Genomic DNA, 72,089 nt, shown 5'->3' with positions numbered 1-72,089 from the left:
AGACATCCAGTGTCTGCCTGCTATTCCCTGCCCGGAGCAGGATAACCCTAACAATGTAGACCTACCTGTCCTCAGAGGGACAGCTGAGATAGTTTCCTCATGAAGTGCTAAAAAGCATCTTCCTGTAGCTCTTGGTTTATTTATATCTGCAAGCACTTGCATAATGTGTGACTGTGACTGATTAACAAATCCAGTTAGCTCTCCTAATCACCACTGACAAGATGTTTTTGATGTTCTGTTTGCAATCAATTGTTCTGCCTTTCAATGCTTCCTGTGCCCTTTCAAAGCATGGGCGTTCAGTCTGCACTTCCCGTGTGCTTTACTTTAACAACCCTCCTCTCTGAACAGCTGCTGCACCATTTAAATGCATGGGCACTGAGCTTGCATTAATGTTCAGCCTTTAGTGCACCACCATGCCCATTGCTGAGTACCTCCACTGCCATTTAAATGCATCTATACACAATTTAAATTGCTGTGTGTCTTGCACTCTAAACACAATTCCCTTAACAGGCTCCAGTCTTAAAACATGTAAGGTACAGAGTTCCCTCTACCTGTTCACCATACCATACCATACCATACTTTCTTTCTACCCCCCCCCCCCCCCCCACCAAGCACAGCCAAGATTGCATGTGGAACACATAGCCAATGTGTGACAGTGACCAAGTAAATCATTGAGCAACATTTACTAGAATGTATACATTAATAATGCTTAACTATACTATGTTGTTTATCATAAATAATTCATTGTATGCACACGCACACACACGTATGCACACACACACACACACACACACACACACACACACACACACACACACACACACATAGTGTGTGGGCGTGTATGTGTTTCTGTATATGTGTATGTATATAAAGTACATGTGTACAAAAGTGTGTGTGTGTGTGTGTGTGTGTGTGTGTGTGTGTGTGTGTGTGTGTGTGTGTGTGTGTGTGTGTGTGTGTGTGTGTGTGTGTGTGTGTGTGTGTGTGTGTGTGTGCATTTAAGCACAGTTAAGTACTTTTGATTTCCTTTTGTTAGTGTTCTTAATGCAAGGGCACATAGTAAATGTATGTTAAAGTAAATTCATCTGCATACTATGGTTGCTCTCTGACAATTCAAGGACTGACTCAAAGTCAGTGGGAATCTCTTACAATGGATCTGGAAGGATGTCACACAAGGCATAAAAGACATTTTTTATGAACAGTATCAGTGCACCTAGTTGATAGGGTTGCCACCTGACTCCTTCTGCTGTTCTGGTGTGTGTGTGTGTGTGTGTGTGTGGGGGGGGGGGCTTGAAAATGGTAACTGCATTTATACTTTACAAGAAAAAATATTTACTAACTTTTCTCTGTCACAAAAATCTTTGCTACTACTCTTAAGTTATCTTAACACAAACTATTATAAATAACATTTAAAGCTTAGGATTTCAATACTTTGTGCTGCTTATGTAAATTTGTCAGAAGAGCTGATAATTGCCTTTAAACCCCTGACTGATCTAATTGTTTTGTTTTGTTTTGAAAGGGGAGTGTTAAGTTCTCCTCCCCTCTGCAATAAAAACAGTGGAAACAGTTCCACAGCTTTCTGTCTTTTTTGTGTATCAGCTGCTGTGTTCCTGACATTAGCAGGATTAATTACCCATTTAAGACTGACAGCAGTACCTGACAGAGTAAGCTACAGATTTAACTGTGTCTATGATATGTCATGCAGGTGGAGACGAATTTCTCTGCAAAGTATGTAAGAAGTTGAGTTTAAAAAAAAAAGTAGGTGGGCTTTCCCTTCCTTTGACTCCAATGCAAGGAAATAAAAGTTTTAAAAACTACAAGCAGGCTTCTGGTACCAACACAATGCTGGAACCATATTGTAGGGAGAAAATAAAGCTAACGATTGAGTTAAACTGTATGAGAGGGTGGAGTTTTCCTTTAATACACTAAGATGCCGAGTTGCGATGTGAATAACATTCCCAGCTGCTACTCAGCATATAATTGATTTCTTGCAGTGTCTCAGTGACGTGTGTTGTTTGTCGGTCAGCCATCACTGTGTCTGTGTGCCTGTATGTAAAACAGCAAGGATACAAGAATATATGAGTACAGTCTAAATGCAGGGGAGAAAGGTATCAACTGCCTTCTTGACATATTTGTTCAGGAACATCAAAATAGTCCTGCAGGTGAAATATTATGTTGGGGATTGGTCTGTAACACTGCAAATTTACATGTAAGCTGTGTGGTATTACTGGTTCACTCTTTTTTCCTCATTTATCTCAGTTAGCATGGAGTACTGTGATATCCTGCCCTGAAATACATGTTTGGCTAAAATGCTTAAAAAAGCTTAAAAAAAGCTTAAACTCTGAGCTTTCGCCAGCTAAGACTTACATGAAATCAAATCAACTGGACGTATAAGTGAATTTAAGTAAATCTTTATCTGCACTTTTTACAAATAATACAGCATTTAAATTGATTTATTTGTGTTGCATTGAATACTATCTAGCTGGAAGTTTTGGCTCTGTTTTTTCAGTTAATGCTTGTTAGAATTCTTGACTAGCCAGTGATAAGTGGGGGTAGTTTACTTCATTGTTATTCGGTTCCTGCTTTACACAAGTGGTACATTTTGGATTATTTTCTGCTTAAACTCTGAGCTTTGGCCATCTAAGACCTACATGAAATCAAATCAACTGGACATAAAAGTGAATTTAAGTAAATCTTTATCTGCACTTTTTTCAAATAATACAGCATTTAAATTGATTTATTTGTGTTGCATTGAATACTATCTAGCTGGAAGTTGTGGCTCTATTTTTTCAGTTAATGCTTGTTAGAATTCTTGAATAGCCAGTGATAAGTGGGGGTAGTTTACTTCATTGTTATTTGGTTCCTGCCTTACATAAGTGGTACATTTTGGATTATTTTCTGCTTAAACTCTGAGCTTTGGCCATCTAAGACCTACATGAAATCAAATCAACTGGACGTAAAAGTGAATTTAAGTAAATCTTTATCTGCACTTTTTTCAAATAATACAGCATTTAAATTGATTTATTTGTGTTGCATTAAATACTATTTAGCTGGAAGTTGCGGCTCTGTTTTTTCAGTTAGTTCCCCACCCCCCTGCTTTTGTTTTGGTGTTAATCTTGGTGGCTTTGAAACTACTCACCACTCTTGTAAATTTGCATTTGGATACTCCTCCTGGGCCCATCTCATTTGCTCACTCAAAAAAAAAAATTGCACTTTTTTCATCTGCTTTTACTGTATTTGCATTTCTTCCTACTTTATTTTGCCTTTGCGTCATCTTAAAAGTACTCAATTGCATTTATTACTGCTTGGTGTAACTATCAGTCTAAGCCTTTTGGCTTAAGCACTTGGGCTTCAGACCAGTTGTTTTACATTAAGAAGGTTTGTGGTCTGCACTGTTGTGGCAGGATAGGTAGCTTACATCGTTCTAAGTTGGGAACTGCTGAGTGAGGGCTCAGTGTCTGTTATTCTAAAAGTGTATTAGTTCTGGTTTAAGAACTTGGGCTTCAGGCCAGTTATTTTACATTAAGAAGGTTTCTGGTCTGCACTCTTGTGGGAGGAGAGGCTTTACTCTGCCCTTCTGAGCTGGGAATTTCTGGTTAAAGGCTTATAGTGCCTGCATATTTGAACTGTTTCTTACTGAAATTGGTGCACCTTGTTTGCTGTAGCATAGACTAGATCCAGGCCTACTGAATCTAGCTTTGTTTGTATAACTTGAGCACTAATCCAGGCCTTCTTTTTTGGAGAAAGTTCCACTGCACCCCAGTGGCAGGAGTGTGCAGTTAGAACTTGTCTGATTGAAGACTACAGGAACAGGGCTCAGTTTTGAGATTTTTTTACTGGTTAATTGGGTAATTTGTTTAAAAGCCTTTTCTGATTGCTTGTAGTCATCTAAAGCTGTTTTAAGTATATGTTTTACTGTTTGTAGTCATTTAAAGCTGTTTTTAAGTTTATTTTTTTACTGTTTTGCCTTATCTTTTCAAAAAAAAAATGTTTCCTTGTTTCCTACCTTTCTAAGCTAGTATAGTCCAGTTTTCAGGCTAGTGCTGAATTCAGGGCTGTTACAATTTTCTGAGTTGCCCATACCTTACTTGGATAGAGGGAGGTTTCTCTGTTCACCTGTGAGAGAGGGAGCTTTGAGCAGCCATCTGTCCCTGGAGGAGTGGTTCCAGCCCAGAAGTTAGTAGTTTGTGGGCCATTTTGGGTTAATTTCTATCTCTTTCATTTCCCTGCTGTAAAAACCACTTTTGCATGGTTTTTCATGTCCAGGCACCACCGGTTAGCTAGGGCTAAATTTATCCCGACTCCACCAAGTCTCCTCTTCAGTTTTTCCCTTGAAAGTAGTCTAACTCTCAACCTAAGCACTTAAAAAGCATCCTACAGTCCAGCACTTGCTCAGACCTAATAGCAAGCACTAATATACCCTGACACCTGATTGCCCAGCAGGGCAAGGCTCATTATTCACCCCTCACCAACCAAGCGACTAAGCAGCTCACCCTACTATTCAGACATGACCAAAGGGCAATTTTGGGTATACTCTCCAGTCCAGCTGGTGAACCTGGGTATCCTGAGGCAATGTTACAACTGCCTCATACACAGACAACCCTCTTCTCCTACCACAAAACATTAACATATGTGAGAGATGCAATTATATAGCTAAATTGGAGGCTAAGCTCTCTCCACCTAAGACTGAACAGGCAGTCATGAGGAGAAGCTTAACACATGCACCACACCTCCAGCCTCACATAGACATACTAAACCAGCACTGGCAATAAATACGCATAAATACACAAAATCATACTTGGAGGCTCTAAATAAAAACCTGAAAAGCATTGCAGACTCCAAAGCAGACACCCAAAACCTGCACCTCCCGTCACAAACCAGACAACACATAAAACATAAAATCAGTGTGCTGCACAATCACAGCCCTTAAGGCTTAAATATCATACCTAATACTCTAGTAATAGGTAACTCTATAGTCAGGCACAATGACGTCCCACTCACTAGGCTGGACAAGGAGAAGGTTACTGTTAGCTGCCTGTCGGGAGCCAGAATTCGCCACATAACACAAGCACTCAGGTCACTGCAGAACAAGTACAAATATGACTCTGTCATTGTTCATGTTGGTGTGAATGACCTTGAGACGTACCTCCCTGACCACATGAAAGAGACATGGAAGAGCTCTCTGATCATGTAGCCCAGGTGGGTATGACTCCTGACCCTGAGTGGCATCCTACCCTCACCAAGAATGATACCACAGTATAAAGAAAATGATCAATTTCAACAATTCGCTAAGTTTCTGGTGTCATTCAAAGGGGATCCAGTGTCTGTCAGCCTGGGACGACATGCTTGACAGGCCTTGTTGCTTCGCAAGAGATAGCTTGCACCTGTCACACCTAGGCTTTCACTGGGCCAAGGCCTTGCTGCCCCATAGTGCCTTTTTTAGGCAAGGCTTAAAAGTCAAACCCACCTCCGTAAACAGCACAAATAAAAAAATGAGGGTTATTCTACTCAACGCCAGGAGTTTAAATCTCAAAATGCATGCGCTCGAAGCACTCCTCAGTATGGAGAACGTTGACATCTGTGTAGTAACTGAAACCTGGTTCAAGGCTCCACAGAGCACCCCAGCACTACTAGGCTACAACTCATACCACACATTACGGCCACAGAACATGGACCGAAACACAAAAGGAAGGGGTGTAGCCATATTCATCAAGGATACCTACACCTCCAGGTTAGTGATGCAGCAAGATACCTCCAAGATCATCCATGTGCAACTAACATCAGGCAAATCTGCAATGCAAATTGTGGCCTGCCACAGATCACCCTCCATGACCCAGGACCACCACTCCACCTTTCTGGAGACACTGAAAGTATGAAGGTCCCACCGAACACCTTGATATTGGGCAATTTCACCATTACCCTACCAAGTTAACTGGGAAAACTACTCAAATACAAACTCCCAGGTCCAGCGCCCTGGAATTTATCAACTCAAATGCCCTGGATCAGCTGGTAAACTCCCCTACCAGAGGTGAAAACATATTGGACCTGGTCATCACCAACATGGGCGACAGGTGTTCCACTCCAGAGGTCAACCCATCACTGGTTAGATCAGACCATAAACTAATCATTCTGGATGTCCACACCACACCACACCACCACCTCCAACCAAGGAAACCACAGTGAAAAACTTTTCTATAGCAAACTTCACCTTATTTTAGACAGAGGTGGTAGGTTTCACAGCCCCCACGCTAAAGAATAACAGTGTCCAAGATGCAGGAACCTTTACAAATGCACTCTATGCGCACCTACAAGGATTCATGGATCGTGCCATCCCTAGCAAAACCAAGACTCACTTCCCTAAGAGAAGGAAACCAGTCTGGTGGACCCCTGCCATAAACAGGCTATACAATAAAAGGAGGAAACTAGTTCAGAAAAAAAGCAAATCCCAAGAAGGAAAGCCATCCCTGATCAAGTATCAGTAAGAAACTAAGGTCCCTCATAAAATCCACCAAGGCTAACTTCAAAAGAAAATAGCCAAGGATTTGAAAGATAACCACAAAGCCTTCTTTAGCTATGTCAAGAATCTAAGTGGCAACTTGCAGATATGCTCTGAGCTAGTGCAAAATAGCACAAAATATACTGAACCCACTGATATTGCCAACATCTTGGCAGATAGATTCAGTGCAAACTTCATCCCACTCTCACCCCAAAAGGGCCCACAACAATATCAAAAAGTGTAGTGTCCCAGAAATCATCTGCCAGGATGCACAGGTGAAACAGCCCTTTCAAAAGCCAAAATTACAGCGTCATTGTGGCCAGATGGTGTCCCAGGCTGCATCTTGCATGAACTACCGAATTAACTAACCCCCACCTAAACACACTGTTCAACCTCAGCCTCTCCACAGGCTATGTGGCCATAGAATGGCACACAGCAACAGTTATTCCACTCCACAAAGGAGGGGCCACAATTGACCCTGGTAACTATCGCCCCATAAGCCTGACTAGCCTGGTCTGCAAGGCTATGGAGTACATCATCATGGAACTAATTAATAAAGACATTGGGAACCTCCAAACACTTGACCCAACCCAGTTCGGCTTTGTTAAGGGCAGATCATACCTACTAAACCTGGTTGACTTCTTCGAGACAGTCACCAAGGTCATAGATGTGGGGAAGGTAGTTCACACAGCCTACCTTGACCTCGCCAAGGCTTTGACAGCATCCACCCACACAGGAATTATAGGAAACTCACCAGCCTGAACATAAACCCCTACGCCACAAGATGGGTTGCCAACTGGCTTACAGACAGAACTCACACGGTAAGAATAGCGGCTCCAGGTCCAACTCTAAACCAGTCACAAGTGGTGTCCCAAGGCTCGGGTCATGGGACCCTACTGTTCAGCATATACTTCTCAGAAGTACAGGCAAACACAGGAGGACTATGGCTAACCAAGGTCACTGATGACTGCAAACCGGGAGCCATAATTGACTCTCCGCTGACATGGACATTTCTCCCTCCAAAAGGGCCTTACTGGAGATGGACACCTGGTGTCAAAGTCATGGTCTCAAGCTAAAGTCTTCTGCCAAAAATGAGTCATCCCATTTGGGAAAACAAAACACCCATGAATTACTACATAGGTGGCAGCCCCTTTAATACAGAAGAGATAATAAGAGATCTGGGGACCCAGGTAGATATACAGGTAATCTCTCCTTTGACAATCATATTGCCAAAGTAGTTAAGAAATCCTTCTCTGTAGCCCATCTAATTACTAAAGGGTTTGCATCTAGAAATAAAGAGGTTATAGTGCCTCTACTCACCACTCATCAGACCCATCATAGAGTACAATGCCCCGCTTGGGATGTATCTCACAAGACACTTCCAACAGCTGGAAAGACCACAAAAGTACCTCACCAAGAGGATTATCAAAATCAGAAGATAAAACATTACTACTTCTGTCAGTATTAACAGATTGTTGTACATCAGATATATCAGTTTGACAAACATTTACATCAGTTCCTGAGGCAGTACAATTCAAAATATCTCCAGTCTCTAAAACATTAATATTGTTTGCTACAGTCCTGACAGTCTTGTCATGCTGCATCCTTCCATCAGCATTGTCTGTCAAAGGTCTAGTCGTTTCATTTGAATTAAACCTAGGCCACACAAAAATATGTCCATTTTTAAAATCATTAGTGTCCCTAATGACTTTATGCCGTTTCTGTTGAAAAAGTTTTCTTTCAAAGGCTGAGATGCTATCTAGCATATTCTCAAAAAGGGGGAGTACTATTTCAGAGGGAAACTCATTAAACAATGCACGTTGCTTGTCACTAATTTCTTTAGTTAATTTAGCCTCTTCAGGCTTGAAAAAATCAATCAGCAGCTTTAAATAATTCCGACTCACCTCCATATTCAAACGCTGCCATTGGGCCAGTAACTCAGGATAGTCCCTGCCTTGGCTGGGCATAGTAAATACACGTAGACCCCTCGGTATAATATTCCGGTCTAAGCATAGCTGAAAATGTATGCGTTGAGTTTGAAGCCTCTTCAGCTTCATAAAATCCTTTTCTGCCCCATCCAGCAGCGTGCATAATTTATTAGTATCGAAATTCTGTCCTGAAGGATTCGTAAGTGTTGGTTCTACATCGAGGAATCAGGAAGTATGACCGGTGCCTTTGAGGTGCTGTTGGAACCGCTGCTCAACTGCGTTGTTCAACGTAACTACGTTCCCATGATGTTCATCTCTGGGAACGTAGTCTAGTTCGATGTCAGCCATCCGATAATGAATAACGAAAGTGAAAAAAGCGTCCTGCTCCTGTCCACAAGAACGAAATAAAAATCGTGAATAAATAAATAAACCTTGTCTTGCTTCAGGTTAGCGCTAGGGTCTGCAATAAAGAAGTAATCCAATAAAAACACACAACGAAACCCCAGCGTTAGCAGGTGCTGATACTGAGGCAAAGGAGAAATGTCAAATAGATAATACAGGACAATTAGTTAGTTTCCTTTGATATTGTTCTATCATTCTTTCACTTGCACCATATATTTAGCCCCTCAGTGATTAGTCCACAGACACTTGATTTATGAGAGCAGTAGACAGCATCTTGTATATGTATTTCTTATTTTTATCTTCATTTTTATCCATTTTATGTATATTTTAAGTATTCAGATCTTAAATATGGCGATTCTATTTGTTTACATACATTTTTAACATAGAAACATTGGTTCTTTACAGCCTTTTAGCTGAATGCTTGGCTTTGCTTTTATGTTTTACAAGTATGTTTCACAAGTATATTTATTCTAAGAGTATTTTTCATATATATTACATGTTCAAAGAGCATTTCCCTTTGAAATGTTAATGAGTTTTACACAGTCTGTTTAATTGCTGATTGATTTTCACAGTATTTAATGTGAAGTGCACCTTGTTAAATTGTCTTAGATCTGATGAAGCAGTAATGCGAACGCGCTTATCTGACTTTTTACTTCTGGAATAAACAGTGATTTTATCTACATCTACTTTTTTCTTCAGTGTTTTGTTGGACTGTACTTTTAAGAGCATCAGCACCTGCTAACACTGGGGTTTCGTTGTGTGTTTTTATTGGATTACTTCTTTATTGCAGACCCTAGCGCTAACCTGAAGCAAGACAAGGTTTATTTGTTTTAAGTATATGTTTTACTGTTTGTAGTCATTTAAAGCTGTTTTAAGTTTATTTTTTACTGTTTTTGCCTTATCTTTTCAAAAAAAAAATCTTTCCTTGTTTCCTACCTTTCTAAGCTAGTATAGTCCAGTTTTCAGGCTAGTGCTGAATTCAGGGCTGTTACAATTTTCTGAGTTGCCCATACCTTACTTGGATAGAGGGAGGTTTCTCTGTTCACCTGTGAGAGAGGGAGCTTTGAGCAGCCATCTGTCCCTGGAGGAGTGGTTCCAGCCCAGAAGTTAGTAGTTTGTGGGCCATTTTGGGTTAATTTCTATCTCTTTCATTTCCCTGCTGTAAAAAAATGCTTTTGCATGGTTTTTCATGTCCGGGCACCACCGGTTAGCTAGAGCTAAATTTATCCCGGCTCCACCAAGTCTCCTCTTCAGTTTTTCCCTTGAAAGTAGTCTAACTCTCAACCTAAGCACTTAAAAAGCATCCTACAGTCCAGCACTTGCTCAGACCTAATAGCAAGCACTAATATACCCTGACACCTGATTGCCCAGCAGGGCAAGGCTCATTATTCACCCCTCACCAACCAAGCGACTAAGCAGCTCACCCTACTATTCAGACATGACCAAAGGGCAATTTTGGGTATACTCGCCAGTCCAGTTGGTGAACCTGGGTATCCTGAGGCAATGTTACAACTGCCTCATACACACAGACAACCCTCTTCTCCTACCACAAAACATTAACATATGTGAGAGATGCAATTATATAGCTAAATTGGAGGCTAAGCTCTCTCCACCCAAGACTGGAACAGGCAGTCATGAGGAGAAGCTTAACACATGCACCACACCTCCAGCCTCACATAGACATACTAAACCAGCACTGGCAAAAAATACGCATAAATACACAAAATCATACTTGGAGGCTCTAAATAAAAACCTGAAAAAGCATTGCAGACCTCCAAAGCAGACACCCAAAAAACCTGCACCTCCCGTCACAAACCAGACAACACATAAAACATAAAATCAGTGTGCCGCACAATCACAGCCCTTAAGGTGAAATATCATATCTAACACACTAGTAATAGGTGACTCTATAGTCAGGCACAATGACGTCCCACTCACTAGGCTGGACAAGGAGAAGGTTACTGTTAGCTGCCTGTCGGGAGCCAGAATTCGCCACATAACACAAGCACTCAGGTCACTGCAGAACAAGTACAAATATGACTCTGTCATTGTTCATGTTGGTGTGAATGACCTGAGACGTACCTCCCTGGACTACATGAAAAGAGACATGGAAGAGCTCTCTGATCATGTAGCCCAGGTGGGTATGACCCTGACCCTGAGTGGCATCCTACCCTCACCAAGAATGATACCACAGTATAAAGAAAAAATGATCAATTTCAACAATTGGCTAAGCTTCTGGTGTCATTCAAAGGGGATCCAGTGTCTGTCAGCCTGGGACGACATGCTTGACAGGCCTTGTTGCTTCACAAGAGATGGCTTGCACCTGTCACCCCTAGGCTTTCGAATACTGGCCAAGGCTCTTGCTGCCCCCATAGTGCCTTTTTTAGGCAAGGCTTAAAAGTCAAACCCACCTCCGTAAACAGCACAAATAAAAAAATGAGGGTTATGCTACTCAACGCCAGGAGTTTAAATCTCAAAATGCATGCGCTCAAAGCACTCCTCAGTATGGAGAACATCGACATCTATGTAGTAACTGAAACCTGGTTCAAGGCTCCACAGAGTACCCCAGCACTACTGGGCTACAACTCATACCACACATTACGGCCACAGAACATGGACCGAAACACAAAATGAGGGGGTGTAGCCATATTCATCAAGGATACCTACACCTCCAGGTTAGTGATGCAGCAAGATACCTCCAAGATCATCCATGTGCAACTAACATCAGGCAAATCTGCAATGCAAATTGTGGCCTGCCACAGATCACCCTCCATGACCCAGGACCACCACTCCACCTTTCTGGAGACACTGGAAAGCATGAAGGTCCTACCGAACACCTTGATATTGGGCAATTTCAATTACCCTACCGTTAACTGGGAAAACTACTCAAATACAAACTCCCAGGTCCAGCGCTTCCTGGAATTTATCAACTCAAATGCCCTGGATCAGCTGGTAAACTCCCCTACCAGAGGTGAAAACATATTGGACCTGGTCATCACCAACATGGGCGACAGGTGTTCCACTCCAGAGGTCAACCCATCACTGGTTAGATCAGAACATAAACTAATCATTCTGGATGTCCACACCACACCACACCACCACCTCCAACCAAGGAAACCACAGTGAAAAACTTTTCTATAGCAAACTTCACCTTATTTTAGACAGAGGTGGTAAGTTTCACAGCCCCCACGCTAAAGGATAACAGTGTCCAAGATGCAGGAACCTTTACAAATGCACTCTATGCGCACCTACAAGGATGCATGGATCATGCCATCCCTAGCAAAACCAAGACTCACTCCCCTAAGAGAAGGAAACCAGTCTGGTGGACCCCTGCCATAAACAGGCTATACAATAAAAGGAGGAAACTAGTTCAGAAAAAAAGCAAATCCCAAGAAGGAAAGCCATCCCTGATCAGTATCAGTAAGAAACTAAGGTCCCTCATAAAATCCACCAAGGCTAACTTCAAAAGAAAATAGCCAAGGATTTGAAAGATAACCACAAAGCCTTCTTTAGCTATGTCAAGAATCTAAGTGGCAACTTGCAGATATGCTCTGAGCTAGTGCAAAATAGCACAAAATATACTGAACCCACTGATATTGCCAACATCTTGGCAGATAGATTCAGTGCAAACTTCATCCCACTCTCACCCCAAAAGGGCCCACAACAATATCAAAAAAGTGTAGTGTCCCAGAAATCACAGATGCACAGGTGAAAACAGCCCTTTCAAAAGCCAAAATTACAGCGTCATTGTGGCCAGATGGTGTCCCAGGCTGCATCTTGCATGAACTACCGAATTAACTAACCCCCACCTAAACACACTGTTCAACCTCAGCCTCTCCACAGGCTATGTGCCCATAGAATGGCGCACAGCAACAGTTATTCCACTCCACAAAGGAGGGGCCACAATTGACCCTGGTAACTATCACCCCATAAGCCTGACTAGCCTGGTCTGCAAGGCTATGGAGTACATCATCATGGAACTAATTAATAAAGACATTGGGAACCTCCAAACACTTGACCCAACCCAGTTTGGCTTTGTTAAGGGCAGATCATGCCTACTAAACCTGGTTGACTTCTTCGAGACAGTCACCAAGGTCATAGATGTGGGGAAGGTAGTTCACACAGCCTACCTTGACCTCGCCAAGGCTTTTGACAGCATCCACCCACACAGGAATTATAGAAAAACTCACCAGCCTGAACATAAACCCCTACGTCACAAGATGGGTTGCCAACTGGCTTACAGACAGAACTCACACAGTAAGAATAGCGGGCTCCAGGTCCAACTCTAAACCAGTCACAAGTGGTGTCCCACAAGGCTCGGTCATGGGACCCCTACTGTTCAGCATATACTTCTCAGAAGTACAGGCAAACACAGGAGGACTATGGCTAACCAAGGTCACTGATGACTGCAAACCGGGAGCCATAATTGACTCTCCGGCTGACATGGACATTCTCCAAAAGGGCCTTACTGAGATGGACACCTGGTGTCAAAGTCATGGTCTCAAGCTAAATGCCAAAAAATGCGTAGTCATCCCATTTGGGAAAAACAAAACACCCATGAATTACCACATAGGTGGCAGCCCCCTTAATACAGAAGAGATAATAAGAGATCTGGGGACCCAGGTAGATAGTAATCTCTCCTTTGACAATCATATTGCCAAAGTAGTTAAGAAATCCTTCTATATAGCCCATCTAATTACTAAAGGGTTTGCATCTAGAAATAAAGAGGTTATAGTGCCCCTCTACTCGTCACTCATCAGACCCATCATAGAGTACAATGCCCCATTTGGGATGTACCTCACAAGACACTTCCAACAGCTGGAAAGACCACAAAAGTACCTCACCAAGAGGATTACTGGTTTCAAACATATGCCCTATGCAGCCCGACTGGAAAAATTCCAGCTGTACTCAGTGGCATATCGCTTACTCAGAGGTGATCTTTGCCTGACTTACAAAGCCATGTCCAATTCAGAATTGATGGACATGCTCCACCTAAAGAAATCCAAGTCACTGTGAGCCACTTGCTCTAGTGAGCTAAACCTCGCCACAACAATAAATAGAACATGCTGGGAGGGATCAATTCCTGTCACAGAGACTTCCCATGCTTTGGAACAAAATTCCTAACTACATTAGGCAGAGCCCCTCACTAACACTCTTCAAGAGAAACCTTGACGAGTGGATGGGTAACAGAAAATACACCCCTGGGATCACTTCATTGGCTCTTCTTGACAGAGGCTCAGTTAATTAATCAATGGGGTGGTGAAAGCTGACACACTTTGGCTAGGCTTATAAATGCCCTTGGGCAGATAGCCTAGTACCTACCTATGAACCTATGAGCCTATGCTAGTGCCTGAGGGTGCTGTGTCTGCTTTAAATCTAGGTGCTTAGTGTTGACTTACCTGTCCAGGACGGGCTGTATTCTAAACCTGCTTTAAAAATAGTCTTGGCTCTGAAAACCACATTCACAGGGAGTTTCACTGCATCTGCTATCTGCATGCATGGATCCATGAGACTCTTAGATCATCTGCCTTAGCAGACAAAAAAAAGATTTACACTTTTGTATTAACTGCTAAACACTGGGGCCAGGAAATAAACAGTTTTCTAAAACAATAAATGACTCATACCAAATTGGTACTGTAAATCAGTAATGTAATTCAGTATCATACAACTGTAGGTAGCACATTAGAAATCAAATTCAGATGTAACAGAAATGACTAAATAGCTGCCAAATGTAATAAGGCGCTGTGACAAGTATTGCCTCTAACAACCACTAAAGTGAATTAAACTGTATCTGTGTAAAATCTGCAATGAGTGAAGTAGCCTGAAATTTCTCAGTGAACTACTGTCCCACCAAGGAAAGCTGCCAGCAACACAGAACTCTAAAAACGATTTATAGCAACTCATCAGAGCTACATAATTAAATTAAATACATGAAAGATAATGTACAGCTTCACTGACACAGTCGTGAATTAATTTTTATCCATCATTAAGTTATACTACGTACATTGATTAATAAAACAACTGCTGTGGGACTAAAGTGTGGAGGAAGGGTGGGGGGGGGGGCGTCTGTTACCAGGGATGGCAGTCAAAGTATAAATTACTAAAGTCAGTGAGACACTCAACTGTAGATCTGATATGATGGCAAAAAATAAAACTTGAGTTTATACTTCAGTTTAAAATGTAGAAATTGCTCATTTGAGTTGGACTTATGATTGCTAATGAAAAGCAGATTGCAATTTCAGATCACAAAACTATTATTAAAAGCCCATATTTTTAAATTATCCTATATACACTTTTCCCTGAGCTAAAACTTATTTTGAAATGTGTAACAGTGATACACTTCACACTCTTGGCAAATTTGTTACTGTTTAATATCTAACGTCATTAATTCATCAAAAAACTGACATGTATAGCACATAGAATCCAGAAGCAAAATAAAAGGTATGGAAAGATCCTACGTTCCTTGGAGTTTAAACATATGAATTTTCCTTCATATCTATAAGAAAAGTTAAACTCCACATTGCTGTTGTACAGCTGTGAGTACTGACATAAAAAATGTTGATTTATAGCTGCTTGTCAGCCTTACTCTCTCTTTTTCCCAGTACTTCTTGCCACTTATTAAATCCAAAATTCACTCTGATATTCTGATTAGTATATTTAGTTGGCCACATTCCAAAATACCCTTTACTTGTGGAAGCCCTTTCTCCAAGCTTGCAATGACTTCAATAAAGTGTGCAATTTCAAAAGAAGACTTGAGCATAAGGTATAGAATCAAAGGATTGCACAAGGCTTTGTTACCCTGCATGCATAGTAGCCATTACTGTTACACAGGTGTCACAAAGCTCTCAAATAGATTTAAGGTGATAGCATACTGTAAGGCACAAAGCAGGCCAGTAAACCCTGACGTAGCTTGACATGTGCTTACCCAAATTGTAGAAAGTATAACACTGTTAGTCCAAATGTGCATCATGCAGCTGTCCCATCCCACAAAAAGTATATTAACTCAAAAAATATTAGTTTAAAACACAAGACCCCTGATAGTTACTGACAGGACAGCTTTTTAAAGAGGGGCATGCATCAATATCTGTAGAAATTGTGTGGTTTGTGCTTGTGTGTGTGTGTGTGTGTGTGTGTGTGTGTGTGTGTGTGTGTGTGTGTGTATACTCTATTGAAATGACATCTAGTCGACAGAGTATACAGCTGTTGCTTTAAAATGAAAGCTGCATTGATCAAAAATAAGAGATATTGCACATCAGCTATTTCTGTGATTGACATATGCATATGCCTAGGTACTTTGGATTTTGCCATTTAGGGTTAGAATAACTGATATTTTATAGGGACAAATTAAGTTTTCTGTGTGTGTGTGTGTGTGTGTGTGTGTGTGTGTGTGTGTGTGTGTGTGTGTGTGTATACTCTATTGAAATGACATCTAGTCGACAGAGTATACAGCTGTAAAATGAAAGCTGCATTGATCAAAAATAAGAGATATTGCACATCAGCTATTTCTGTGATTGACATATGCATATGCCTAGGTACTTTGGATTTTGCCATTTAGGGTTAGAATAACTGATATTTTATAGGGACAAATTAAGTTTTCTGTGTGTGTGTGTGTGTGTGTGTGTGTGTGTGTGTGTGTGTGTGTGAGATACAATGTTTATGGGTAAGCGTTAAAGTTAGGGCTAGGTAAGGTGATAGTTTTATTGGTGTATATGTGTGTGGCATATATGCAGAGGATGTGTGCATCTTTACATGTCTTGTGTAGTGGTACTGTTAAGAAATGGGATTTGGTAAGGTAATATGTCTAGCTATGGTTAGGGGCAGTGGGAAAGTTAGAGTTAGGGTTAGGATTAGCACTCACCAGTAAGGCAGAATTGGTGGAGGAAAGCTAGGACTGATTTAGAGAAACCTTTTTCACAAGTGGTGTGAGTGAATGGGGGACCTTATAAAAGAACAACCTCACTGTTTCTGACTGTATACTTCTGAACTGTAATCTGCTGTGTAGTTGGGAACAGTAACCTTCAGTCAATAATTTCTAGGTGAAGGTATTAAGCAAAAGACTGTCTCTAGATCTAACAGGCAGCCAACTGTTGGCATTTGTAGCATGGCAGCAGTGCTTCTGACTACTGGCTAAGTTAATGAAACTGAGTATTTTGTTCTTAGCCGTGTTTTATGTAGAGAGAAAAGCAATTATAAGGAAGCCATATTTGAGTCTAGGGAGGAACACATAAATGACAATGGCCTATCTAGCCTAGGTGGTTAGAAAGGCTGACATTCTCTAAGATGCTTTCAGCTGCAGTAATAGCTTGTTCACTTGAGCTTCCACATGAGTGTGAATTGACAGATTTTGGTTTTAGGTAATGTCTTACTATCTTTGATGTGATATGACCAAGAGTGCCCACAGAGAAGATCAGTTATGCAAAAGTTCAGGATGTAGTTAAGCTTTTTAGAGGTTCCTAAAAGCATAACAGTGGTTTTCTATAGTATTAATAGTAAAATTAGCTTTACCTAACCAACAACAGATGGCTATACTCTTTTTAACATCTAATTTATATGAAAGCGTCTATCGCATAAAAATTAAAGGGCAACCCTGATATGACTCTTCTTTTTTTGTTGTTGTTGTTGTGTCTTGTTATTACACATCACCAACAGTACAACCACTGCTTTTGTTTTACAGTTTCAAGACTCACAATTTTGATCCTTGAAATAATGACACACATCCCTATTCCTATATATAGAAGGATATTCAGAAAGGTCTGCAACCCCATTGTACTTTGATAAATAACACAGATGTTTTAACATGGTAAAGCCTAATGATTTTCAGTTGCATATTAGGTCTGACAGAGCGCTGACATGCCTGCCAAAGAACTGCACAGTATTATTAAAAAAAACTTTGTTAAATTCTCATATTTTAAATGATGGCAAAGATACTGAGAAGGGAGAGGCATCTAAGTGTTGTATAATACTTCATCACTGAATGCACAATCTATCTTGTTTCAAAATAAATCCTGACAGCATAGTTTTTTTTTAAAACTGTTTTGGCATTTCTTAGTGCTAACAATAATAAGGAAAAAGATTAAATAAGAGATCCGCTGAGTCTTAGTTTGCAAAACAGCATTGAGGTGTTTGGTATTAGTTGCTCAGTGGCTATAGTCTTATAGATAACAAAATGTTTGCTCAGAAGCTTTTACAGTATAAGGATGACTCCAGTTTCTTTGTTCTGGGAGACAAGACTTTGATTATGTTCTTTTATGGTAAAAGAGATCTTTCTACTCTCCTGAACTGTGATGCATGACTCCATTTTGTACCTTAACAGTTAGTGCCATGACTCAGATTTCAAGCTGTCTGAGAACTGCTATTGTGCTGCAGCAAAATTCACCTTTTATGGGTCCATTACTGACAGTTTTTTTGTCTGGTACAGTTCTGTTGTGTCAGCTCTCAGTTACATTCTTTCTACCTTCAGCAGAATTTGAAATCTCTGTAAGTAAGTCTTTTATAAAATGGTTTTGCATTATAAAATGATTATTGTATGAGAGTGAGCTTTATTATTATATGAAAGTGCATTTTATCATATAAGAGTGGGCATTCTCCCCGTTGCATTAAATTTACAATAGGTGCAAATGTTGGGGAATTGAAAGTGCCGGAGTCTGGGACTCTAGCCAAGCATATGTTTCATATATATATATATATATATATATATATATATATATATATATATATATATATATATATATATCTAGAACAGCTATAATTATTTGGTGAAGTGGTCTGAGATCACCAAAAAATGACAGTGCACTGCATTTCCCTGAAGGTGGAACTTTTGCTTAGGCTATTTTAGAAAATCTTAAAAGAAACTTAAACAAAAATAATTAAAGTACCTGCCTTTAGTTGGCAAGAAGAATCTAAAACTAAGGAAAAGGAATCTGTAATTAGAAGTTTAAAACTTAATTCTTCAGTGTTGAAATTGCAGCTATTGGAACAGTTGACATATTACAGAAATGTACTGCAGAAACCTCATGCAGCACTTGGCAACTTTATCCTCTAAAATAGTTAAAACATTTAAAAATAACTCAGACAGAATCCTCTGCTGATGACTGGCTGCTGTTCCCCTCTGCATCCCCCTCCCCTTAGGCAGACCAACTTGAATTTTATGAAGCAGACAGTCCTTCCTTCTTTCAGAAGGTGGACAATACAAAAAAAACATTCTATTATTTCCCCTGAGACTTCTAGTTTCCAAGTAACCCCTACTGCATCGGCTTGTTCTAAAGGTCCTAGTTATAATACCAGGTTGTGACAGCTGTGATAAGATGCTACCTTATGCTCTAATGGAATGTTAATGAGAACAGCAAGTACAGGGAACATTTTCAGAAACAGAAGCAGCTCTATCTGAGAAAACAATTGGGCAAGCCTCCATGAACTGCAGTAGATCTTCATACTACTGTAGCTTCTCTACCTCCAGTCTGTATGCATTCAGCCAAATCTGCAAATATTTTAAAAGGGCATGTACAATGGCAAAACCCTGCTATTCAAGACTTGTGTGGAGTCTTGAAAGATTCTACGCCACCAGATATTTTCAAAAAGATTTAGAAGATGTTGGTTATTGGTACCACTATTCCAAAACATACAGATGAGGGATGCTCAGCAGCAAGGGGACATTTATTAAAAGTGATATCTATGGCATGCCCCCAACACTTAATGGGGCATGAATTAAACTCGTACAAAAAGAAAAAAATCTATTGCTGCATACTTGCAGCACAAGATTGATACATTTGAGTTTTTGTTTTCAGAGCACTCAGAACCTACAGAAGGTACAGCAACCTGTGGGCTGCCATCAGCATTTTTAGGAGGATTATTGCCACCTATATGAAACCCGATAAAAAAGGTTTGTTTAATTTGGGCAAATTTAGATATACATGACATCGTTAATCAGGCACAGTATGTAGTAGACAATATAGTCGGAGAAGAGAGGGAGCAACAGAAGAAATTACTAGATGTTCAACTTCAGAAGATTGATATCAATTTGAGGGAAGGGTGTAAGAGGAGGAACAGGTGACGCACAGGTAGGACAATTCCTGCAAAACTTTTAACATCCCTCCAAATTCAAACTCAACAGTGTGGACCACATACCAATCCTCATTTTAATTGTGGCCAAAGTGGGTACCGGTGTAATTAATGTTTTTTTCTCCAGCCAGCAAACTCATCTTTTCAACCTCTAATCAGCCCAGTGTTCATGCCTCACAGCAGGTGGGGAGACAGCCTGTAACATGGCAGCACAATAAATAGGAATGACGTGAGCAGGAGACACAGGTATTACCCTTGTTAATAGTAAATCAAAAAGGTCCTTTTGTTAATACTACAATGCATGATTTTATTCTTCCTTTCCTCATAGACATAGGATCCACTTGATCTATAATATCTTTGCCTGCCACTCTCTACAAATTTTGTTAAAGGTGTAAGGGATCTTTGGGATTCCATTGGATTACTCAGAAACAAATTCTGCCCCAATACAAAGAGCTTCATTACAAGATCAACACACTTTCATTATAAGAAATTCTGCTCCTCTAAATTTGTTAGGTAGAGACCTGTTGTGTAAGCTAAGATATACTGTGTTTTGCATTGTGGATGGTGTTTTTTTGAATGTCCCAAATAAGTCCTCTCCACTGGGTCTGTATTCAGCTGATAGTTGTTCAAAAGAAGATATGCTCATTGTAGTACTTAGATCATAACAGACCTCCAATGTAGCTGACAGAGGGACTTGAAGCTGTTCCTTCACAGCTGTGGACTACCCATGACAATAAAAAAGATGCGGAACCAATTAAGGTTATTTTAAAGCCTTATGAGTCCTTACCAATGGTAGCTCAATACCCCTTATCAGCAGAGGCAGAGAAAAGAATTGAACATGTTATTTCTGCATTACTTCAGCAAAGAATAATAGTCCCTTCTAGAAGCTTGTGTAATATGCCTATTTTACTGGTAAAGAAACTGGGTAAGGACACCTGTAGGTTTGTACAAGATTTAGGAACAATGACTGTGGTAGAAGTGCCAACCTTTCTCATAGTACCTAACCCAGTGTTTCAGTGATTGATATTTCCTCTGCTTTCTTTTGAATCCCTATTTACCCAGATAGTCAATATTTGTTTGCTTTCACTTACAGAGGGTAACATTATGCATGGCAAGGCTACCTCAAGGATACGTAGAATTATCTACTATTTTTTCCCAGAGAAATAACAAAAAAAAAAAAAAACAATTAGATGAAATTCATTTTCCTTGCAGGTCCACCTTAATACAATATGTGGATGATTTGCTTTTAGCTTATGATTCTTATCCTAACTGCCATCAGGATACTATTTTTTTCTGAATTGGGGTTTAAGGTGAACAAGATGAAATTAAGTTCTGGACATTTTATCTCAGAGGGATCTCGACAGATTTTACTCTCAGGCATCACTGCTATTCAAGCTGCACCACATCTTGTAAGTTTAAAACAGCTGCAAGCTTTTCTGGGACTGATAGGTTTCTGTCGTCAGCGGATCTCAAACTATGTAGAAGTAGTAAAGTCTTTCTTACAATTATTGAAAAAAAACACCCCCGAGTCTTTGCCTTGGCAGGAGCATCCTAAACAGGCTTTTTTTCTATTTAAAAATTTGCTTTCAAACCTCCTGCTCTTGAGCTACCTGATTATTCAAATAAATTCTTCTGGTTCTGCTGCAAAAGAAATAAAGGAGCATTAGGATTACTAACAGCACACCATAGACGTGATGGTTTTAGACCTGCTGCTTATTTCAGTACAAATCTCGATCCTGTAGCTGCAGCCCTCCCCCACTACCTTAAGGCTGTGGCCAAGATGGATGCATAGTAGAAATGGTGGCTGCTCTAACTTTTGGGTATGAGTCTTTTAAGGCATTTCAACATTCGGTAGAAGCATTGTTGTTAAAAAGTAAAGCACTGTATTTGTCAGTCTCTAGACTGCCTAAATATAAATTGTCATTACTTAATAAATCTTCTTTGCAGATTAAATGTCTCTCTCTTAATCCTGCTTCTTTAATCCCAACAGTAGACGAAGGAGAGCCCCACAATTATGGCAGTGTATTAATTGTTAACCATGTGCTTCCTCCTAGATCAGATCTAAAAGATGTCCCGCTACTAAGTTCTGAGTTGCTTTCAGTTGTCAATGGATCTTGTATTCAAAGAGAACATGGTTCATTAGTGGCAGTATTTTCTGTTTCTACAGAAAACTAAGTATGAGTGACTCTATATCTGAACAAAATGTTTCTGCTCAGAAAGCTGAACTTGTAGCAATTACTGATGCTTGCAAATTAGTAAAGAACAAATCAGTTATTATTTTTATAGACTCTCTCTATCCATATGGAATAGTTCATGATTTTGGACACTTTTGAGAGAGAAGATATATGACATCAGCGACAGCTCTTATTAAAAAATTCTGCCTTTGGCAATGAACTTTTGAATTCATTTTTATTATCTAAAGAAATAACTGTGGTCAAATGTGCTGCCCATAAGACTGATGATTCTTACATTTCAAAAGGTTCCCCTGATGCATTATGGGAACATACGGATTGGAGACTAGCAGCCTCACATTCTTTTGTTGTTTAGTTGGTATGGGCCTATCATTTGCCTTTTAATTTGAAAGAAAATGCATTACTAAGGCAAATTTTGACTGAATGATATGTCATTTACATTTCTGAAGTCATTCAGCATTTTGTAAATACTTGTACAGTGGTTTTGTTCCCACACAGTCTTTAAAAAAACAGCGAGAGACCTTTTTCATTGAAAGTAGAATCCATCTTGTTTCATAATGGATCCTGACAGCATAGGGCTGTCTGGTGTTTTTGCCACTGTTTTGGCATTTCCTATTGTCAAAGTGGAAGATTGGAACCTGTGTCTAATAAGGAAAATGCTTAGATAAGGGTCTGTAAATTCTTAGTAAAAAGAAACAACACAGAAGTGCTTAGTTCTAATTTGTCACTGACCATAGTCTGACTGGTAACAAAATGTTTGCCCAGAATTGTTTACAGTGTAAAGATGACTGAAGTTTCTTTGTTCTGGGAGACAAGACCTTGATTGCTTAGTCTTCCTAGTGCAGGTGTTTTTTAGAGTGAAGGAGTTTATCCTACTCTGCTGAACTGTATTGTATGAATGTATTTTGTAATTAAGAGTGTACATACATACATCAATAAAAAAGTAAACAAACCACTAGAACATTGTCGTTATTTTCATGTATTGTATACATACATTTTCTTTTTAACAATTTATCATTCACTCCAGAATCACATAAATTGCTCAGTTCCTGCCTTCCTTTCAACCTCACTCAACCTACTGGACATCATTCTATATGTATTTTCACCACAATTCCATTTATTTCTGTGCAATTTGCTCATTCCATTTTTATGGATGTAGTAATAGCAGCAATTATCCTAATGAAGTGCTCATTCCATGGGTGGTTACATGCCATTGTGAGAAGAACAGTTAGGTGGTGTGCCAAATGCTATGTGCATTCACACATGTAATAAAGCACCTTACTACTGTGGTATAAGTACTAAGTGCAGGCTACGGAGGGCAAGCTCATCAAAGTGCTAGCTCAGTAGAGCATATAAATGGGGATGAAAGGAGAATCAGAGGAACATACAAGGGTAACCTAAAGGGAAGACAGATGGGGAAGAAGGACATGCTTTTTTTACAAGATAGTTGTCCATTATCCATTTTTTAAGCAGAAGGATAGAAGAACATGAAAGTAAGAAGCATATCTGGTGAGGAAGGAGGCAGTAAGGAAGGTCTCAAGAGAAGAAAGACAAACATAAAACACAGGCAGACACAGACAGGGTAGGTATGGGAACAGAAAGGTTTGCATTAGTGGAGAAATGTGGACAGACAGAAGGTATACAGCTGGCGATGGAGAGGACTGGACTATAGACAGAGTATAGAAAGCAACACACAGGTAAAGGAATATCATGGAGGGGAACAGGGTGGAGTATAAACAGTCTGTCTGTCTATCTGATTGAACCAAAGGAGAACTCACCCAAATGTTGGTTGTCTGCATGGCTGACATCATAAATAGGCTCTAGCTCTAATGGTCTGATAGATAGGATTGGCTGGGAAAGCAGCTCTGTCATTCACACAATGAGATGAGGGTACTAGTGCAGAAATCCATCTGCTAAATCATCTTGGTCATGACAAAGCCCTGACACCTGTACCCCGGGTAGGTGAGGTGAATCTCTCTGAACCACAGTCTGTGGAGGAACTTTTACTTTCCAGTCATAAGCTATAGGCTTAGAGGTCACCAGTGTGCCATCTTGACCATCTTCCACAGGGTGACTTTCACCGCCATGCAGAGGAGAGTTACTGGTCATTTCTGGTAATTCAGAAGCAGGCAAATTGGCTGTTGGGGAACCAGGTGACTGCTGCTACTGCTGCTTGACATCCTTAATCACAACTGACCCTATAGAAATAGGAACCAAAAACAGAGTGCGGAAAAAATACAAAGCATTAATACATACATATATGACAACTTCATTTCAAATTGAAATGCTATATATCTACGTACAACACTTACCCTGCTACCTGGAGAGCCTGTCAGTTCTCCTTAAGCAGGCCTCCCAGTCTAAAATAATATCTTCAGCATCTGTAAAATATTTAACAGTCAGTAATCAGTAGAATTTGTCACTGTTAACAGAAGGCAAGGGCAGCAATATACAGTAGTCAGAAAATACAGTGCCATTAAGTCCATAAGAAAAGTGCTTACTATAGAATGCTGACTGTCTCTCCCTAACCTCTGCCTTTCACTGGTGATTCAGGTCAGGGTGACACCTCTGTAGGTTGTTATGTCTGTGCTGCACTACTCCAACTGAAAATCCAAGCCGATAACTTAAAAAATGAAAAACGAGTACACCAATAAGTGCCGTCACTCCGTTATAACCAAATAACAGCTAGCAAGGACGCTGCGATAAATAAATTCTTCACTTTAATGAGACTGATAAAAACTAAAAACAGCAATTGCTGTAAATATAAAAATGAAAACCAGTTAATAGACAATCCAAAAATCAGTTAAGCGCTTTCACCCGGCGTCATCCTTAGTGCTACTCTACCTTTTGGGCGTAATGCACGAGAAGTAATTCAGGTGAACAATGGAGAAGGAGGCTCAGGTAGCACGACTATTAATACATCTGAACAACATGAAGAAGCTGTATCTTCTGACAGTTTAGATATACCCAATGGTCAGGGTGAATGCCCAGTGAGAAGAACCAATACATTGGACATTAATGAATCCTACAATTGTAGCAAAATTAATTTATCTGACTTTACTTTCGATTTTTCCTTATATGACATTAATGAGGAAGCTACAAGAACCGGAGCTAGACCCAAGAGACAAGTGCCTTCTAAAACTTATTCATCCATTGCTGGACAGTCTATTCAACAACAAAAAGGTACTGTGAAATCGGTCTTCAGACCCGTACATTCCCCAGTACGGGGGAATGTCACCTCTGAAGACAATAAATTCAATGAATTTTTATTGTTTAATTATGGAATGGAAGATATAAAAAGTGATTACAATGGCACAGGAATGGACAACACTGAATTTGATAATTTAAAGGCTATGATTTTTTCTCTAGGTAAAAAGTTAAAAAGCATTAATGGTCTTAAAGTGGACAATGCTTATTTAAGTAAGAACCTGGAAATGAAACTAGTACCCAAGGGACTGAAGTTTTTTAAGTTACCTTTAGGTTTAGATTTTACTTCAGAAGTAGTAAAAGAATTCAATTGTTTGTTTGATACCTATGGTTTTAATTTTATGAGGTTATTAATGAAACACAACAATGATAAAATGAGTAAACTTATAGCTGATGCAGAGAAATTAAATAACAACATACTTAATGATCTTTTATTTCCTCAATGGGAACAGCTATATAATAAGCAATACTAGGAAGCTAAAATGTGGATTTCCAATATTATACAGAGAAAATCCAAAAAGCTTACCAGGGATAATGAACATTATAATAGCAACAAGGCCTATATTTGGCCAGAAATGAGATCTAAGACACATTCTAAAGAAGAATTGTATAAACACACATGGCAAAAGGGGGAGAATGTAAATGCTGACTATAGAAAAGGGTTTGATACAGTTCACCGTAATGAAAGATACCCATATCAGGGGGATTTTCAATACGGGGAAAAACAATATTCACAACCACACCCAAAATGGAATCAGAAATACATGAGAAAGAAATGGTATTAAAGTCTATGGGAGAACATTCAAAAGATTGAGGCAATACCAATACTACCCTAGGGATAGAAACAGAAGGAAATGTACATACTTACAATAATTTCAAGATATTTAATTACACCAACATAAATATAGAAGAAACTCATTTTGATTTATTTAGCAAAGGAGAGAAATATGTACCACATCATAGGTTCGATTTGACAGATACAATCATAGAATTTAAAAAAATTATTCGAAAAGCTAATTTAGCTGTTTATTTCAAAAATTTGAGTGTGATTGACAAAGACAACTCTTTAAAGAACAAACACATTGATACCCCTTTTAAGGCAAAAAGTAGATTTAACCCTCCCAGTCATCCTAGTATTGAGTTGTACGAAAATTTAACTATTAGAGAAATTTATCAAGAATCAAACAAACTCAAACAACTAGCTTTCAGTGCGAATTTAACAAAGGATGAAGAAAGACTAATAAGAGATCTTAAGGGAAATGACAATATTAGAGTCAAGAGACCAGACAAAGGGGGTGGTACAGTCATTTATGACAACATGCAGTATACAAAAAAGATATATGATTTGTTACATTTCTCTGGTAACTATTCATCTATATCCCTTAATGAGCTTAATATAGCTTATCAAAGGATTGATTCTTATATTGAAGAATATTATTTAGAAAATAGAATCACAAAGGAGATATATGATTTTTTATCGGTGAAATTTCCAAAATTAGCTACCCTAGTGGGTATACCTAAGATCCATAAAAACATACATGATCCCCCATTCCGTCCAATAGTTTCAGGTAGCAAATCAAAGACATTTCCATTAGGTAAATATATTGACCACAAATTGAAACCCATATATGATTATGTCCCACACATGGTCAAAGATTCCTGGGTATTTTTAAAGAATTTTCCTATAGATTTCAAATATGATAACATTACATTTCTCACCATAGATGTGATTGACCTTTTTTCGTGCATTCCTAAAGAACAAGGACTTGAAGCTTTTAGTGCAAGTATGTCCAAGTATTCCAACCTTGAATGGGACGAAATCAGATTATTGGAGGAAATGATGGCCTTAGTATTAGAAAATAATTATATATATTTTGAAGGTGAACACTTCAAACAAACAAAAGGAGTAGCGATGGGAGCCGCTTGTGCTCCCATCTATGCCAATTTGGTAATGCTTCATTGGGAGGATACCGTACTCTTTACTAGTGACCTCTTCAAGTATGTAAAATATTATTCCATATTTCTGGATGACATTTATATATTATGGGATGCTGACTTTAACACCATGGAACTTTTTATTGAATTTTTGAACAGTAGCAGTGAATATTTAAAATTCACATATTCTTACAACAACAAGGGATTACCTTACTTAGATACTTTTATTCAATATCAGTCTGGTATATTCACTTCATCTATACATAGAAAAGAAACTTTTTCCAATAATTATTTACAGTATACTAGTTGTCATCCAGAGAAATTGAAAAACAATATATTCAAAGGTCAGTGAGTTCATGCTTCCCGCATGACATCTGACAATGATTCATTACATACTGAATTAAAGTTTATAAAGGAGTTATTTACACAGAGAGGTTATCCCTTTGTCATGATGGACTCCTTTATCCAATATATATTACAACATAAGAATACTAGATATTTTCCTTTATTAGGGAGCAACCATAAACCTATACTTCAAGAGACCCACACACTTTGTGATTGTGACCACAATAAGACAGACAATAGTCTTGATTCCTTCCATAGAACATATATTTTACAGTTTAATTTAGCTGCCAGTTATATTAAAAAGATTTTAAACCATTTCTGGTATATTATCTCTAAAGATTCCCAACTTTGCAAAGTATTGGGAGTTAAACCACAGTTCACATATAAAATGGGAACTAATATAAAACAGCAAGTTGAAAGTAGAACTAAGGGAAGGAATAATAATAATAAAAAATCAATTATTGGTACGAATCCCAAATGTGGTACCTGCAATCAATGTAAATATATGTCCGAAGAAAATATCATTTACTTGAAAAATGGACATAAAAGTGTTGTAAAAAGAAAGGTAGGAAATTGCAACACCAAGGTGGTAATTTATTTAAGCATTTGCCAACAATATTCAAGTTTTTATGTAGGCAAAATGGAAAGAAATGTAAAGAAAAGGATCTATGACCATATATATAGCATAAGAACCAAGGACAACAGTAACGCACTTTATAGACATATAGACAGGGAAGGGAATAATCATTGTTTTAAATTCATTATACTTGAAGTAATTAATTATGATCCCAAAGGAGGGGATTTCAAACGTTTGCTCAGCTACAAAGACATTTGGTGGCAAATATATTTGGATGCCACCACACCACCAGGTTTAAACGACTATATATCAATCAAACCATTGTTATTCCATTAAACCATACAATTATATATTTATTTGAAAAAAATAAAAAAAAATGTTATATTTACAATATTTACTATGGTAAGGTATTGTGAATACATATTAAGTATCAGCTAGGATTGTATTCATTCATTTTTTGTGTATTCATTTTTTGTGTATTTATGCCATGTTTATGAAATGTTTAACAGACTGGAGAATCAATTTTTTACATATTTATACATTTTTATATTTTTTATATATATTTATATATTTAAATATTTAATTATCATATTTTTTTTTTATTATTTTCATAATATTTTATGAGTTACAACATAATTATTGTATACAGTAGTACACATTTATTGACAGGTAATTTTATGAAATTTTAAATAATTAATTATTTTCATATAGAATTATATTCATTTCATTTTCATTATTTCAGGGCGGCACAGTGGTGCAGTGGTTAACATTGTCACCTCACAGCAAGAGGTTCTCTGGTTCGATTCTCGGCTGGGGTGCCTTCTGTGTGGAGTTTGCATGTTCTCCCTGTGTTCGCGTGGGTTTCCTCCGGGTACTCCGGTTTCCTCCCACATTCCAAAGACATGCATCTGGAGCATTTCTCCCCGGGCCTCTGCTGAAAACAGGCTCTGTGGAACCTAGTCGGACATTCCCGGTCAACAAATGTAAAATAAAATAAATAAATATATATATTATATGTAGTATATTCATTTAGTTCATGCATTTGTCCATCTGTAACATTGGGGTACTGTGATTAATTATATTACAAATACATTTATATTCATTCAGGTGTCCAGCAATTGTATTCTTAAAAATACATCTGCGCCTTTAAATTTTGTAAAATTTTGTTTTTTTTGGGCGCCAAAAAAGTTTTAAATTGCTTGTTGTGAGTTAACGGTTCAGTTCTGAGGAAGCCCGGATGATGCCGGGTGAAAGCGCTTAACTGATTTTTGGATTGTCTATTAACTGGTTTTCATTTGTATATTTACAGCAATTGCTGTTTTTAGTTTTTATCAGTCTCATTAAAGTAAAGAATTTATTTATCGCAGCGTCCTTGCTAGCTGTTATTTGGTTATAACAGAGTGACGGCACTTATTGGTGTACTCGTTTTTCATGTGCTGCATTACTCACCAGACTATGATGCCAATGGCTATACTCACTGCCCTGGCAAATTGGTGCCAGACATCTATGTTATACATGAATGTGAAAGAGGGATGCCACCAAGTGTGATGGAGGGATAACATAACTGTCACCACTATGACACCCTAATGACAGGATGCTAATTACTGTGATGTAAAGATGGCTGGTACCAATGTATTCTGAATTCCAGTACTTGCAACCAAGGGTGAAATAATACCAAAAAGGTGCAAACAAGTCTGTTTAATTAGCTAATACACATAGTATAACCTGGGCCATAGTGCATAAAGAGAATATACACTAGTGTCCTAGCTGTGGGCTTCCAACCTCCACAGCCAGACTGTTCTGCACATGGGTCACTTGCAGAGTTGTGTCTTTGGTAAAGCACAACAGGCCCCTGTATTACCAGTATCTCTGTGAATCAAGGTGGTCTAGTGCACAGTTATCTATGGTAAGTACCTTTCAGATAAAGTTGTACTTTTACAGACACATAGACAGACACGTACACACACACACACACACACACACACACACACACACACACACACACACACACACACACACACACACACACACACACACACACACACACACACACACACACACACACACACACACACACACACACACACTCCTAGGAAAGGTTAGTAGAATTCTTTGTTTCCACACAACCTTTCTCCTACCACAGTAGTTTTGCTACCACTTTGGATTAGAGTCAGAATCCCCAGTTACCTGGCTGCTCTTAATCAAATCTAATGTAGACACATTGATTAACCTCACTGGTGCTGTCCTTAAGTAGCCTGATTTTGGGAAATGTCCCACACAGCTTTACTAGCAGTGTAAGCAATGCCTATCCTCTTCTCAGATAAATAGTATTACATAATTGTGTGTGTGTGTGTATATATATATATATATATATATATATATATATATATATATATATATATATATATATATATTATATATTGTAAATAATGGATGTACATAACCATACCAACCATACCAATTATTTTACAATGTACTATAAAAATAATTGAAAAGGAGAATATACATTCATGTCTGCTTCCTTCCCTCATATATACTGCAGTTTGGCTTAGTGATATGTGAGACATTAAATAATCAACAATTACAGAAATTAGAATTCTTGACTTTAATCATTGTTTGTCATATTCACAAAAAGAGACACAAAGTCTGGAGATCCAACATACTTTAATAGGCATTCCCTGTTCTTTTATATTAAAAAAGGCAAGAGTCACTGTTCTTTTATATTCAAAAAGACAAGAGTCACACGTTCCTAAGCCATAAGACCAACACTGATTGTAGATGAACAAGAGAAAAGTGAAAAATAAAAAAATGTTACATTTTAACTCTTTCTTTTAGCCTGGCATTGCCCTGGATTCCCAATTATGCCCTTGTATTTTGCTAATTGGTAATCCTAATGCAGTAAATATAGATTTGTTCTAGCATCTTGGCTACACCAATCAGGATTCCTGATGAAGCTAACACCTGAATAGGCCATGTCAACTCAAGAGGTCAGAACATGGAGGAAAATGATAGCCCATTGTATATGGATGCATGCTATGGACATCACATGATATACATTATCAAGCAACAAGGGTGAGCAATAGAAAGTAAGAGTAGCATAATCACATGACACACTGCCTTTCATAGTGCCAGTGAATTAATGTACTGTACTTGTAACCTCCTAGGTCATGTATAATAAGGGATGAGCATGGTAGTGCTGACTGTGGCTGATAATGCATCAGTTTATGACAGAGACTCAGACACAGTTATGCTAAATCACCTCATTAGGATAATCACATCATTAAAATGTATGACTTAAGATAAAAAGTATCACTGCCATATTAAAATAGATTATAATATGACAAGCAACTTAGGAAAAGAGCACTAGTGGATAATGGTTTATACTGCCATATATGCATACTGTTATGGGGTGGAGAAATGAACATCATTTGGCTTCTGTAACAATATTTTCTATGTTAGCATTATGAAAAGTCTAGAATTCAAGATGTGATTTCATACTGTATAATGCAAAATGGATTATTCAGGGAATACTGTAGATATTCAGTCCTGGAACAAATGTGTTATTTTAAATTGAACAATTATTAAGTGTTTGATCTTTGATCACTAATGGGAATTGTTTGAATTAAACTTAATGAACTACTTTTACCCAGCAGTTGTGGTTGAATTTTTTGTTGTGTAAGAGCGATTGCATGTGCACAGAGAAGTGGAAGAGTATAGCGTGCAAGAATGAGCAACGTATGACAGACATTGAAATTCCTGAATTGTGTAGGCAGGGCTGCAAACAGAAATGTTGCTGAAACTACCTGAGAACCAAAAGGGAGTCAAAATGAATCACTGTGGAATACCACTGCTGTGCATGTTGTCAAGAGAAGTTGATGAAAGAGCCCCAATGCAGATACTGCATTGCAGTGTTGTCCATAAATTTGTATTTAGGACATGCAAGCTGTGATGGGGCTGACCTGGCACATAAGATGCAGAATGTTATTGTGCACAAGATACTGAAGCTGCAGAATCTGTTGTTGAATCTGACACAGCACTATCAAGCTACTCAGTGGGGATCCACTCATTAAAAGAACACAAAAACCCAGACAGTCTAAATGAGAATAAATAGGTGGAATGTTCTGGATTTCTGCAGCTTAAGTCAAAATCCCCTGATAGGTATATCTTGTGGGATATGTTTTTGAGACCATTATGGTATGATTATAACTGAACTGCATCTCTTCATTCATTTTATGATATCTCATTTGAGACTTTATCAGTCTTTAGAACTTGTAGAAATCATCACGAATAAACTACCTGGGAAACAACATACTAAATCTCAGAGTAACTCTACAATACAAGATTGGATGTCTAGAAATTCACTTTGAGAGTGAAGCTTGAGAAGTGAATCTTGGCATCCTTTGTTTACACCACCTAACAACCTGAGTTATGATCACAGAGACCCAATTATAATTCTTTACAATACACAAAATATCTGCTCCCATATACGGCAAAAAGTTTTGGAAAAAAGTATGGTAGCACTAAGTGTGTCACAGCTTTGAAAGCTATAACACATTTACTGCTGCCAGACAAATAATGGCTACAATAGCTGGTAGTAGAAAGCTATTTAGCACTTCATTTGGAAGCTTAAAACAATGTCTGAAGTGTTTAACAACTTCGAAATGCTCATTTGTGGAGGCTGCTTACCTCTGATAATGCTCTAGCATGGAGTTATAATTTAGTCATGGTGAGATGTGCTTACCAAGTATCTTTCTGACATCAGAAAGGTGCTTAACAAGCTCATCTTTCCCACAAGTTCAGTACATAATTGTAGTACTCCATGGACTGAATGATTATTGAGAATAATTTGAAGATAGAGTTGAATATAGTGGGCAACCCAAATAATGCTATCTTTATCGGAAGCAGAGACTTTTAGTAAATGCATGTCAGACAAAAAAAAATGCTTTGATGCATGAGGTGAAAGGAATGGTTCTAAAAGAAACTGTGATGCTAAATGTCATAAGCATGGGGATGAGGAATATTTTGGATGCTTTGCCCCACAGAGTATTAAGGGCTGCTTTTTCTGAAATTATTTCAGTTTATATGTAATAATAGCAGCTATACATGAGATACAGGATACTGCATAGAATCATAAAGTTTTATTTTAAAGGCAATAAATTCAGAGAGCTTATAAGATAAAGATAATCCTTCATAAGGAAGATAAGGCTTAGGAATCTTTATTTGTTTGCATCTAATTTTTGAACTGTTGGTAATGGGTGATCCCATCTGATATAAAATTAATTTCTCTATAATTTTGTGTGGCATGTGTTCCCAATGCTTTTCAGCTACTTCAATATTATAATGATTTGTACAATCCCCAATGCAACAGTCTTGTCACATTGTTATGCCTTTCAGTATACAGTCCCTCTGGCATTAGTCTATTCCACTCAGCAACAAGGTATGCAACTGTATCCAGTTCTGTTTTGCAGAACCTGTATTTGTCGGTTTCCCCCACATGTTCAATGGACTTGTAAACCAACGTACATGTACAACACTATTCTGGGCCGGCAATATTAACTTTTCATCTTTTAGTTTAAATTCACCTCTACTTAACCATTCCTGCATCAGGTCCTTATCAACATGAGGATTCTCCATGAGTTTTCCATACTTGCAATTATATTTATGCCTTTTCCACATTTCTTGCCTTCTTATCTGATACTTTTCCTTATATTCTTTTTTTTTGTTGTTGTTGTTGTTTGGCACATTCGGTTGCCTCCTCATTTTCATTTACTTCTGGTTTGATTTCTAGTCTCACTTCACACTGATACGCTTCTGCTAAACTAATCAGGGAAGTAATTTTAGATTTATTTGCCTCATATTTTAAAACTTTGTCTATGTTTGGATCTGGTGAGGTCAGCAGACATGTATACAGTCCTTAGATTACAGATCTATACATGTAATCAATTCTGAGGAGGCCCATACCTCCTTCAGAATTAAGAATATATAATCTTGGTTTACACTAATTTTTTTATATATCATTTGATAAGCATGAATCACTAAAGCCAATAACTCTGCTGGTGAAGCATTATTCTCTTGTGCCATAGCCAAATTATGGAACTCCCTCCCAACCACAGTTACCTCCGTACCATCAAGCACCCACTTCAAAACTTTACTAAAAGCGCACCTAAAAACATGCTGGCTATGCCCTTGCAACTCCTACTCTAATATCACCCACCCCATCCACCCACTACTTTTCTTTCCACCCCACTAACTACCTTGATTATAGCAAGCTTGGATGCTCATAAGCCTACTACTTATTATACAGCAAGAACTTCTTATTATAACAATTGTTAATGTCTGTTATGTACTGCGCAGATGATAAAGATTCTAGTTGTCTACTGATGTACTATGTTCTTCATCTGTAACTATGTTTGTAATTGTTAATTGCTATGTTAATCAAGTTGTTAATTGCTATGTAAATCCAATGTAACTACTGTCTGTATATTTTAACTGTGGAGCTTTTCTCCCCGGGCCTCTGCTGAAAATGGACCTACGTCCAGTTGGACACCAGTCAGTCAACAAATGTAAATAAAAATAAATAAATAAACAAATAATGAAGCATTTTTCTTGTTTTCCTTGTCCAACTGATCCAATAGCTTTTGAGGCCAGTGAATCACCATAAAACTATAAGTTAGAACAGAAAGAGCAAATTGGTTTATAGGTTGGACTTTGTTCCTAGATGTCCGGGTTGTCCAAGTATTAATTTTAATCTACTAAAATATTCCTTACTGAGTTTGTCTGCATTTTTTCGAGTTCTATTGCAAATTCTTCATCAATTCCCAAATATGTATACACTCCCTCCTGCTCACTTTCCTTTACATCACATTCCTGTGCCAGACTGATATTTTCTTGGTGTTGTAGCTTTTGTGCTTTAAATATTGCTTTTGCACATTTATCAAGTCCAAATGACATTCTTATATCATCTCAGGAAGCTATGACCACTTGCAGTTGTGCTTTCTGCTCCCCTTCTGCTAAACTATACAATTTTAAATTGTCCAAAAAAAGAAGATGAGATACCTTTACACTTTGTTGTTTTCTGGGAAACAAATTGTAACCATGACCTAATCTGTAAAGTAGACAGCTTAATGGGTTAAGGGAAAGACAAATGAGCAGCGGTGACAAGGAGCCACCCAGGAATATCCCCCTTTGAATTTTTATTCCTGGTATAATAATTTGTCCTTTATCATGGCTTAGCTGCAAAGTTGTATGCCACTTTTCATGGTCACTGCAATTTTATTGATCAATGTAGGGTGTATCTTATAAATCTATAAGCATTCCTTTATTGATGAAATGTGGGATGCTGTTAAATTCTTTTTTTGTAATCTATCCATGCAGTACTTAGGTTCTTTCCCTTTTTACAATTTTCCATTATGACTTTAACAACAAATGATCCTTTGTCCCATTTGACTTTCTTTTACTGCCCTTCTGTTCTATTGCAATAATTGAGTTTTCTTCTAAATGACTATAAACTCTTGTCAGCATCAATTCCAGTACATAGTTTATATGTCACTGAAAGGCAAGTTAGGGGTCTACAGTTGTTAGGATAGCAGGTTCATTCTTAAGGTGGAGCATAATTTTTTCCTGTTGTTAACCAGGTTGGTGTCTGTTTGGGATGGACATATAAGTAGTTCTTACTCAGGGCTAAATCTTTGTGTAAAGATGTTAATATTTTTATCCAAAAGTTAGGTACTGCATCTGGACCTGGGGTTTTCCATTTAGGAGCTTTTCTTAAATTTGTTTCAATTTGTCTGAATGTTACTTCATCCCATTTTATATCCTGTACATTTGAACTTCTTACTGCTTCTTTTACTTTACTTTACTTATCCATTCAGCATCTTTGTTATGTTCCACAAGGTTTCATAGATATTTACCCCAAATGTGACAATTTCTTCTTTTTTTGGTGGTGTTTGTATTACCTTTGCTTTGCTACCTACCCAATTCTCTATAAAACTTTTTGGGGTCATCAATGGATTGCTTATTTTGTACTTTTTCTTTGTATTTATCTGCATATCTTCTAAATTTTTCTGTCTGTGCTGATGTTTTTAATTAATTATTTGCAATAGTGTATGATCGATCATGGTCAGTTTTAATACTGTATATTGCTTTTATCATGCCTATCTTCCTAAGTATTTTATTGATCTTTTCCCTCTTCTATACTCTACTAACAGAAGCACTTCTTGTCTTACTTGCTTTTTAGTTTCCTCTGTTCAATACTTCCATGACTGCATTTGATTTCTTCCCTTCCTTTGTTGCCCTGTGCTTTTGTGGTGAGACTTTATCTGTTATTAATTTAGAAGCACAGTAACATATCCTATTTAATTCTGTTGTATCATGAATTTCTGTTAATAGTCTTGATTACTGTGTTCATTTGTTTTATCAGACATCTAAGTTTTGGGTCTTATTGACTTTCTGTAGTCTATTTCTTTCATTGATTTTAATATGTCTGCCCGGGTCCCCTTCTAAAGACCGAAACGCCGATTCCCCGATGTGGAAATCACCGACGCCAGATGACCGACAGGTACGTATACCGACAGGGTGATTCGCCGACAGTGGAAAGACCGACAAGGGTAATGTGTGATCGCGACCCGGTAAGTGTGCGACAGTGACGGAGGTAGGAGTGGTCAGGTAAGTGAGTTAAGGTTAGAGTGCAGGTAGGTGAAGTGTGCGTTAGTGTTGGAGCTTGGGCTAGGGGTGGGTAAGTGAGTTAGGGTTAGGGTGCAGGTAGGTGAAGTGTGCGTTAGTGTCGGAGCTTGGGCTAGGGGTGGGTAAGTGAGTCAGGGTTAGGGTGCAGGTAGGAAGTGTGCGTTAGTGTCGGAGCTTGGGCTAGGGGTGGGTAAGTGAGTTAGGGTTAGGGTGCAGGTAGGTGATGTGTGCGTTAGTGTCAGAGCTTGGGCTAGGGGTGGGTTAAGTGAGTTAGGGTTAGGGTGCAGGTAGGTGAGGTGTGCGATAGTGTTGGACCTTAGGGTTAGGGTTTGGGTCAGGGCTAGTGTGTATGCTATGTAGTGTCGCGTGTTGTTTACGTTCTGTGTGTCGGTGTTTTGGTGTTCGGTGTTTTGCGTTGTCGGGTTTGTGTCGGGTTTGTGTGTTGTCGGTTATTTGGCGTCGGTGAGTTTTGTGTCGGGGAATCGTCGTGTCGGTGTTTAGAAGTAGACCCGTCTGCCCATCTCTATTAAATCTAGCTGCTCTTCCCTTAGATCATTTTCTTCTAACCTGAGGGCTCATTCTTTGTTATCCATTTCCTGCGGGCATTCAAAAGAAAGTTCCAGAACATTTTCCTGTGACATATTCTCTTCAACTGCATACTGCATCATCTATTGTTCTTTCATATGCAAACTCACTGATTTATCCCTCTACAACATTGACTGCATCAGAGTTGCCACTATTTCCTGTTCCTTCCCTTCCTGTGTAACTCCAACTGAACTTTTGTACTGGTTTCCTGCTGAAGACTCAAGAGTATCTTCATGTGGCAGATGATCAAATTGTTCCAGTTCCACCTGTTTCTCCTTAATTTGGGGACTCATTGTTCCATCATGCTGTGACGTTACTGGAGATGGATTTTCTACACTAAATCCTTCACTTTGCAGGTAATCCATAACTTCAATTTCTATTTCTTTAATTTCTCCATTACGTATCCTCATTTTCACTTCCCCCTTTGTTTTCTTATTTTTTTTTGTATTGTGCAATTTTCCATATCTGGATGCAATTGCTTATATTTCTCTTCAAATATCTTTGATGCTGCTTTTTTGTATTGATTAGTTTGGTTTTCTTCTTTGCGTAAATATTGCACCATATTAAGTCTCTTTTTCTTTCTCATGTCCATATTTATTCTTCAGATGCCTCCTAGTGCACCTGTTTATCCTTACTTTGGGGACTCATTGCTCCATCATGCTGTGACAAAACCTGTGTTAATCTTTCTGCACTAAATCCTTCACTTCACAAGCATTCTGTAACTTCAGCTTCTGTTTGCTTAACTTCTACTTTAATAGTCTTCTGTTTTACGTCCCCCCTTTCTGATTATATATATATATATATATATATATATATATATATATATATATATATAAATATATAGGATCCGTACAGATCCCCGATGGCACTCTTTGCTGAAGTAGAAATCACTGAACAAACATAACCGAAAGCGCTGTTCACCGAAGCAGCACTTTTGGTTATGTATGCTGGTTGTGCCGGTCACACTATGGTGCGGTTAAAGGAAAATTCCCTTTTCCCCACTGTAGTGTGACCTTGGAGTGAGAATATAAAAATAGGGGGGTGTGGGGGGCACATATTTTTTTTTGTATTGAGAAATGTTCCCTATCTGGGTGCATTTTCTCTTTAAATATCTTTGGAGATGCTTTTTGTATTGATTTGTTTGGCTTTCTCCTTTCAATAAGTATTGCATCATATCAAGTCTCTCTTTCTTTCCCATGTCCATGTTTCTTTTTATACCTTTCAAAATTTTCTAAGTTTTGTTTTTTTTATATTTTAGCAGTTACTTGGTTACTTCTTTTTCCAAATGGTCCAGAGTTTCTTGGTATATATAATGCTTTTTCGTGGATCTGTTGTATTAATGAACACAAATTTGCTTTTGACAGTTTTTCTTATGCAAGTATTTTTTCTTTCCTTCTTTTGTAGCATGGTGAGTGAGTCAATGTAACAGGAATGGGAATTAAAAAAAAAGCCTAAGGGAAAGAGGTCTGAGGTGAAATGAAGCATGTTTGTGGATTTGAGATTATAAGTGCTAATCTTAACAATAAAAAATCAAACCTTTTAAGAGAAAGTGTGATTCATTGGTAAAGCAACAGATCATGACATTCTCAGCATGTTGGATTTACTGGTGCTATAGACTGGAGTGCTTCAGACAAACTGTGGTGGTAGGGTGTTATGGTCATTTTCTGCTGCAAATTGCTCAGCAGTGGCTCTGATTCACAGGAACAGGGTTATTCAAAATTTTTGTAACATAGTTGTTCATTCAAATAGGGATATGATTGTTCATATGTGAGTTGGTAAGGTTCCTGTCAGGATCATTAGTGTGTATGCATGCTTCCAGAAAAATAACCTTACTTGATTTATGGGATAAGCTGGAGTCTTATAGTTTAGAAGCTATGGTAATCATGTGGGCTACTGACTTTATTAACATGTTGGAGATAAATAAGAACTGCAAGGAACCACCATGAAAAGTAAAAAAGTTTAATGTAGAACGAGCGCTTTCATGCACACACAGGTGCGCTTCATCAGGTTACAATTAGACAGAAGAAACCTTTCTCTTATATACAAAAACAGATATCAATTAAGTAATCCATAAGGTAGTAATTAAGCAATTAAGATTATAATGATTCCAAGATTTAAAGAAGCAGAAGTTCTTAAAAGTTACCAATGCCAATACTCAAACATGTAAATTCATTGCCAGTAAAATTTGTAATTTATCACTAATAAAATTATAAAGAATAAAATGTATACATCATAAGTTATATGCATATTTTTAGTATTGGTACTTCTCTACGCATTATTCATAGACTTAAATGACAAAATTCATCAAGCTGGGTATACTGCGGACTAAGAATAATAACTATTAAACCAGTTATCACAAACAGACATACTAGTCAAAGATCTTAATATAAAATATTAACCTTTAATATCAGTGCCCAGAATCACTGTTTACTACCTGACCGTAAAGCATATTAACTAAGCGCTGAAGAACCATACTTCCTATTTAACGGCAAAATAGTAATCCATCATAAAATTAAAAATGTTCCGCTATTTACGGAATCATGTCCAAAGATTTTTTAAAAAATATATATGAACAATATAAAATATTAATGAATGCCTAACATCAGCAAGTTGATCATAACTATCAAATAAAATAATTATTAATCTGATCAAAATTCAAGGATGTTGAGGATGCATAACAGCTAAAACATGAAACAAACATATTAAATGTATATTCATAACCTATATGGTTGTCTATTCATATAATACACATTTCAATTAATGAAATTTAAACTACTTAAAATCATGTGTTGATCTTATGATTAAATTACTAAATACAACCATATATGGTAAATGCACAAGCAAAAATACTAACAATAACTCCTATAACCATAACCAAACATGAATGTATCATGCTTATATATGGTGAGGTAATAATTGCAGAAATATAACAATATGAAAACCTAAATCATGCATAGGGAAACCAGGAAGTGAGGCTAGCATATAATATGGATGGTTATTACAGAAAAGGACTGAGATTATTAGAAAAAAGTTTTCATAATAGCCCGGAATATTACAGATAATGTCCAAATTCGATGGGAAGAGAAGGTACAGCAAAGCATCTTATGAGGACCCTAGAAGGACAGGGCGGATACTAACTATTGAGTTGAGCCCTGGTTCAACATGGGCCTTTAATCTCAGTATCCATCTTAGTTCAAACATCTCAATAGTGCCTATGTGGTCCCCTTCTCTTCTATTGGGATTTACAATAGAATAGAATAGAATTTGACTTTATTAACATGGTGATTGGGGGGACAGGGAGAATAGCAAGTGTCAGGAAGGTCATGCAGGAATTTAAGGATATTATGCAGGTGGCAAACCTGAATGTTTGTGGGATACTGCTTCTACCTCAACTAGGTGCTCTATTAGAGCCATTATTGATTAGATTATGTCACTGTTTAGGGCTAGGAGTAAAAGGGTTTCTGGAAAGTACATTTTGGGGTAAGCAGGGCATTCCTTTCCATTTTTGGTAAATAGTTTCTGTGAAGGGGTGATGGAATGGGGAAATATGTAATGAAATTCTGATGCATTTGTTTTACTGCTCTTGGGGAGATTGTTTTTTGGAATTTAAGACAGAGTTGTATTTGGAGTATAATGTGATATAGAAGAAAGGTAGGTTGTGGCGTGAACAGGAGTTTTACACATTGTTAAAGTTTGTCATCAAACAGGTGGGATTTTAACCACTAGCATCCCATCCTCCAGGAAACCTCACATATTAAGATTTGGATATCCCAGTATGGATAAGGAGTATAAATGCTGGGGCAAAATTGTCTAGAGTATTTTCAGCTTTCCTGTTATAAGTCATCATTAGATGGTCAGGACCATCTGGTATGAGCTCTAGAAGAAGCTGGTCAAGTACAGGATTAAGATCACCATTTAACATCAGTTCTTCCATCCATACATTGTTTGATATGATACCTTAATTTACAGGATTGAGAGGATGTTGAACATCTCAGTGACAAGTGGGTACAATGAAGACATTGGTAAATCCCTGTGTATTTCTAGCTGGAAACATGATGAACTACCTAGGAGAAACTCTATGCAGCAATAAAGAACGTTGTGGATTGATCATGAGATTATATCCAAAAGTGGTTGTATCTTACATCAACTATCTGGAAGATTATCCCTAGGAAAAGCCATGGTGACAATAATCTAGACAAGGATAATTATAAATCCTTCTTTAGTTACATTAGAAAACTCATAAATAATCCGAACATAGTTCTGAACTAAAACAAAATGGCATCATACATTCACACCAAGTAGACATAGCAAATGTATGCAGGCAGATTTAGTGCAACTATTAATTTCACAAACTCCCGAATCTCTTATACCTCCCAATATCACAAAGAAATGTATTCTGAAGGTGCCATTTAAAACCAAAAATACTACTTTCACTGGGCATAATAATTTTAACTAGATACCTAATAAATAGCACCAAACATGCCATTTTGGAGTCCCTGCTTAGGTTGTTGAGTATGTCAAATTAAGGTAGTAATACCCCAACACAAAGGCAACCAAACCACTGATCTAGAAACCTATAGACCTATTGACCTAACTAGTCTGATTTGTAAAGCTGTGGAACTCATCATAACAGACCTCATAAGCTATGACATTAAAAATTTCATCAAGTTAGATCCATATCAGTTTGTCCTTGTCAAAGTGAGATCCTGCCTATTCAATTTAGTTAACTTCTTCAGGTAGAGCACACAAGCTGTAGACGGTGGTCATTCTGTTCACTCTGTTTATTTGGATCTGGTTAAAGTATTTGGTGCTATAATTTATCATGACATTGTAAATAAATGAAATGTCTTACAAGTGGTTCCAGACATGATGAGGTGGATAGCTAACTAGTTGAACAATACAACTCACATAGTTATTGGGCTCCTCCTTAGAAAGTATGAAGGAAACTAGTGGTGTGCCCCAGGGCTCAATATTGGGACCTCTCCTTTTCTACAATTCTTCCTCAGTCTCGCAACTGTTAATCAGGTTTTTCTTTTGTTAATTAACTTAGCAGATGACTGTAAACTGTGTGTTATTGTCAAGTCTCCTTTTGATACCCATCCATTACATCAGGACCTTATCTTCATTAACAAGTGATGTAATGAAATGACTAAAATTAAATGAAAAAAAATTCTATTGTTACATTTGGTAAATAGCTCTCTCCTCCACTGCATAGCATAGCCAATACCCCACTCCTAAATGATAATGCAGTCAGAGATCTCAAAACAAGGTGTGATGATAGGAGGTACTGCACAGCAAGGTGGAATTTAGTAAAGAAGTATATGATATTTGAATATCAACTTGATTTTTACAGATGCTTGTGTTGAAAATGTATTTGTAAAGTTACTTATGTTAAAAATGTATCAGCAGTGTGCCCCGGTGGAAAGAAAAGAAATGTATATGCATTATTATGAATGTTTAAATGTATATATAGTAACAGAGGATACTGGAAGATAAGAGGTTAATCTCAATCCACCTGACTGAAATAGTAAGAAAATTTAAATTACTGGGCCTAGGCCATAAAGATATTATCCCACAGTTTTGAATGGGGCCAAAGACAAAAAGTATTTACTAGGAAGCTTCCTGCATTGTCACTGGGGTGAACTAATTGCTACTTTGAAAGGGTGGAGGTTTGAAATTGTTTTATGACTTCTAGGAGCTGCAGCAGATCTTAGCAAGGTTCTGTGTATGTATATGTGTATTATTGACACCTATGTGATAAATCCTGACAGCTTCTAGCAATGGGGGATTGCATGGGAACCAGACGTTAGATGACCAGATGTATGTGATATCATTCTGTGCAGAAATAATGTTTTATTATTAGATGAAACTGAAGTCTCGAAGCAATCTATTTTTTGGAACCTGTCATAGAAGGATCTCATACCTACTTCATTTTGCCTTGCTCTAGTAAGTGACCAGGGATAGTAATTCTCTAAATCAGTTAGGAAAATATAGTGGGAATAGTTACGTACTGTTTTCTGTACCTGTGTGAATCTATTCATCTGTGTTATTTTAATATTTCCTGTGGTTGAAACCCTGGTGTTTACTGTGAATAGATATTTCATATTTTCATGTTATTTTACTACTTATTATTAAATATATTTAAACCTTTCATTGTGGCTGGTCCTTTAGAGTATATTTTAACCTTTGAGAGTACTCATATCTATTGGTGACAGTGTGGCCACTCCTGAAGCACGGTTGTTTGGTCAACATTACCATTTGTATCAATATTAATTTCACTCAGTATAATTGGGTACCCTTGCAAGAGCTTAGGCTGGCTTTGTAGTGTCTGGTGGCAAGATAACTGCCTTATAGTGGGGGCACAGCAGGTAAATCTTTGCCAGCCTTTCGTGTAAGAGAGTGTGTGTGTGTGTGTGTGTGTGTGTGTGTGTGTGTGTGTGTGTGTGTGTGTGTGTGTCAGCTACTTGGAGCATGGACATGAAGGACTGGTTTCACAGAGAGAGTGGTGGAGGCCTTGGCTTGGACACTCAGCTGAGGGCTTAACTCTGTGCCGGTGGGGACCCTTACTGGGGACCTGGGGAGAAACAGAGAGAGAACCCAGACCCCGGGCTGAGTGTATTCCCTGTTTGGTCTTAAGGGAAATTGTGCTTGATGCAGAGAGATCTGCATCTGGAAATACTGAATGTATCAATTTTTCTTCCAAGTGAACATCCCTCTCCAGTGTCAATGGTGAAGATTCAGGCCCCTTGATTACTGGCCCACAGTGGGGATGTCACACATGGGCTGATAATTTTCTCTCTCTGACAACAATGTGGTATCAGTTAACAGAAAATCCTTCTTCTGTTTAGCACAATTTACACGTAAAGGCATATCATTCAGATCAAAAAGGTTACCATTCCTCTTTATGCCCTAATCAGATTAATTATTGAGAACAACCCCCCCCCCCCTTCTGTATGTACCTTTCTTGGCATATTAAGCAACTGGAAAGACTCCAGAAGTTCCTAAACAAAAAGAGCGTTGTCCTAAAGTCCCTGAGATAAATGGAATGGCTTGACATGGTATCCCTTTACTTGGTTTATCTTGCAGAGTGATCTATGCCTTCTGTTAAATGACATTAGGGATACCATTCTCCTTGATCTCCTGTATCTTCTCAAGTCATATAGCTCCACTCTTACTGGAAGGACTTAAATATCCACCAGCATATAATAAAATGTACTGGAGAGATAAGTTTTATTATCAAGCACCTACCCCACCTCTGGAACAGACTTCCTGTTCAAGTTAATAAAATGACACTCTAACATCCTTCAAATTATACCTGAATGAGTGGGTGCATACCCACACATTTACTGAGGGACTGACCTGCTTTATCCTTCTTGAGAAGGGAATAAAGTATTAGGGTTGTTATTGAAAGAGTGCAAATGGATTTGTGAATCATTTGTCTTGTCTTTCCTGTGATTCTATGAAATGTGAATCCCTGTGTAATTGACAGGAACTGTTTAATAAGAACCATAGTCATAGATGTATTATCCATTCAGATGTTCACATTCCCCAAATATGAACAGTTTGGGGTAGACAACAATTAACTCATAAAGGAGATGGCATACTTTTATAGTAATAATTTCCCATTACCTAGTGAATGGCAAATGAAGAAGCCTAGTTTCCTTGGCTATAGGAGACAAAAGCCCTAAACATCTGCATCAACTGCCAGACTTCCACTAACTTTTTGGTAAATCACTAAGGGTTGCAGTCAGTCAATGTCAGTCATTAGAATTTCACAGCTCACAATTTTTGTTTCATAACATAGATGTTGGTGCAAAGTTTTTGTTTCACAACATAGTTGCTGATGCAAGGTTATGGTTTCACAAAATATATATTGATGCAAAACCTGTTCTGACAACTTTTTAAAAGTAATTCAGAGTCATCTGTTTTTATTTGTCTCCACTTTTGCAGAACAGTTATGATGTAAAGGAAGTAAATGTATTGTAATAAGCAGGATAATCTTCACGAGCCATGTTCTTTGGATGTGATCCTTGTACTCCTTAATGTTGACAGTGTGATTATTAACTAGTTGGAAATAAATTGGACAGTATGAAGTCTATGTTTAATGTTAATATTCTAACTATGAATACATGCTTAATGTAGCTTGTTTTTTTGCAGGCACACAAGTGTGAAATACACTGTGTTTGGTCTACAGTAGTTTGTCTAGCACTTAGTGCAGATGAGTAAGATTTTGAGATGTTAAAGAGCTGCTTCTTGTACTACACAGTTGGATTCCCTCAGCCTTCATTTGCTTTCTGTGTGAATCTGCCCACTTATTTCATCAGACAGTACTTTTTATGGACACATCCAGTGGGCTGTCCCAGGCTGTTTGCAAATGCATTGTATATTTGTCTTTTCTAAACCCTTCACCTAGACACTATTTAGTATTTCACTATATGCTATTTGACTATGAATCCCAGCATGTCTCTTGTAATTTAATGGGTTGCCAGTTGCATTTTCACTAAAAGTGAGTTTCAAGGGAAGACAAGTTTACTCTTTCTCTTGCTAAGTCTGTTTTTAGTGTGGCATTGTTTTGCATTGTTTAGAAAATGTCTATCAGTGTTTTTTTTCTTTAAAATTTAAAATAATTGGAAATGAAATTTAAATGTCTGTGATAACTGTAAAAGTAAAGAAGAAAATGGTAAGCACACTGACAGGTTTGAGCAGTGTTTATGGTAACTGGGGAGAGATAGCCAAGTAATAGCATATCTGTATGGCTGGTGGGGATATAATAAATTCTGGTTCATGATTCCTGAGTGGCGGTTTTTCTTTTTATTTGTTTTATAGTGCGCTGCTAGTCCATTGTTGTGTTTATTAGTATGGTATATGAAGTAATACTCCTGATTTTTGTATGATTTGTGGGATGTTGAGCAACAGCTGCTGTAGCTTTTGTATTGTCTGTTATTGTTCTGCTTTATTCATTGCCCTAAATAATGAATTAATTCATTAATAGGCCTGGATTGTATAATACAGTCTAGTCATATTGCATTCTAGTACTATGTTTTTCAGTACTTTCCTTACTGCCTCCAGCAACAGCACAGGGGTTGTCGTTTTTCAGGTCATATAGTCTGCATTACTTAGAGTGATGCTCAGAACAGTCTGATCTTCAGAATTCATTATGTTGTCATGGTTGCATATTATTATGGTACAGTCTGCGCTACAAAATCAAACTGTAAAGGATTTCATCATTTTGTTAAAACTGTTACTCTGACAGTTAAGACAGAAGACTAAAGCCGCATAATGAGCTGCTTCCTGTGGCAAGAGTGCAGAGTTTAAATCTTTCCACCTTCATTTACCAACTGTGTGATGTTGAGCAGGTCACTTGAGCAGACAGTGCTTTGGAGCAATTACAGCACTGCATGCCAAGTAACTATGAAGCTTCTGTCATTGTTTGTCAGCCATCAATATTGCATAGATAATCTAGTTTAGGAAATGTTAAGGCAATATCACCAGCACACAAGCAGGCAGTGCATTTGTAGATGAAGCACTGAAATGCAAAGCTGTTTGCAAGCAGCAACCTCTGCATTAGTAATAATCTGTTTAATGTGGAATTATTCAGATAACTTTTACTTTTGCTGGGATTCTGCATATTGACTTAGCATATGTTACCAGGTGGTTAATATTTTTTTTGTTCTCATAGATACTCTTCTATTTAAATTGTGCTACATATGTCTGGATCTTATGGTATGATGCTAATAATCTTTACACAGTTTTATGCATTTTATCCAAAGCCACCAATAAAGTGCATGTAATTTTATTTTTACATAACCATAAGAGGTGTACAAAGTCAAGAATGTGGACAGAATGGCTAGTAGGGGTGAAAGCTCTCTCTGTGGGTGAATGTACCTTATACTCATCATACAGTAATTTGTAAATGGTATTTAATCAGGTTTTGCAGGATTAATGCTCGTGTATTCTTTACTTAAATTGGAATACTTTGTTTTTTTTCTGTGTTTTTGTGAAACACCTTTGAAATATGGGTTTGGTTATAATTATTGTTGTTAATTGTTTTGATGCAGGCATTCAAGAAGGATGCAGTCAACAATGTAGTTATAATTGCTGGGTTTGTGGGATGTCTGCAGATATAAATATACACATAATCTGCCACTGGCTAGATGCATTTTCAGTGAATGTGAGTTTCAATGAATCTGATTTTCAAGGGCAGAGAAGTTTACTGTTGCTCATGCTAACTCTGTTTTCAATGTGAGATTGTTTTGTTTAGCAAATGTCCATCAGTGTTTGAGATATAACATTTGAAATAAAGGTTTTAAATAAAATCTCTGTAATCACTGTAAAGGCAAAGATGAAAATAGTATCATTGACAGGTCTGAACAGTGTTTAAGGTAATTAGGGAGATACAGACAAGTGATGGGTTACTGGAATAGCTGCAAGGGGGCAGAGGGGGTCTCTAGTCCATTACCCTGCCTTGGACCCCATTTGACCATGATCTGGCTCTGATCTTCAATAAAAAGAGAGCAAACATGCTCTGTAAATCAATATAAATGCATCAATGCAAGTGATTCTTGTAGAGCCTACATTGTACTCAAAAGGCAGTTCTGCATCTCCCCCAAAGCCACCTACACCAAAGAAACTTTGTACATGATTAGAGTGTGGTCAGACAATAGGCAAGGCAATACATTAACAAGCTAAAGGATCTGTTTTACATCTTATCAGACTGTGACTCAAAGCTCAGAGAATTTCTCATGTGAGCTAAAAAAGAATGCATTTGAATATGTCAGAAATAGCATAGACACATACGGCCCTAATACCTGTCTCTTACAGCTATGTTATTGATTTGAACTGACCCTGTAATGGGTTTCCTTGTACTGATGGTAGTCATCTCAGTTGTACTAATCCTGCATGGGTCTTCCTTCTCGGTGCAGTTCACCTCGTCAGCAACAGATTGCTAAAGACTTCTTTTTCATTGTAATATTTACTTTCAGGCCAAGTAGTTAAGTTGTTAACATGTGCCAACCATCTTTAGTTCCCAATATGGAAGCATTTTATAATGGCTGTTCTCTTGACTGGGTAAGCAGGTTGTTCCAAAAGGGTTCATTAGTTATGTATGTATAAGAAGAAAATCAGGATCATATATAAGTTCTTTCACAGATGCGCCATAGCAGCATGTTATTTATTCTTTGTAATCAGATGCCAGGTTTTCTTTCCCCATTGTCTTTTAGTTAATAGACAGACAGATAAGCACAACTAGGGACCTCCTTAGCCCTAATAATTAAATTGTGACAACCACAGGTGCTAAAGCTAAGGGGAGTTTAAGGCATCAGCTTGACCTTCCTTTTCTACATACCTCATGAAAGTTATTTATTTATTTATTTGGCATTTGTTGACCGGGTTAGTCCAACTGGAACAGAGCCCATTTTCAGTAGAGACCCGGGGAGAAAAGCTCCACTGTAAAAACATACAATTAATTTGACATATGCAATAGCAAGTTTAACTTACATGGCAATTTGAATATACCTTTCAGCATGAGGAGATACAGAGGAGAGAAACAAGAAATGATACAGATAGACATTAGCTTTTGAAAAGTTTATACAGAAAAAAGTTAGACTGGCTGTGACTAGGAGAAGAGATGGTCAGGTATGAAAAGAATTAGTAAGAGTGCAGGATAGGAGCAGAGAGGAAGGAAAGATGAGTCGCAGTGGTGCAATAAAAAGAGAGATAAGGAGAAAGGTAGGGTTTCACAGACGTAGAAGCAAGATAAGACAACAGGACACCTTAGGGAGAGGAGTCAACCAGAAGGAAGATAGCGCATAGTTTATTTTCCTTGAAGTGAATTTTTTCTGCCTTTCTGAATTGTGATTTGGATCTAATGTATTGGATGTCTAGAGGTAGTTTATTCCATTTCTCAGCAGGGTAGCAGCGATAGAGGTTTTTTCCTATGTTGGTCTTGGTCTTGAGAATAGTCAGGAGATGTTGTTCTGAGCTTCATAGGGTTCTAACAGGGGTGTAGAGGGAGATGATAGATGTGATATCGGGGCAGAAAGTGGGTTGGTATAGAATAGAATGAATTATTTGAAGCTGAGAGAAGAGGAGGTTATAAGGAAATTCTGACAAGTTCAGTTTCCTGAGTGCTAAACAGTGATGAGTGGAGTATGGAAGTTCAACAGCAAATTTAGCTATCTTGTTGTAAGTGCACTCTAATTTAGAAATAAGTGTGGACTGTAAGTTGGTGAGAATTTGAGAGCCATAGAGAAGTGTTGGTAATATGTAGGCATGTAAAATTGATCTTTTAGCAGTACTAGAGAGAAAGTTTTTGTTTCTATAAAGGAGACCAAGTTTTTGATGAGTTTTCTTAATGTTACTTTGAACATGCAGGTCAAATTTTAGCTGGTCATCAATAATGACTCCTAGTAGTTTGGTGTGGCTTTCTGCTATGATGGGTGTGTTATTGTGGGAAGAGATGATGAAAGATGATTTCAAATGGGATATAGTTTTTGGTATGAAGAGTAAGAGTTTGGTCTTCTTTGGATTTAAGATTAGAAGGTTTAGGTTGAGCCAGTTTTCAACAGACAAGAAGGAGTCTTGAGTTTTGGTATGAAGTTCAGGGAGGGTATCAGCTGTGGTGATGACTGTGGAGTCATCTGCGTACTGGACAAGTGATGAGTATTGGGTTGAGGAAGATAATTGATTAGTAAAAATATTAAAAAGCAGTTGTCCAAGAGCACCATTTTCCAGATTGGAAATGGTTGCTAAGATAACTGGAAAACCATGAGATAGTGGTGGTAGATAGGTTTAATAGAAAGAGTTTGTCTAACAGAAGGGGATGGGACACAGTGTCAAATGCCTTTGAGAGGTCAAGAAACAGACAGGAAACTAGTTTATTCTGGTCTCTGGCTTGTAAAATTGTATTTATGAAGGAGATGAGAGCAGTAGAGGTACTATGACCAGGGAGAAAGCTATGTTGGGTGGGGGTGATTAGGTTCTCATGTGTAAGGTGTTGTAGAATTTGTTTATGTACACATTTTTCCAAAATCTTGGATAGAGGTGATAGATTGCTATGGGCCTATAGTTGGACAGTTCAGTGGAATTATCTCCTTTATGGATGGGAGGAGTATAGAACTTTTTCCATATATCAGGGACCATAGCTTCAGTAATAGATCGATTGATGAGAATAGAGATGGGTAGTACTAGGGAGTTGGCAGCTGGTTGGAGAAAGAGAGGAGGGAGACCATCAAAAGAGGGAGAAGAAGGTTTAAACTTTAGGAGTAAAGATTTTACATATGTATTGGATACAGTTTTTAAGCAGAAAGCAGAGGAATTATTAGAGGGAATAGGAGGGAAGGAGGGTGAGGTGGTGTAAGAGTGTGGAAGATTTATACATTTAGCGATAGAGTCTATGAAGTAGGAGTTGAAGTTAGTAGCAGTTTGGAGAGGAGTGAGAGAGGGGCTAGGCTCTGGAAAAGATGGATTACCAGATGAAGGATTTGATTAATTGTATGCCAGAATTTCTTTGGGTTATGTAGGTGTTACAATCATATTATACAGACATATGATGAGTCCCCTAAATTAATTGTCTAACTAGTTAGATAATGAGTTGGGGGAAAGAAAGCAGTATTTTAGGATATTGATCAAACTTCTGAATATCATGGTTATTCCTAGTATGGATGATTTCAAACAATGTCAGTTGAATGCCCACATCCTGCACATTGCATGTCTTTTCAGCATATAGTACTTTTGAAGGGGTCTATATTTTGAAAAACCTAGTCAGCGAATGCCTGTTCACTGACCAATAAACAGCAAACTGTCACGTCTTCGAACGACAACTTCAGCAAATTTTTTCCTAGGGGAAAAATCACTTGACCAACCAAAAACAAGACAATATTTCAAACCCTTCAAAGTGAGGGCCTTCACCCCCACACCTCCCAATGTGGGGGGCTGTGACCACCACCGCCCTAACTAAATATACCAACTCTGAGATCGCTCTACAGTGGGGAAAAGGGCATATTCTTGACGATCACTTCAAGCGATTTTTTTCCCCAGGAAAAAATTTGCTGAAGTGTCCATTCGAAGATGTGAGAGTTTGCTGTTTATTAGTTCGCAAGCAGGCATTTGATGACTAGGTTTTTTGAAAAGGTAATATAGACCCCTTTAGAAGAAGATGGTGGTAGTGACTTTAGACAGTTGTCATGACTGTATAGTTGAGAGAACATAAACTTATCTATGCATATGAGAGCTGTGCAGGTAGCTGGTATCAGTCAAGTGTCCAAGCAATTTATTTGCCTACCAGGGGTCTGGTCCAATCCTATTAACTCAATGAATATGTGCCTGACATGTTCATAGGCAGGGCAGTTATTTCCAGATCTAATACATCTTCACTATGACCTCAGATTTCATCAGTGATAGTGTAATCAGAGGTTTGATTACTTTGTGTCTCATAATAGACTGTATTCTCTGTAGCCTTTGTAAGTATTCCTACATTCTGTGTGTTTATGTGTGTGTGTGTGTGTGTGCGTGTGTGTGTGCGTGTGTGTGTGTGTGTGTGTGTGTGTGTGTGTGTGTGTGTGTGTGTGTGTGTGTGTGTGTGTGCATGTGTGTGTGTATGTGTATGTGTTTGTGTGCACTGACTATGAATGATGTGTCTTCTTACAGTAGTACATATGTTAGTACATGGAAACAGAATATAAAGGTCATTGTACATTTCCCCATCACTTTCAAAATATGCCAATATCTGCCTATAATATTTTTAACCTCGGCTGTCCTGGTATTATATGTAGTCACATATCTTATTTCATTCTTTGAGTTCTTTATATTATCAACTCCCATATGATTTAAATCTACCACTCTATTACTAAAATATGGATTTGCTACACTTTCCCTTTTCTTAAGTATATCCTCTACTATTTCACTAATATTTTTTCCTGATAACCCCTATCTTTTAATTCTTGGGCACGTTCCATCATTTGCTTCCTATATTTCAAATCATCATTATTTAACCTACTCACCCTAAGCATTAGATGTTTAACTATTCCCTTAAAAATATGAGGTAGATGCATACTTGTCTTATTTGTATACTGGTTAGTGTACGTTGGTTTCATAAACACACCAGTACACAACCCACTAGCACTCTTACATATGTTCATATCTAAAAAATCTATTGAACTACTTGATGATGTCATTTTAAACTTCAAAAAAAAAAGCAGTGGATGAATTCAAGTAGTCAATAAAGCAGTTCAGGTACTGTTCACTACCTTCCAAAATTAAAAATATGTCATCCACAAATCAAACATAAAAAGTAAAGAATTTAAATACCAGGACAGCCAAGGTTAAAAAGGCAGATATTGGCATATTTTGAAAGCAATACCAAACCTTGAACATATAATTTCTGATACACCCAGATTTGCTTATAGAAATTGTAAGAATTTGAAGCAAATACTGTGCTACCAGGAGACTGAGGTAAACAAGCAAGTGTTAGATTTAAAGTAAGGTACATTCCTATGTTACAACTGTAGTTGTAAGCATATTTTTATGAATGGCAGCATATTTATACATCCTGTAACATCTAAAATTTTGTATCGTATTGTTCTACTACCTGCATTACTATAATATAATATATTTGGCAACTTGTGCAAAATGTACTTCATTCTATGTTGGGAAATGCAGTCCGAGATTAAAAGACTGAATAATAGAGCATCGATCTGAAATTTGTAGGGAGATTCCCACTAATGCATTGGCTAGACATATATTTGAATATGACATGAGTCATAATTTCAAGTTTAGGGTTATTGATGTATATAAGAGCAATAGAGGGAGTAATATGATTAATATGCATGATATTAAAGAATATGAATGGATAATAAGGCTATATGCAGATAGCCATCCAGGTATTAATGATAAGATTAGCATAAAACCTGTTTTAGTGAAAAGCAGATGCAATTTAGGTGATAACTTATGTAGGTTGCCTTACATTGAAATGTTAACTGTGTTTTTAAACTAATTGTTAGCTGCGTTTTTAAACTAATTGTCTAATTATTTAATTGCTGGCTTGTCAATGGTGGGTTGTGTCATTCATTGCTATTTATTTGAGAACTTCATTTTATTATTGAATTGCAATGAAGAAGGGTTACACCCAAAGGCTTTCTTGTTTTTGATAGAAATTTTATTTTCTACGTTCTTGACATGAGTTCATTGTTATAGGCTTATAAAGGCCCCAGTGGTTATTAGTCTAGCATATACCCATGGACCTATGAACCTAAGATGGTGGAGAGTTAGCATCATTTATGCTGAGCTGCCATGTTGTTACTAATAAGAGTTGCCAGTTTTCTGAAACCAGTAGTGAATCATGACATATCTAACTTGACTAATGAAGAATATGGAGAAAACCTTCAGAAGTAACTCTTGGCATAATGGCAGAATGCCTGGATTTTGTCTGTTTGTTTATCTGAGTCAGTAAAACAAGGACTTTTCAAAGTAAAATAATGTTTTTCAGTAAAATAATTTGATTCTCAGATTTTGAGATCATTTGCAAAGGTGTGGCATAGTTTTACAACTTATAGCGGGCACGCGCGCGCGCGAGCGCACACACACACACACACACACACACACACACACACACACACACACACACACACACACACACACACACACACACACACACATTCTCAAGAGTTAAAACAGTAAAGCAGACAATCTGCTATAAGCAGAATCATTCAGCATGCTTAATTGGAAAAGTCTGACTTGCTCATTTACTTTAGCAAAACAGATTATAATGAGCTCATTGCCTCTTCTGCTCATGAGACTGTAACAAAATAGAGATTCACAAACTGAATTATACCACTGCAGGGTGCCCCATAGAAAACAAGAGGTCATTCATCATTGTGATAAATGTTTGGTGGGCCCACACCTAGACTGCTGCATACAGATCTTGAAACCTCGATGTCTGCATGAATATTGACTAGACACTGGGCAGAGATATGGCATAAATGGATATGCAAAAGATGACATAGCAAAAGTGACTAAAATAATTGAAAATATATAGCTTGGAGGAAATGAGCAACAGTGGGGGAAACACAGAAATATTTATACACCTTTCAAAGGCAAATATATTAATGAACAGGCAGGCCCGTGTGTAGAGGAAGTACTGCTTTGCAAAACAGCAGAAAATATTTTTGCGCAGAGATGGTTTTGATATACCAGGAGTAAACTTAAAGCAGAAACAGGGAATTAAGAATCAATCAGCTGTTGGTTAAAAAGTGAAACACAACAAATCCACCCAGTTGGAAAATGCATAGAGAAGGTAGGCAGGTCCTTGTTTACCAACAATTCCAGTTCTGATACAATAGTTTGAATACTTCGTGTTTCCAAGCACAATATATACACAGTTGGCACCCATTGTCTATAGATCATTATACAACTGGCAAAGCAACAGTTCAAGATATAACTGTTTTGTAAATGTGGTGTTATCACCGGAAAATTTTACTTAGAAGAGGCTAGTATAACAAAAAAGAGCATGAGGTTATACTGTATTTATAGCCACAGTGATACATGGTAAGCTGGGATTTCCTGAGACAGTAAGAGCTTTAATGGAGATTTTTTTTTAAGAAACTGAATGACCACTAATCTGGAAGAGGAAGAAGGCTTGTGGGGATTTTTTATAGATAATTCTCTGTTCTGCTGTTTATAGTAGCATGTTGCACTCATCAGAATTGTGGTGTATATTTCATGCTGTGTTTTTAGAAAGGCTAAGCATATGTGACTTTGTGTTTCTATCCCTACAGCTTTGCAGAAGAATAGTGTTTCCCTGTAACTCTTTTAAGAAGAAGCATTAATGTTACTGGGGAGACACAGTTCTGACTGCTGCTCTTATTAGTACTTTAATTTGATTACAGACCTTAAGTCACCATTAATATCTTCAGATTATTTGGCATAGCTGAGTGTCCAGAAACAAGTGCCTTGTCATTGCTCATAGTGTATGTGCAGCAGTTTTCAGAAACTAAAAAAAAAGAAGGAAAACTGTATCAAAAATCACAGTGTCTATATATGCTGAACTTACATATCACTGGTATGGTACTATAATTAAGAGGCAGGTGTCTGCAGACACACGACATACCAATATCTGTAGCAAGGCCTAATTGGCAGCTCCCTTGCTTGTCACATGGAAGTCAAACAGCTACAAGACTCTAAGCCTGGGGAGAGGACTACAGTGGGCAAAGATGATGCCATGGAGTGCATTTGCAATGAGCAATCAGAAGTCAAAGCAACCAAACATACAGAGGATGCTGCACCAGAAATGAAAGGGAGAAGGAAGATGGAGGGATGTGTGAAGCATGTCCGATTTATGCTACCAGCCCATATCATAGAGACTGCTATATATGAAGAAGATTTACTATTGTTATTTAAAAATTCTGGACTAACAAAGACAATGGTGGAAAAAATTAACTTTAAAGAAATTCTGGACTCTGAAAACTGGACTGATATCACAGGTAAGCATGTTAAATCCAGTTTTGTTCTTTGTATTTGTTGCAGGGGCTCCCGCATAACAAAATCACTGATAGGCATCATTTACCTCTCCCGTTCCTAATCTTTTGCAGACGTATGTGCAAGCTTCTATCTCCCTTCCCTCTTCCTCCCTTTTTTCTTTTTTCTTTATTTCCCTGCTGTTTTCATCCTGGTCTGTCTGTGCTAATAATACCGCTCTTATTTCTTCCTATAGGCATCTGAAGAACTGACATGCTTTCAGAGTCTAGACACACTGGAAGCAGACTGCAGGCAAACAAAGCATCACAGAGGCATAAGCCTTCAAACACATATGCCAAGTAAAGTGACTGGTAGGCTACTGCACTCCAACTAAAGTGTAATTTGGGCAGAGCCATTCTAATAAATAATGACTGCCAGCTGCCACATCATGGCATAATGGTGAAATGGCTTACCTATAGCTCATTCATTGGTAAATCCTCTAGACTGAATTTCACTAAAGGGGATGAATGTGTATAATAGCCATCTGAATGGAGACATTTTGCATTCACAGTGTGATGCTCTTCATTCCAGCAATACAGCATATATTTTACGAACTGCACAGCCATTCCTTTCCACTATATTACCACTTATATCTCCTCTACTGGGAAAAACTTATTCAAATAAATGTAAGCTAGGTGACTGGACAGTGAAAGTATAGTGATTTCATTGGTTAAACATGTTGCACTAACAGATGATGCTTGATAACATATTCGTTTGTAATTATCATATTTCCTAAGGAAAAAAAACATCAATTTTAGTTGCATGTAGCCTACTATAGTATATAATAATGCTATAAACCATAATCAGATGTTGGTCTGATTTGACACCTAGGGGAATGCAGGTATTTATATAATGGTCTAAGTGAATTTCATGAGGTGTACCAAATGTTTGTGTCTTTCGGCTTTTCCCGGTTAGGGGTCGCCACAGCGGAACTCCGGTCTGCTAATGATTGGCAGTAGATTTTTACATGCTGGCTTGCCGGGCCTAATGTACAACCTTCAACGAAGGAATGCCCATTCATGCATGTCGCCACACAGAAGATGCTCTAACTGAGAATCGAGCGGGCAACGTCTAACTGTGAGGCGACAACGCTACCGCAGCACCACCAGTGCAGTGTGAGGTGTACCAAATGCTAAAGAATATTTATGGTTGGTAAAGTTTTTGCTCTCACCATTTCATGTAAAGAGATTTTTCAAAGATCTGCTGGTAGATTTCAATTTTAAGTGGGGTCTCACTTTGCATTGTTAAGTTTCCACGTTTGGTAACATATTTCATAGTTTTGAGTTACAGTAGTCTAATGCATATTTCAGACTAATCATGACCTATATCCCCTCCAAAGACCTGCATTAATTTCAGAATTATGCACCTACTTGTGTACTATCTTATATTTGTGATTGCATTGGCTCAGCAGGTTACATACTTCAATATGATTCTGTTAAGATCACTAGGTAGTGGGTTCTACTCCTACAACAGGCCATTGGATTCCTGTTCTACTAAAGAGCCTGCTGTTATCATGTGTTGCTATCCTTCATATGACACCATAGTTCAAGGTTCCATTTGTGAAATGGTGATAGCTTAGGTGATGTTAAAAATCTTGTGATACTTAACAAAAAGAGTAAGAGATTAGTTTTCTGTAGCTGTTAATAATGTCTTAGGTAAACCTCAATGGCTAGCATACTACAAAAGAGCAGTGGATTTTTTTAGAAGCACTGCTAATTCAGTTGTGGAGTTGTATTACAAGCACTACAGTATTACTAACACTGACTTCTAAGTGAACTGCTTTCTGTGCCAAAAGTACAAGGTTCAATTCTTTCCATCTTCATTTGCACATTACGTGACCCTCAACAAGTCACTTAACCAGACAGTGCTTTGGGGAATTTGGGAATATGAACTAGGCTCCTTAATGATCTCATGGACTGCAAGCATAGTAATTATCTATGAATATGCATCACAATTATAAAAACAGATGTCATAATTAAAATAATAGGAAATTAAAATTAAGAATGCCAAGAGACAAACAAGAAACTGAATAACAAAAAATTTGAAGCAAAGTTAAAAACACACGTGTGTATATATATATATATATATATATATATATATATATATATATATATATATATTTTATATATATGTATGTATATATGTATATTAATATTATTTCACTACTCAAGCTGACATTTTCCATTCTATATTGTATAGTACACATCTAGTGGTTAGTATAGAGGTTTAAGAATATGAGCTGTTAATGAACTGCCTTCTGTAGCCCATGATTCCTTCAGCCTTGATTTTTCCATTTGTGTGACTCTAAGCAAGTCACTTAACTAGATGTTGCTCCAAGGTTACCTCTGTGAAGGGGTGCTTGTATCCTGTGGACTTTCACAGTTAACACATAAGTAAAGAAAAATATCTCCTGAATCAATACTTCCATAAACTATAACACAACCTCTTGTTTTGCCAAAGAAGAAAAGTCCAGTTTCCATCATATATTCTACAGAAAACATCTTTTTTTAAATCAGAAAAAGTTTTATTAATTCCTCATTTCTTCAGTTCATATTCTATCTATGAGCTAACTCCTTGAATTCTGCAACAGTGTCAAAGAATTGTCCTAATCTTTTTTTACTAATGTTAGCCCTGTGGCACAGAGGGATAAAGCCACGATTACAACCTAGATGACCAGAATATGGTTAGTTGCTTGCGCATCTGATGCTGCTATCAGTAAGGGAAGGAATGCCTAACCTTTTGAGGACAATGTTGGTCATCCCTCTCTTCTCAGGGTCTGGTGAAAAATAGAACTCAGGGAGATAAAGTCAGGATGGGTAGGTGGGAGGACAGAGCAATAGTGGCACATCATTATGGGCCTAGAGCAGAGCCTGCACTCTTCTTGACCAGACTAATACATATGCTCACATCAGTGTGTAAAGGGAGGGCATTAGGGTGATGAAAGTCCTTATTCCCTTCAGGATAACACTGTGACTCCTGGTAGCTCAGCACTTGCCCTCAAGTATCAGAGATGTATAAATGTGAAGCTGATCTCCCATCCTGAAAGAATGAATGTGTCAACCATGTGTGTCAGGAGAGAGGCTAGATAGAGAGAAGATTTAAGGTAAAAAACAATTCCTCTTCACCACTGAAAGCTATTTTTATGAGTCATCTTTAACAAGGAGTTTTATATAATATCAGACCTTTTCTTTGTAGGCGTCTGTGTGCCAACTGCCATAAAACATCATGCAATTATACATTTTAGCTCCCTACAACACTATAACTTCATAAGTAAGTACTACGCTAACTGCACTTGTGGGCCATTTTAAGCCTAGCCGATTTCCCTTTTTTGTGCTCAAAATAACCTATCCCATTTAGTTATAGATTGGCCTTACCCATCCCACGGTCAATAATTATATATTATCCCTAATGAGAATAACTGGGATCGTGCCATAGATAATTTGAGAAGAACCATGCATGGGGTGCTTGAAAATGGACAGGACAGAACTTTGTTTTATGTGGATGTGGTGTCTGTTCTGCATTAGTGGTATCGTCTGCAAAATATACCTGTCCCACCAAACCTTTCTGTTGATATTGCAGAAAACGTTTAGATCCCTAGATCCATAGACTGAGTATTTTTTATGCTGTTTGACTCACGGATGTGCAGTAAATCCATCAGTATTGGGTCTGAAAATACCTTGTATGTCTTACACAGGTCATCTTTTAGCAGTCTGTAGGATACTGAATATATTGACAGAGCTTTGAGACAGTCCATCTAGGACATGTTGTTTAGGTCATGTATTATTTTAGTAAGGTATCTCTGTGGGCATTTTATTTTATGACCAAAATTATATACATAATATATACATGTCAATAATCACCTCTTCCAAAACTAGCTTTTATTCTTTCCCTGTATGCATGGATTTCAATCTATTGACAACCATTCAATTAAATGTTGGTAGAGGAAAGAATAAATAAATAACTAAATAAATAAATAAACACTGAAACAATCTTCAGCAAACCTCAGGGGTAAGTTATTTCCCACCCTTACATACCCACCAATGTACACATGCCACCTATTAGGTCACACACCAAAGGGAAAAGAACACCGAACTATTGCTGAAAGTTGTTTGGTGATTATAGGCTTCATAATATCGCAAGTATTTTCCATTATTTCATGATAAAGTAGTGTAATAAGAGGCTGAATCATGCTCAGACCACTTTTTCAACTTCTTGATAAAAATAACTACTTTTTATAGGCTTCAGTGTATTTTAAATATTTTTTCTGTTATTTCATGAACCAGATATACATGGTCCCCGTTCCACAATCTGTTTTTGTCTTATGTTCTAATTCTTTATTCTTTATTTTAATTCTGATATTCTGTTTTTTCTGCCTAATATTTTTGTCCTATTTTACATTGTGTTATACAATAAAAATAAACACCTTTTTAAATTCTCTATATAATGCATATAACTTCTCTGTCTTTTGTTCCATTAAGAATGTTGCTTATTTCCATATTAATTTAAGATACTCTTTTATTGCCTTGACCATATATCTTTAACTGTAAAAATACATTTTGTCACATTCATATTTGTTTTACCAGTTATCTGACTATAAGTTAAACAGTAAAAAATACCCCACAATTTAGAATTTTTCCTTAGTTTTTTTCTTCTGAATTTAACTGTTATATAAAATGTTATTTATGTTTCATGCTGAGACTCAAAACGCATATCACTGCCATTGCTATGTAAGTAATACAGCAGTGCCCAACAGCAATAAACTGTGATTCAGAGGCATGATACAGCTGCATGGGGCAACATAACATTAGTAGCTCATTATCATAGGGCTAAATTGAATACTGGGCAGATGCAGGTAACGTCACTAGTGTTGTCCCTATCATAGGTTCATACATTAGTAGTAGGTTAATTGCCCTTGTGGGCCATTTTAAGCCTAGCCAATTACCCTGCACCTTGTGTTTGTAAGGCAAACACCTTAACCATTATGCCAGCCTCTCTGCAACAGAATGTGAGTTGCATAGGCATCTACATACACACACAAACATGCATAGTACTTACCTCCTGTGGGGCTATCTGCCCCACTCCTCCCATAGAACTGAAAGGATGTACATCATTCATAAATGGCATACACTTTTGTGTTTCACTCCCCAAATAATGAGAGGAATCACTTTTCTGCACTATTCCAATCCTGGTGCATTTGCCACACCCATGGACACCTTCATTTATATATAACCTTCTTTGGTGAGACCAGGGTAGTAACATGGACCAGTGTCTTCTTACTGTGTTGATGCTGCACTGTTCTATGAATCAGAAAGCCACAGAGCATTGAGCAAACCTGCCTGAAACAGGTTTGTGTACTGTGATATGGGTGCCTGAATCCCAGCCTTAGTACCTCCTTCTCTTAAATGATACACAACCACTACTTTATACTTTGTTCACTTATATTTCTTTGTGTAAATTTCCATTACAAAAAATGCAGAACCAGCAAACCATGACAGAAAAGTTTATTATTATAAAGTAGGAGAACAAAGCAGACCAGTTTTGCCTATAAGTTTAACAAGCCTTCATCAGTGTAGTAAATTCTAGTTGCAACCATTCTACTTTTATATTGTATCACTTCTAGAGGCTAGATAAGAAAATTGCTTCCATTAACACATTAGAAATATTAATTAAGTGCTGGTGAGAATAAAGCACCAAGTTTGATGATCCATTTTTTCTCTTTGTTGTTCAATAATTGATGCCAACCTGATTTATATAAAGCATTTGTTGGTTTCTTGACCCTGATATCACTTATGTGTTCTGAAATCCTAAATTTGACTGGTCCTGAGGTCTGTCCCACATAAAAGGCAGAGCAGCTGCAAGTGGCCATATAAATGAGCCAATCTAACTGACAACTTGCAAAGAATGAGATCTTAAACACTTGTCTAGTATTTTTACTAGTAAATTCTCGGGTCTTCAACATCCTTTTACAATGGGTACAATGACCACATGGAAAACAACCTTGCAAAACCCCACCTTCTAGTGTTGGCTGTATTGAGTGGATATCAGATGTATGCACATGTTTATAATGATTCATGTATGAGCCAAGACTTTTGTACCTTATAAAATTAAAATGACATGTATCATCTAAAATTTCACATAGCCTGATATCTGCTTATAAGATATTCCAGTGCCTGCGGACACTGTTGAGTAAGACATCCATTTTTCTTCCATAGGTAGCAATTAATCTGATTTGTGAGTTGTTATCTGATATTTTGTCCCTATACTGAAGTAAGTTCGTCCTGTTCTGATTGGATGCCCAGTGTTTGGCCTGATAGATGTCCCTTCTCTTGTAGCCCCTCTGCCTGAAACTCATAACTAAATCTTGCTCATAAGACTGATAAGTAGCTGCATCCGAACATATCCTTTTGCTACGTAGAAACTGTGACTTTGGAATGTTTCTGCATATGTGGGGTGGATGAAAGCTAGTAGCATGGAGTAAGGAGTTGAACTGGGGGTGTTTATGATAAATCTCAGATGTTAAAGTATGATCAGCATTTGTGGTTACTAACAAGTCCAGAAAAGTAATTCTGTCCATGTCAAAAGTAGCTGTAAAGTGAATCCCCCATTTATTATCATTCAAGAATTCAACAAACTCCTGAAGATATTTTGTATCTGACCTCCATACTAACCAGCAGTCATCCAAATATCTCCTCCAAATGTCAATCTCATCAATGTAGATGTTATGAGCCCTATCATAAATCAGTTGTTCTTCAATATAGGCAGTAAAGAGATCAGCATATATGGGGGGCAAATGAGGTCCCCATGGCAGTTCCTTTAATCTGTAAATAGCAGTTGTTTTGAAAATAGAAAACATTTTTAGTCAAAACATGCTCTGTTAAACAGAGTAGGAAAGGTATTAAAGCCTGGTAGATACAATTCAGACCTAAGTAGCCAATATTCTAAAGCTTCCAAGCCTGCCCAATGGGGAGTGTTCATGTATAATGCGGAAACATCCAAAGTACACATCAGCCACCCTGCCTCCAACTGCATTTCTGAGATAACCCTGAATAATTCAGTGGTGTCTTGGATCCTTGCTCTAACCCATTTGAGGAAGGGTTTAAGATGTAAACTCGGGAACTGGGATAGAGGTTCAGTAACTGAGCCTCTGCCAGAGACAATTGGTCTACCTGGTGGATTTTGTAAACTCTTATATATTTTAGGTAAGAAATATATGTACTGGCTGGAAGGGTCCCAAACTGTTAAATGCAGAAGTGTGTTATCTGTTATAATCCCCTATTCCTTAGCATTGTTCAAGAAACAATCTATTTGTGTCTTGAAGCCAGTGGTGGGGTCACATACTATTTGTGTATAGTAACGTTTATTGGAAAGTTGTCTCATTGCTTCCATGTTATATTGTGCCCAATCCTGTACCACTATAGCCCCACCTTTGTCTGCTGACAATATTACTAGTTCATGATTAGCACCCAATTCCTGTATCATATCCTTCTCATGTTTCGATAGATTGTTGGATTTCGCACGGTAATCCCTATAGCTGAAATGTAGATCTTTGAGAATTGAGTTCTGAAACATGAGGACAGTGGGATGCATGGGTGGAATAAAATTGGATTTGTGATATGTTGTGATTCCGATTCAGATGCTGTTTGGAAAAAAAGTTTCAGGTTAAGGGATCTGCAAAAAAGAAGAAACAGCCTGTGCAAAAGTGTCTTCAGGTACATAAAAAACAGGTATAAAATTTAAACCTTTATTGAGTAGTTTAACATAAGTAGGGGACAGTTCAACAGTACATTATTCTGTTCTACTTCTGTACCATGAGCTTCAGCAGCTCTTCCATGCTGTCTACCCCTGTATTTCCTACCCCCCCCACTTTTGCTTACCCCTAAAGGGATAGGTGTATTACTTTGCTTTGATACTGGTGAATCTGTGACATTTTGTGTAGTGGACTCTAAACCAGAGTAAGAGTCCTCCCCCGAATCATCACAACTAGATACAGTTGATTTCTTTAATATGGAACGTGGTCTCTTTCTTTTAACCACCTTCCTGTTCATGGATTCAAATCTTACATGTTTAGTAGTGGAACAGGGATGTGCACCCTCGTGATCAGTTACATCTCTGTGAAACTTTTTCATTTTCTTTTCTTTTAACTGTTGCTCCAATGACAAAAGATCCTGGCTCAATTTCTTTAAACAATTATTATAACCCTCTTGACCCTCATATTTCACAATATCAATGCACATGCGTGTGATATCAGATATATTTTTGTCAATGGTTCTATCATAATATGATACTAGGGTTTTAACAAATTCCATAGATGCTTTATGTTGCACCTCAGCCCATTGTTCTAAAAGGGCTGTATCAGCATCAGGAACCAGGGGTTGAATTCGTACCCTCAAACCTCTGGGTGAGATATTTTTGGCTATGTATGCCTTAAATAATTTTGCATGCCATACATTGGCCCTCAGGACCCTCATATTTTTGTTAAGTTTGTGAAATTCAACTTCACACATATTTGCTTGTGTGATGCTCTCGGGTACATTCTGTATGCTATTATTATTTAGTCCAAAAACTGCCAAATTGACCCCATCAGATAATAAACCTTTAAGTAAGTTAGTAAGATCCATTTGTGGGTCAGTCTTACGTAAATGTTCTAATAGGAAAGAAAAAAGATAAAAAAAAAATAGCTACAGTTGGGCTGTGATATTCCCCAAATAATCGTCCTATTTGGATGGTTATAAATAATGAGTGGCAATCCAAGTAACAATATTTAAATTTGAGAATGTTATGTACTTAAATATATTGAGAACATATACAATGGGATGATAAAGAGTTTGGTTTAAATTACACCGACCCTTTAAAACCTTATTTGAGAACTAGGATGTTGTTGCACTAATTGTTTTAAAACAGATTGATTTATTGTAGTATGACTTGTGTATTTAAACAGTGCGTTTTAACTTGTGATATGGTCTGAAGAAGTGTTATACAAAAGCGCTTACCAGTTATTAAAGTGTTTTCTACAGCTTTGGTGGTCATTGCCTTTATCCTGCTCTACAGTCACGTTGGTGTAAGAAGGCTGACTGTTTATTGGAAGTGCTCAAGTTTTAGACTTAAAATGTCCCATAAGGGCAGCTAGCCTAATACTTACCTATATGAACCCAAATCTTAATCTTTTAAACTCTGTATCTAAATAATGCAGCAATTCAGTCATGCAAAACTGTCCTTACAATTTTAGAGTCTCAAAGGAGAAGGGAAGTCAAATCAAAACCTTACTATACCTAACACCAGCAATAAAATAGCTAATTGACAGATGTTACATAAAGATATGAACTAGGAATGAAGGACAACAAAATCAACTGGCTCACAAGTAACCTCAGCTAGCAAGCAGAATGTATAGATTAAGCTGAAGACATGGCAGCTCCTCAGCAGATCACAATAGGCATGACACACGGTTCAACATTAGGACCTTTCCTTTAATACTTAACATATTCATAAGCAGAATAAATATAGCCTCTCAAATCAAATTCAATATGGAGATGACTCCACATTAGTATGTGTAGTCTCTTCATCAAAAACAGCTTTAGGCTGACCAGTGGCATTCCTTTATATAAACAGAGCACTCTAAACTACTCCTATATTCTAAAGAAATATTATTTATATCAGAAAACTAGCAGTCAGATTATTACTTGTGAAAAATATTACCAGAAAGTAATACTGTATTGAGTTCATACAAAATACCAAGCTATTGTGAACAATAACTGACCCAAACATAAATTTCAATCAGCATATCTAGTAGATTATATATATATCTATATAAAATCTGTAAATAAGAATTTCTTTCCTACCACGTCATGCACATTCTTGACTAGTACTGTCTTCTTTATGCCTCATCAATCTTAGCTAAATCACATGTTAAAGTATACTGACTTTTATGTTAAAACTGTATTTGCACTGATAACTCATGCAAACTGTACAGATGAATGCAGTATGGTGCATTTCTCCATGGGCCTCCACTGAAAGAGGGCTTTGCCCACTCAGACTTTCCCAGTAAACAAAGGTAAGTAAGTAAATAAATCAATAAGCATCCCTTATTACATTAGTTTTCTGCATTTGTGTACAGTAACCGCTCTCCTGACTTATTTTCATTTAAATATAGGGCAAACATATTCAATTTCATTTTAAGAATATTTAATCTTTTTCCATTGACTTTTTATCTGACGCTATTAGAAATCTATCATCAGCATAGCATAGTACTTGCAGTGTACATTCAACTCTGGTATTGGCCATATTTATTTTTCCATTAAGCACATTATTTTCTTAATTTACAGTTTCTTTATATACTATTTCCATAATCAAAGCACTTATTTCATTGTCTCTTTAACAGTCCATTTTGCCTATGATTTTTTTTTTTCAAATTACATCTCATGCATTGTAGCACATGGTCCCTATTTCTTTATATATGATACAACATATACTTATAGAGTTTCTGATTATATGGCTTTTCTTTTTGTTCATATATGTTAAGGGGTTGTGTTCTATAGCTCATGAACCTTGCCCATCTTTTCACAGCACAGAGTTATCAGTACAATGTATTTCTCCTTTTATAACCATTAGTTCTGTTGCCGTTGTTCACCCAGTCCATATTTTGCTTTTGTCCATGATTTTTGTACACTATAAGCCGAATAATCCACTATTTAAAAGCTTCTCTTAGTTCTATTTCTATCAAGGTCTAACTTCTAAAAAATGAGTGTAATACCTGTGACTACTGATATCTGTTTCTCAAAATTAAAGTCCTTGCTGGGTTCATTATTATTCCTCTTGTGTTTTAATGTCTCTAAGCAGCTATACCATTTATCTAGAACCACATTATAGAATAATTATCTAGGAATATGGATAATAGCCCGTACCTGAACAACAGATTGAAGTCAGAATAGGGTTCTACAGAGTGGTCTGGGCCATCTTCTCCACTATCAACTGGGTTTGGTGGTTTGGAATAATGGCTAAAGCATTTATCTCACAAACACAAAGAACAGGGTTTGAGTCTCACTGTTGAGAAAAATTATCTGAGCTTGAAATAGCCCACAGTGATAGTTAACCTAGTGTTTCCCTGTGAAATCTTGAATTATGTTTTATATTTATTACTGTATCTTGGCAATCTTTAACACCTACCACTAGATGCAAGTTTTGTTTCTACACATTTGTTAATTTCTGATTTATCCTTGCATATGTTTGACATTAGTAATTACCCTAGTAACCTTCAAGAATTCTGTTTATACTTCTGTTTTCATTTCCACCTCTGTTCTACTGTTTGTACTTATCTCTGGTCATTGCATTATCAAAGACCATTGGAATTCCAGTAATTCAGCTTGTGACTAACTTGTTGCATCTTGCCCTGATATTTCATTGAATGAAATACCACCATAATTCAGCATAATTCCAAAATTATGTTTATTGCTTCAGCCACCTCACTTCTAACACTTTTATTTATTTATTTGACATTTGTTGACTGGGTATGTCTGAGCTGAAGCCCTTTTTTAGCAGAGGCTCCACAGGTATTATACAAATCAAATACAAAGCATAGTAGTCATAAAATTATACAGTGTACTGAAGGCAGTAATATAACTAATATCACTAATAGATAAGCTACTAGTAAAAGCTCTATGGCCAATATGCAAAGAAATCAAGTGAAAAGAAGAAAGTTAAGTAAAATACAATAGTGGTTGTTTTAAATTATACAATGTATAGGTAGCAGTAGTATAACTAAAGGCCAAGCTGCTGGCTGCAGAGATAAGAGTATTTAGTTTAGGAGGTTGCACAAAGGGAGATTCAGGATAGATAGTGGATGTATAGGATATACAGAGCATTAGAGCTATCCAATTTTTGAATAATAAAATAACTTTAGTAAGTATCAAGAAGATGCAAGTGGTTAGTTGGAGTCTGGGAGGTAGGAAATGAGAGATTGGGTAGCTCAAAGAGGAGGTTTAGAGAAGGTAGGATCAGTCAAGAGGAAGTAGAAGATGGGAGGAGGTGGTAGGCAATAGTTAGCAGACAGAGTGTAAGGCTGTGTGGTTATGCTGGGTTAATGCAATGACATTTCCATGGGTTTAGTAGCTGTCGTATAAGGCTTTTTTGAATTCCTGTGGTTGAGGTAAGGTTCTGATGGGCAGAGATAATTTATTCCAGGATAGGGCAGGGGAGTAGCTGTATAGGTTTTGGCCAATTAGTTTATTAGGTTTGTAAATTTCTAGGAGAATTTGGTTAGAATTCTTGAGGGTCCTTGAGGGAGTATGTATGGAAATGAGTGAGGAGATGGTAGGACAGGAGGAGGGATTGTTAAGAATAATATGAATGATAAGAAGTAGGGGGAGCTGGTGGGAAAATTCCCGCCAGTTTAAAGATTTGAGTACATGGCAGTGGTGGGAATTATTGGGCAGGTTTGAGGCAAATCTAGCTACTTTGTTATAGATACTTTCAAGTTTGGTTAACAGTGCAGATTGGAGTTTGGTCAAAATTTGTGAGCCATATAGGAGACTGTGAGAAGGTAGGTATAGATGACAGAGAGCATGGAGTCTTTGGTAAGAATTTTTTTTTATTTCTGTAAAATAAACCAAGCTTTTGATGTGTTTTCTTTATAGATTGCTGAATGTGTAGGTTGAATTTCAGTTGTTAATCAATGATGGCACTTAGGAGCTTGATGTGAGCTTCAACACTGATGACTATGTTGTTGAGAGATGTGATGTGAAGCAAAAGGACGTACGAGGTAGAATTACTGAGGAACATTTATTGGTTAGGGAACTCATGTGGCAATTGAATTTAGATACACAGCTATCTCCAGGTTTAAATGAAGCATGTTCTATTGCACCATTGTTAAAACTTAGAAGTTTAGAAGGTTGAAACATTCTTTGTGATTAAATGGAAAAAGCACATTTATATACTTTATATACATTTTTATATGTGGTTTAAGTGTTATAATGTTTAATGAGTTGTTAAGGATTTTAATGTATGCTAGCTAATTGCATCTGGATTGGTTAATTTAGAGTATTTAAGGGGAGTAAGTTTATTGTGTCAGTAGTTCTGATGAAGTGCTGTTGGATGAAAGTGCTTAACTACTGGTTTTTAATAAAGTGCAGTATGAAGTTTATCCTGGTGTTTCCTTGGTTATTGGTATAGGAGTTCATTTGGTGGTCCATTTCACAACTTTTAGATGTGATGTGAAAGGTGGATTTAAGGTGTTTGAGTGATTTACGGAGAAATAAGAGAAGTCTGGTTTTGTTGGGACTGAAAATTAGCTGGTTATTAATGAACCATTTTTCAACAGTGCTAAAGGAGTTTTTGGTAAGGGCATGCAGGTCAGAGAGGTTATCAGAAGAGGAGGAGATGATTGTGGAATAGTTAGCATATTGTATAAGAGTGGATAGAGGGCAGGATGTGTAGAGGTTGTTAGCAATGATATTAAATAACAGAGGTCCAAGCACTGATCCTTGGGGGATGCCAGTGTTTACAGAAAGAAAGGTAGAGTGAGAAGAAAGCTATTTTACTGATTGATGTTGGTTAGATAGATAGCTGACTTTTTAGTTATAGAGTTGGCCTCTATAGCCACATCTCTCAAGTATCTCTTCCATGTATCACAGAGATACACCAACCCCAGAAATAAGTACAAAGTTTATGTGATGTTGTTTCAAGATAGCTGCACACTGATCAACATCAAAACTTCAGTTCTCACATTATGAAAACGGACGCAGAGAAGGAGTGCCATTGAAAATATTTTTTGGGAAAATTCATTGACTGACAAGTACATATACTGCCTGAAAGTGAACAAAGAAGACATTTGGAAAATCTGAAAGAAAATAAACCAGAATAGGTGAAAACACTGCTTGGGAAGGATTCTGCTGTTGTTCAGCAAAAAGTAGTTCAAGCTTCAGCTTTGGTTCAAGAGACGGCTTCCAGTAATTTAAAGGACAAAATAAATCAAAAGTACTCAGAGGTGATTAAAAATAAGTGAAACATCGAAGGAATATATCAATTAAAGCTAAAGGCTGGAAAAAATAGAAGCTTTAACTAGCCATTCAGATGAATTGATAAAACTACAGAAATCAGAGGATGACATAAAGAAAAAAGCTGGCCAAATATGAATATTCTCAAGAAGAACTGTTTAAAAAAATAAAGGACAGAGCATGCAGACAAAACCTGAGAATTTTTCCTGTACAAGAGAAACTGGAAGGAGCAGACTGTATTTATTTTATGAAAGCACAAATAAGCAACTGAACTGGTGTTCCACAGAGGAATTTGTTAATTGAAAGGGCACATCAAGTGTATGCTCCAAACCTGGCCATGAGAAAACAGCCAAGATCTACGTCACTAAAGATGCAATCATACCAGCAGAAAGAGTTGATAGACACAACAGCAGAGTGCTTGCAGAAATCACTATTCACTGAACATCAGCAAGAAGAGAAGTATATTTATCCTAGAAATCAGGAAATGTTGAGAGGCAGGTGTGTCCAGCTGTCTTCAGAGTGTTTATGCTGGAGGATCAAAGTAATTTTTTGATGCAGAACAGGCTAAGCAGGAAATAAAACAGTTTACCCAACAAAAAGTAAGTCAGCAAGCAGAAGGTGACTCTGCTCCTCATTCTTCTGACAGCAAGGTTCATAGAGAGACTTTGCAAGTGAAGCTTTTTCCAATGTTCCAAAGAAATAATAGTAATAATAAAAAAAATGGTTATTTGTCATTTATAATTTAAAACCCAGACTTATCTGTCCAATGCCTTTAGTTTCAATAGGCATATAATTGAAATCTGATCATTCAGACCAGGCCAGTTTGCAGCATTAAGTCTCAGTTGCCATTGCAATTCTGTTGTCTCTAAGTGAAAAGTCCATGTCCCGTTTCTTTCATCCAGTACAATCTGATCAACAACAAAAGGGTGGGCTACAGGTATGTCCTAAATATTCTGTAGCATGTTTAGCCAGGGCACTGTTGAGTTTCTTTGTTCTTATGTCATATATGTGTTCATAAATTCTGTCTTCTCTCCATTTTTCATGTGTAAGAACTGGGACAGGTAGAGCATACAACACAATACATGAGCCTACTTCGACTGCAATTGAAATGCCTGTTTGGTCTAAGGAGTGTGTCATTTATTTTAAACTCATTCCTTTCCAGGATAAATTTACAGTAAGGACAACAACTGCACTTTTTCATGTCATAATTGGAATTGTTATTCCCTAGTTTTCTCTGGAATAAATGTTTTAAATTTTTGCCTTTTCTAAAAACAGCCTTTGGTGCCAGAGCAACATGCTCACAAATATTGCTGTCATTGGTTAATATAGCCCAACTCATTTTAAGAATGTCGAAGACAGGATAACTATCATCAGAAAAGGTTGATGATCAGTCAAATAACCATTACTTTTTTTTTATTATTATTTTGTTCATCCTCCCATATGTAAGTATTTTCTTTTGAGAACTACAATTATAATTAATTGCTGTTTAAGACTGCATTCTGGTCAGTGGGGCTCAGTGACCATGTGACTGTTTTGAATAACTTGATTGGACTATAAAAAAGGAACATGTTTCAAATTGAATTATCTGAAGAAGTTTTCAAGAGAAGACAAAAGTGCTTATCGGTGGTTTTACATTTGGATTTTATCTTTCCTGAGGATTAATCTCATTAATAAAAACTGGTTTTAATATTTTCATCAATTATCTGGTTGTTCCTGAACATGTTTTTATACTGTCTGTGTTCATATTCTGGTTTGGTATATTTCCATGGAGACAAGCTGTCTGCAGGTGCAAGAAGTTAATACTGAGAATTTTGAGTACTCTTTGCTGAGGGAAATGCAAAATTTAAAAGTATAATGGTAAGGATTTCAGTGAAAAAAAATTAAGTTTAAAATTATGTGAAGTGAATAAGAGGTAACAATCTTCCTAGCAGCCTTATTACTATAATGCGGTTAATACAGCAGTGTATAATTTAGTTTTTTTAAGGGCAGCCAGTGCCTTTTTCTTTTACAGCTGAAAGTTAATGTTTCCTGGAAGCATACAAGCTGTTTCTCATATCTGGGAGGGAAAGAGAGATAAGAAAAGAGCAGACAGCAGTCATTGTGAGAGGGGAGCACAGGCTGTAGCATGAGTTTCAGCATGGTTAACCTTAGTTTTAGGTTAGATCATGCCTGTAGGTGTAGCTATCA

The sequence above is a fragment of the Protopterus annectens genome, chromosome 7.part0, assembly GCF_019279795.1.
Source record: "Protopterus annectens isolate FY-2018-M chromosome 7.part0, PAN1.0, whole genome shotgun sequence".
Lineage (NCBI taxonomy): Eukaryota > Metazoa > Chordata > Ceratodontiformes > Protopteridae > Protopterus > Protopterus annectens.
The sequence above is the reverse complement of the archived record's forward strand: the minus strand, read 5'-3'. Positions refer to the sequence as shown.